Source organism: Lissotriton helveticus, chromosome 8 (genome assembly GCF_964261635.1).
Source record: "Lissotriton helveticus chromosome 8, aLisHel1.1, whole genome shotgun sequence".
NCBI classification, from domain to species: domain Eukaryota; kingdom Metazoa; phylum Chordata; class Amphibia; order Caudata; family Salamandridae; genus Lissotriton; species Lissotriton helveticus.
In genome coordinates, this window is record NC_136069.1 from 1230716816 (window position 1) to 1230788904 (window position 72089).

Below are 72089 nucleotides of genomic sequence, written 5' to 3' on the forward strand. Positions count from 1 at the left end.
GGTGGACACAGCTTCTATGTTTTTTCCCTCTAATTGTACGCGTTGGCTTAGTGTCCGTCGTCTGGTGATGAGCATTGTTTTGCTTTTTGTTGTATTTATCTCCAAATTGTTATTACTTATAAATTTCGCTAGCCCCTCCAGCGATCTTTGGAGGCCAATCTTGGTTAAGTTCATCAATACGACGTCGTCCGCGTATGATAAATGAGTTAGCGATAAGGAGCCAAGTTTTGGGGGGTGGGATAAGATGTTATTTAGGCTTGGAGCTAGGTCTGCCATAAAGAGATTGAAGAGATGCGGGGCTAGAACACAGCCTTGCTTGAGGCCTTTGCTGGTGTTGATTTTCCTTGAGAGCCGTGTTCCATTACCCAATTTTACTTCCATCCATGTGCTGGAGTAAAGAAGAAGAATTTCTCTCAATGTTTTTTCCGGGATATTCCAGCTGCGCAGTTTCCTCCATAGGATACTACAATCTACGCTATCGAAGGTCGCCTTTAAGTCAATAAAAGAGAGATGGAGGGGCTGTTTCCTTCGTAGATATTTGTCGGCTAACACTGAGAGTGAAAAGACGTTTGTCATTGTCCCGCACCCCTTCCTGAAGCCCGTTTGATTCAACGGGATTCTCTTTGCGGCGTCAGACCAGCTTATCAGGTCTTCAAGGAGCAGGGATGCAAAGTACTTCGCCTCCACATCTAGGAGAGCGAGAGATGATTAGGAGTTCAACTTCACATACAGACCAAGTAACAAACATAGAAAGGCAGATGCCTGGTTCAGTCAGTTTAAAGAACTGTAACCTGTTATCAGTCCACTTTCCATATTGCTGCTGACAGTAAGTAGAGTTAGTATGTTGAGTCCTTTTTACAATTAGAAAAACTTTTCATGTTTTTCTTTCTCAAAGTGGATGGCACAAGATCCAACAAAGAGGAAAATAGAAAGAGACATTCGTTGGTATTAAGATAAGATTTTTATCCATGACCTTCAGCTACAAAGAGAGGTCATGAAATGAGGACATTTTCTCCAGCTGAAAGATTTGCCTCGCTATCTAGTATGCAAGCCTTCAAGGGTTATGACAACTCTTAAAAATTAGAGGGGGATCACTTTGCTCTGCATTTTAGATGACCTGGGGGGCCCCGGGGAGACTGGACCCTAGTGGAGCTTGACGTGCTGATTGCTAAGAGGTACATTGCTAAATACTGGAAATCCACTTCCCTTCTCCGCTCCCACCCAGCAGAATGGAATGTGGGAATGGATTGGAGCTCGTAGCAGGAAAACCCCCAAAATGTTGTGCGTGGATGCCCTAGGAAAGATGCACATTCTTGAGGAAAGTGACGGACCTATTATAGGATGGGCTGACTGGGTTGTAGGAGGTGATGGTGTGCCTTTTACTTTATTGGGGTTGGGCAGAAGTTTCTCTTTTATGCTGACTCATATTGTGCAAATGCACGGATATTGTTTGTGTACTAATAAAAAAATGTTATATGTAAATGGTAGACCAATTGTTCTCCTCCATTGATAAAATGCATTTTAGTTTGTGAAGGACACGCCCACCTAGGATAATTCCTCATGGCTCCTCATCTTCAATAGAGGTTGCATGGAACAGGAAAGGGTTTGGTGTCATCAATGATTTTAACTTACTGGTGTGCTCCTAATACTTGCATCATGTTAACATTTACTCTAACTCCAAAGTATTTATTTATGATGCATTGCATGCAAACATTATAGCTGTTTCACTGTTTTGTAGAACTTCAGTGTTTTTATTAGTTGATACTGATTATTTTAACTGAATACTGATCAGTGATAGCAACACTTCTTTGCAAAAATCTAATGGACTTGGTGGTAGTAGTAGAGGGCTCACTGGACATGTTTCAGTCTGCTACTGCTCAGTACATTTTTTGAAACTCAAAGACTGAAATGTAATTTGTATTACCTTCCCAGTCCTTACTGGCATGCTCCTGATACACACACCGTATCCATGGTGTTGTTTCAGTGGTTACAGACTCTTTGGAGTTATAATGTCCATGCTTCTCCATGCCAGTATACTACAAAATGCTATATGAGTGCATCATGCAGCAGATCTGAAAGTTCAGGGCCCTCTAGTCTGGTATGGTTGAAATTTGGGTGAGATGAGTTTGTGATGAGAGTAGAGCTGACATTCTGAGGAAATCATCAAGGGTAATACTGTACAATAAGAAGGACCTTTTGGATTCACTCTGGCCAGAACAGCTTATCTAATGATGCTGTGGCTGCTAGATCAAAGAGGAATTTCAAGGTACAGTTTACAGCAGTCAGAAAATGTAATTTTCAAACACTGTGGTTTGTCAGATCCTGTTCAGGAGCCACATGGCAGGCAGTGGCTAGTGGCCTCAACCATGGGTTGAGGTTGTTTGCCACTGATGTCCTGGGGTCATTCTACCATGACTCTGCAAACTGTCCCAAGTACAACCCTTTCTGCACTTGCCTCTCACTTAAGAAAGCCCTCACTTTCACAGGGGAGATATGTATTATTGAGAATTGTTTTAATGACATTTTTGTTCAATTCAATTTTACTGGCAAATGTCTACCCATGATAGTAATCAAGTTGTCTTCTACCAACGTATATGGGCCAAACTCTCTTACTTGTCTTATGACAGGCTAATATTGGTGTGAGATTGTAATGTAGGAAGAAATCAGTGGTTGACCATTCCCTTGAGTTTGGTTATGAGTACAATTACATTGACTGCTTGTAGAGAGTAATGAAAGGCACTTGGTTGTTTCTCAAGTCTGACTCTTAATGCACGCTAACGATACTTCATTTCTCTGTTGTAAAGTACATTACTTTTGGTGTCCTAAGTCTTGCTGTACAAAGTCGTGAATTGATGGGTTTAAAAAAAAATCGTGATTTCTAATCATGCACAGTCATTTATAATCGTGCCCTATATGGGCTCGTCCTCCATACCTAACTTCTGGCAATTAAGAATGTCCTTCCTTCAGATTGTAAATTAGTCAATTCTATCAATTCTGAGATGTAAACAATGCTAGTTAAATATCATGCCTTAATGAAGTATGAGAACTTATATGGGTTTTATTTTTTAGAGATAGAAATTACCTTCTTTTGGCAAAAAAAGGAGCAGTCTGACAGAGAGGTGGTGACTCTTGCATGAAAACATATGCATTTAGGTAGGAACTGACGGGAGAGTCTATTGCCACTGTCCACTGCAGCAGGTCAGCCTCCAACATTATTTAGAGCACCAATGGTTGCATACAATTCTCGCTGCTAAAGCAGCCTACATCACATGGAATGCAATACAGGCTAGGGACCTATCCATTATAATTAAATCTCCTCAGGCCAAAGCCAGGTCGTGTAAAAACTCCACCCATAAACCCATCAAATGCAGCAGCCAGATTTACAAAGACTGTGGGTCAGGCTTGCATTCATTTTTTAACACAGACCCAATGCAAAGTGTTGGGTTGGTATTTGTAGTCCAATGCAAATCACAATTTGCATTTGATTTTAACCTAAAGTTACAATGTGCTATCTTGTGTTACTTTGTGTCAGGTGGGTGTTCCAAAGGTGGTGCTTGGGCATTTCCATACAACAACCCATGACGTTTTGCCGCAAATCCCTATCGACAATGAATTGTAGATTGGAATTTGCCCCACAGTCCTGCAACTCCCTGAGGCAGGCAGAATAAGGAAAGATATATTAATTACTCCTTGTTTTTTCCGCTTTGCATGTGTAGTGCAGTCTACAGCACACCAACAAAAAGGAAACTGGCCTTAAAGCATAGGCTTTTTTTACAGGAAGGGGCTTAATACTGACCACAATGCCGATGCCCTTTCACTATGGTACAAGGGTGTCTGATTTGTCACACAGCAGCTAAAAGTGTGCAAGCACCATATTTTAGTAGATATGGCTCTGTTCTGCTAACTCCATTTTACGCAAAGCAGTACAGCAACTTTACTTGACGTGCTGTGTTGGATGACTTCATTGCAAATCTGGCCCAAGTGTGCACTTCCATCTGCACTCAAGACCAGACGGAATTCAGGGATTACCCAATAGGTAAATGATCATCGTAGTACATTGTTCATACATATTCCCACCCAAAGGTCCTAATATGCTGAAAACATCTTCACCAAGGACTCCCACCATGACAGAGACTTCACACAATGACTCTTTTCCACTAAAGAGATTTAAGAGATTTTTAAAAATTGAAACATGAAGACAAAAGGACATTTCTTCCACTGTAAGATGTTATCTGTCTGTAATAACACACTACTAAACCTTTGATCTGATTCTGTTTGATGCCATGAAACTCCAAATGTTACAGACCTAAAATGACCACGCATTTAAGAGACTGCAACGCAAGACAGGTCATGTCCAAAAGAAAGTTGGTTTAAATAGATATCATTATCTTCCTACAAAGACCCATCGCAATTCAAAGATGGAGCTTTAGCCAAACATTTGGCAGAAACAAAGTTTTGCAAAGCTATAATTGACACACCTTACACATTTGTCATTTTTGCACAAGACGCATTTGAGGTCATTCACAGTGGTGTGCCAGAGATGTGGTCAGGAAAATCCCACGGAAATGTGGTAAGCACAGACTCAGGTGTAAATCAGTGAACATGTTCCACAAATTATAGCGTGTCATTTTAAAAAGCGTATCAATTTCTCAAATTTCAACAAGGGCAGGAGTTTGTATATGGTTAAGAACACATTTTCAGCTGTAAAAAGAAAGAATCTCAAAAGGTAATATAAAATGTTTCTAATTCCAAAATCAAAAATGAGTTTGTTGACACAGAGCTAGGGAAACCGCCATACATGTGTTTTTTATTCATGAGGTCCATAAACGTACACTTGTTTTTTTTCCTGGATATTCATGAGTTACATATGTTTGGAACTTTAACTTTTGTCTATACAAACAAGCTTATAAACAAGGTGTAATTTACGACTGATGACTGCACACATACTTGAGTAAATCTGGCCTTTTTTTCAGAAGTTGTTTTTTTTCACAGATTTCTATGGAGTCCGATTTCTATCTATGATAATACTTGGTTTGCCCCAGTCACTTTCGTAAATACATATTTGTTCTTGCACCAATTTCATTTTCATAATTCTTTGGTGACAATTAATTATTATAGATCTACTGCTTTATACAACCATGGCTAGGAGTGTAAATCATTTATTGCTAGGTGGTATTCTAAATTGTTGATCTTTAACTCCTCCCTAAATGTAAAGAGCTCATTCTCTCTCCGTCGTATTATGCATAGGGCACACTCCTTGTTTGCTCCACAGCGTACCTTTCAAAAGGGTCTGTTACAAAGAATGTGTTGCCCATGGCAGCCGCAAACTCGTGCTGTACTTGGGGCAGCACATTCAAGTGAAATAGAGAGAGGCTGCTTCAAAGCCGCTCTGTGTTTTTCACAGTGCAGGTGGCATGGCAGCTATATTTTGAAAAGGGGAGAGAGATCCCATGGCAGGCACGAGTAGTGAGTGACTGCACACACTTGCAGAGGGTAGCCTTTAGGAGGTGCACTGAAAATGCTCTGCATTTTTGTGCTGCACTTTGGGTGTGCCTCTATAAGAAATTGGGTTGTTGGTTGACTAGTGTGTAAGCACTAGTCAAGCAGCAAACACAATCCTTGACAAGGAAAGGCATAAGCAAACTCCAAATGATCCTGTGCTCACCCCCTTGGTAGCTTGGCTCAGAGCAGTCAGGCCTAGTTGGAGGCAATATGTAAAGTATCTGTGCAACAGTTCAAACAGTAAAACAGTTAAAATACACCACAAAATGAGCCCACAACAACTATTCAAGAATAGAGTACGTTTTAATAATTAAAACAAGACCAAAACAACAAAAATACAATTAGTAGAACTGGAAATATTGAATTTTAAAGTTAATAGTGAAAATGGCACCAAAAAGCACAAATCATTTTTGGGGATATGTGGCTGCACCGAACCGGGACAAAGTCACAAGTTCAGGCCAACCATGATGGAGTGTGGGTCAGCTACAGGGACCAAGTTAGGCCTAATGAACAGAATACCTTAAATCCTGATTGCTGAGCAATGTGTGGATCAGTGCAGCAGATGCGCAGGGCAGCTGAAGAGATGCATCGGTTCCAAGATTCAGTGAGGCTGCATTGCGAGGTCCTATTGCATTGTCGTTAATGGTACCATCAACGGGGCTTCCATTACAAAGTCTGGCATTGGGGTACGGTGTGCAGCTGCGATGTAGAGTCTGGCATCAAGGCTGCAGTCGACAAGAGATGCAAGGACCAATACTGTGGGCGTGCCATGCAATCGCGGAGATGCGTCAGTTCCAAGGTCTTGAAGGACTAACATGCAGATCTTGTGTAACAGGTCCAATCCATGCAGCAGGTGCGATGGGTCAGTTCTGCTTGGGAAGGCCCCACTCAGCCAAGGAGAAGTGCTGGCTCTGCTAAGGGATGTGTCGCTCAGCAGAGAGGATGTGTCAGTTCCACTGGCAAGCTCCTTAGGCCCACTTCCAAAGGTCCAGGACTGGGGTGGTAACTCTTGGCTGTGTAGACTCACAGATGGCAGAGTCCTGGTGCAGGAGGTTGAAAGCCGACTATGTCCCTGAGACATCAGATCAGAAGGCCAGCCTATTAGCCCTTGCAGTCACTATGGGTTCTGAGTTTAAGAGATGCAGGTCCAGGCCTTCTGACCCAGGCAAGAGGGCGGCAGGCAGCAGATCAGCTGAGCAAGGAGGGAGTCCAGCAGAGTGGCAGTCCTTCAGCCACACAACAGTCCTTAATCCTGGCAGAGTATTCACAGGTCCAGCAGTGTACTGAAGTGGTAGTGTCTGAGGTCCTTCTTTTATACACAGTCGTGCTTTTGAAGTGAGGAGATGCTCCTAGAGAAAAGCCTTGAAGTGCACAAATGCCCTGCCTTCACTGCCTGGATCAAGACTAACTACAGGGGGTATGAAGCCCTCATTGTGGAGAGATGACACAGCCTAGTCAGGTGTAAGTGGGGCTGGGCCCAGGCCCTCTCTTTCATCCTGCCAGTGAGGGCCCATTCAGCCACATTTAAGCTCCCATTGTATGTTGCTGTCTAGGAGGAATACGCAAAGCCCAACTTCCAACTACACCCAGTCATGTTACCGGAGACAGGCAGCAGGCACCGAATTGCTAAGGCAAGAAAATGCCAACTTTGTAAAAAAAAGACTTCACCATAAGTTAGGATTTTAAATTGGATTCCCGAGGCACCAAACTTGAACCAGGTATATCTTCCCATTTAGAAATTAGACTTACAAAATGTAATAAATTAATCCCAATGTTATCCTATGGGAGATATAGGCTTTGCAGTAGTGAAAAACACATTTAAGGATTTTCCACTTCCAGGACATGTAAAGCTTAAAAGTACATGTCCTGCTTTATAAACTGCACCATGCTCTCTGGACTGCACAGGGCCTACACTAGGGGTAACATATATGCTTTAAAAAGAAAGATCTGGGCCTGTCAAAAGGTTCATTTTGCCAGGTCGAGATAGCAGTTTAAACTGCACACACAGGTTCTACAATGACAGGCCTTAGACATGCTTAAAGGACTACTTAAGTGGGTGGCACAATCAGTGCAGCAGGCCCACTAGTAGTATTGAATTTACAGACCCTGGGCATATGTAGTGGATTTTGCTAGGAATTAAAATTAAAGATGCCAATTGGTTTGAGCCAATATTAGCTTGTTTAGAGGAGAGAGCACATGCAATTTACCACTGGTTAGCAGTGGTAAAGTGCTCGGAGTCCTAAGGCCAGCAATAATGAATTCAGCAAAAAGTGGTGGAGGAAGACAAAAAGACTGGGGGTGGCCCCACAGAAAGGGCAATCCTCCTAATGGCATGATTGCCTCTGCGCCCGCATCCATAATATGGCATGGGCGCAGACGCTTAGAGATTCCCTCATATGCATTAGGCCACGCCCCTATGCAAATGAGGGATCACCCTCTCATGATACCACTGGCACTTTATGTGAGCCAGCACTATCATTATTACAAAAGGGAAGGGAATACACAAGGTGACCCCTCCTGTAATACTATTGTGCCCCGGGGACACACAAAGCAGGCGCACACACACGGTGTGCCCCAAAGGCACAATGTATGATACTGTCCCCAAAGTTACCATTACCATGGGGTTTGTTTTTTACTGGGTGAGGTATTATATCATCATTCTCTCTCTGTTCCATGCCTCAAAATTGGGGTTAATGATATTGTACTGCATTTTGTCACATTGCAAGGATAGGAAAATTTGAGATTTCCTCAACTTATTTTCCTCCTTATTTTACCTGGCAAATCCCTTTTAGGTACGGCAATTACTGCAAACCTCTCTAATTTGTACCTTAACCCTCATTCCTGGGGGGATCATGATGATGTCCAGAATGTGCATCTAATCTAGGAATAAGAAGAGGTTTCACAGGGATACTTCAAGGAAGCCGCAGCTTTGCCTCCATAAAGATTTTCGGGTTATGGCGCTGTGGGAGTGTAGTGAAATCAACTATTATTTTCCCTGCCATTTTCCAGCTACTCACTGCCAGATGTTGTTTACCCCAACAACATTGAAAGTAAGAAGCAAATGATGGCATGGGGTATTTTAGACAAGCCACTGGAGTTTTTATCTGTACTCTTGCAGAGAATGGATCACAGGTTAGGTTTAAGGCTAGTGTGCAAGGTCTCCCATCCTTACCATAAATACAAAAAATACCTAACAGTAATTCAGACATGTAAATTAACTCACAACTATGGGACTCGTTTATGGGAAAGTCACACAGTGCAGGAAGTCGCCTTTCTCTGCTGCACTGCATGACAGGGAAAGGGCAGGAATGTGCTGTATTTAAGGCAATACAGCGCATTCCCTTTTTTCCCCTTGTGCTGTAGCCCTTTTGGCAGCCTAGATCCAATGCAGGCACCCCTGCACCATAGTGCAAGGGTGTCTGCATTGCATGCAGGATCATTTGTGTGCAGGAAGGGGCACCTTCCTGCACAAAAACAATGCTGGGAGGCATATTTCTCTTTTTATAGAGGAGGAAGAAAAGAGGTGAAATTAATATATTTCTCCTTGTTACATCTCCCCTGGGAATCTGTAAGATTTTGGTGCATCCCCAGGTTTACAAGTTCTTGTACATCTGGGATGTGTCAAAATCCATTGGAGTTGCACGAGGACACCCACATAACACCCATGGATGCTGTCCCAGGTCAGAGTATCGCAATGCATCAATTTGCTCTGTGTTGCATTTCTCCACATTTTTGGAGCCATGCATCAGTATCTTTGCGTAGCTTAAAAAATCTGTCTGAAGGTTTGTGTAAATTTTGCACCAAGTTGCGTGGTGCAAAAGTGACGCAAACGACCTCATAAATAGGCCCCTATGTGTGTGGTTTTGTGTGTGAGGCTTTGCCAATCAGTATGCAGATTTACTTAGAGAGTGAGAGGAAGTCGCTTGATATATGGCAGCTTCTTTAGAGTTCTATCGTTAAGTATGTTATATTTCAAAATTGTTTGGCTGCAGGCTAGGAAATATTATGAAAATTGTAGCTAACTGAAGTAAACATTTAAGCAGGCATTGTTACCTCAGTACCCGCATAATATATCTGATAACGTTAGAATTTGATTAGGGTCATATTTTCGAGACATTTGGTTCATGTTATGTATTGTTATCGTGCATTTATACGTTCAGCCTGTGAAAAACCTGGGTTGAAGTTAATTTCATTTTTGTCCAATCCTTATCAATTTCCAGCAGATACAAGGCCGATATTTCGAAGTACAATAAAATCTGTCTCAGCAGAGAATTGTAAAGATTTATAAAAATCCTGAACTATTGAAGAATCTGATTAACGCACTTTCCCACAAACTGGCATGCCTTTGGAATGTATCCGTCCATGTTTTTTTCACTTATTGGGAAAAAGGAAATATTTATAGTTACTATGGAAGAGCTTACTTGTTCTTCTGTTATATATAGTTTGAGTTCCAACATTCAAACTAGTTTAGTGTAGAAAATTCACAAGTTACACAGTTCAAAATAAGTTTGCAAATCTTTGCATTGCTATTGGCTGACAAAGCTTGAAAATGATGGTCCAACCATCATTACATGAGATGAAAGATGTGTGAATTGTGATGGACACTAGGTGATGTCACATTGCAAAAACAACACTGGGTTTGCGTGAAGCACCCCCAAGTGGGATGGAAGAACCACACATATTGGGTGGAAAATAGCCTTCACAGTTAGAAAAAGCTCAAATACATGTAAGTGATAATTGTCAGCTTGCAGTAGTTTCCTGGCTTTGTATTGTTTCCTAAGCACCCATGTGGTGAAACAAAACTTCATGGGGCGCCCCTACAAAGTACATAGAGGGGCCCCCCTCGAGACTCACTCAGGAGCTTTCAGGCTAGGGTACTGGAGCTCGGGGCCCCCCGCACTGCGGATGCTGCGGGGGCCTTTGTTACTCCACTGAAGAACACCAACCCGCACCTGTAGCGTTCTTGGAGTTGCTTACCCCACCAATTCAGCCAAGCCCTAGTGATAAACCACAGTCATATCCATCCTGAATAAACCACAGCTCTCAACTTAGGCGGGTAATCTCTCACCAAGGCAAAAAGGTCAAGTAGTGTATCAATGGGTTCCAGACTTTCTCAAAGGTTTTGGTGGTTTGTTAAACATCATGTATGAGCTTTTCCAGGTCCACGGTATGCTATAGCTCTGCTATCCATAGTGCTAATGGAAGGGGGCTGGTTTATTTCCAAAATATCACAATTGGTCTTTTGGTCATCTCTAACATATGAGAAGTTAAGGCACTGCGAATCTTATCACCTCACAGTGTAACTGCAGTGCCTATATGTGGGTCCCCATCGTATTATCTAGATGGCTCAACACTTCTTTCCAAAATATGTGGATTTTCACACACTCCAACATAAGTGTAGGATAGTTCCCACCTCGATCGTACTTCTCCAACATTTATCTGGCACATTAGAATACATAATGTGTAATCTATGCGGCGTGACATACCACCTCATTCTGATTTTGTAATCAGTTCTATATTGCATAAGCTCCTGGGACTTTCAGGCATAATGCAGCGGCTTTTCTCCTGGGTGCCTTCATATTCCCATTCCTAGCTCCAACTCCCATCGTGACTGATATTGCCATTTCTTAAAAGTTGCCCTGTTATGGGGGGCAGTATAGACGTTTGAGACCAAACCTTTTGGGAATCTGAAAGTGGACAGAAAAGCCTTAAAGTGGGATGTCTTGTAGCCTCCACCTTGTTACAAGGATGGACAGCTCAGTGTTGAAACTCGGCATATTGGTGCCTTTCCTGCTCTAACACATTGAAAGTGTGATCACAGTCCAAAAAAGTCTTGACTTTACCCTTTGAAAAGAAACTTTAATGTACGACACTCTCCTATTTACATCGATCTTACTGTTGTGACTTAAAGGGTGAATTGAAATCAGGATTTGGATGATGACAAAGTAGTTAGGCCCTCTCTCACTACAATTCTTTCCCAGACTTCAAGGCCTCATTACATCTGAAATCTATACGGGCTTTAAGATCTGTGCTCATTGAGTAACCATGGGGTATCCCACAGAGGTCTCCCAGCCAACACTCGTTACATGTAGGCCTAATGCTTCTCCATATCACAGAGGGACCACTCAACAATGACTCACAAGTGACCCAAATAATAATACTTCAATAAGTCGGGGTCTGTTAGTCCCCCTTATCATGTGAAGCCATGATTATCTATTTACCTACTCTAGCTTTCCCTTAAGCCCACACAAAAGACAGGAATGTATTTTACAGGGACTTTAGTTCAGGTGCTTGTTTAGCTGTGGGCAATGTTTGGAATGGATAGCACATTTAATGCCATTAATTCTCCTCAGCCATGATAGGTACATCTGCACTATCTGGTCAAGTCTGCCACAATTTGTGCTATCAAAATGGGTCTGTTGAACCTAGTCCAAACCAAACTGTGTTGAAGATATTAAAGCCTAAGTACCTAATGGTGATGTGGTACACCTCACCTGTGTGCAGGCTTCTAGTATTATGACCAGTTCCAGGAGGAGAATAATGTTGAGAATCTTTGACTTGCCTTTATTAATTTTAAACTAAAATTCCACCCACACAGCTTTAAAGCTACCAATACCTCAGGGAAAGTGGCGTCTGATTCTGTGTTTCAGAGGTGCACATTATCTGCAAAGACACTAATTTTAGTTTCTGTGTTTCCAAATGTTACATCTTTGATTTCTGGAGAGTTTCACATGTGGTCAGCCATTGGCTCGATTGTAATGGCCAAAAGTACAGAGAAGAGAGGGCAGCTCTTTCTTGTACCACTTTGCAAGTATATTTCCCCTAAGTTAACACCATTCACCTTCACCTTGGCTGCTGTGGTGTGATAACTGGTCAATATCTATCCTTTCATTATCTGCCCCAACATGTTTAGAACTTCTTCCACAAATTCCTAGATAACCCTGTCAAACACCTTGTTAGCATCTAGCATAAGCATATTGGTGGGGCTATCCTTCCATTGAGTTTCTCTATTAAATGTGTTACTCTATAGATGTTATCTGATCCGTGCCTTCTCTGTCAAAATCCTACTGGGTCAAAATCAACAATAACCAGTATTATTTTATCTATCCTACGAGTCAGCACCTTAGTAAACAATTTTGCATCTGCGTTGCTCAGTGCTATAGGGCAATGGATCGACAGTCAATTGTTCCTGGTTGAGGAAGAGGAATTTCTGCCTCACATATTGAAGGTGTGATACCTGATGTATCATAATATGAGTTAAACAAGGTTGTCAGCAGCCCAAGCAGGTAGGCTGCATTTTCCATATAGAAGGCTACAGGGATGCTGTCTTGCGCTGGTAGTTTATCCAGCTTCATTGCCTTCATTGAAAAAAGTATTTCCTCAGCTTTTATAGGCTTATCCAGGCCCATATTCGAATGCTGGGAACTTTTGCATCTAGAGTGCAATCTAGAAATATAATCATTTTGTTTTTACCTACTGGTTCCACAGAGTATATGGACTAATAAACTTTTACGAATGCATCCCTTTTCGTCATTCTGTCATTTGTAGGATTATCTTCCGCTCTCTTAGTTGCTGCTTTGTAGGATTTTGCACATTATGCTCAGAGTCTCATGGCCAAAACAAAAGCCATGTTACAAAAGTGTTACATTTCTCATAGAAGGATAGACTAAGTCTAAGAAGTGTGGGCTCTGCTTTTTTAGTTCACAACACTTGAAGCTTCCCTTTAATTGTGGTGATTTCCATTGCCAGTTTGAGTGCAGTGGATATTATGTGCTTCTTTTCCAATTTGTGTAGCTGGTTGAGCAATGTATTTTTGCCAGCATATTGTCTTGACATCTCCTGTGGAGGACTGCGAAAGCAACACCCCATATAATTGCCTTAAACGTGTTCCAGTGTGTTTGTAGATGGGTGTCTCTTGGATCACCCTTTGCCATGTAATTTAGCATGCCTTGCCTGAGACTTTCCAGAGGGGCAAAGGAATGAGCTCTCGGAAACTGTAGTTCACCATTTCTTTTGTCCTTTTACAGAATTCAATGCAGGACAATATACCATTAGATTGGACACAAACAATGACTTTTATTTTTAACAGCATTTAGCCGGGACAAGTTCAGAAATCAGACTTTCAAACATATCTGTTCTGACAGTAGCTGCAGAAATGATCACATCTCTGAAAGTATGAAGAAAATAAAATAACACGCAATGATAAGTTTCCAAAACAGTTATATATTATATTGCATGATGTGGATTGCATCTCACCATATATAGAGGTCTGGCCCGGGACCAGGGTTGAATTACCGACGCAGCAGGGTCTTGGGCTCAATGTCCACGGACTCGATAATTCTCGCCTCGGTGCCTATTCTAATCATGGGTCCCACTCTGCAACTCTGGCAATAGCTTGCTTAATCTCCACAACGGCCTCGAAAGCGCTAGGATGCCTGGCTTCACCTTGGGGGTGCCCAGTTAGGGGGCATCTCACAGGGAAACCCAGGAAGGGTTCCACAGCGGTATACAGCGCCAGGATGCCTGAAAGGTGATAGTGCCCTTTACAAGTATACATACATTTACATTTACATAGACTCCTGAAATATCGACCTATGGATAGAACCTGTACATAATATTGACCCTTGAAATATTGTCAAGCTAGTATGGATTTAGTATCATTAACTCCACATTTTTATACTTTCGGGGTTGATATTTCGACTGCGGTACAGCACCCATGACACAATTTGCTTTGCTAACTTACTTATTGAAACTCATTCTCTGCAAATTAGACTCAAGAGAGATCTTTTATGAAAACCATCATTCGAAAGGCAGATAGCTACTTGTTTCTCTTCTAAAATTAAATATCCATTTCAGCTTTAAACTATTTTCCAAAATGTTAGGATCAAGCATGGAGAATGTCATGCCGTTCCTACTTAAACGAGTGCAAACAGACTTTTTGAAGAGTAGACTTGCCTTGTATAATATCATCAACATCATACCTTTAGCTAAAACATTTAGCAAAGAGCGATGTACAGTGGCCCTAGATGCTGAAAAGGCACTAGATTGAATCAAATGGCTTTTTCAGTTCTGAGTCTATACTTAGCATAGCTACCTAATTGATTGCCTGGGTCCATCTACTTTACTATACTCTCAGGTTCTGTGTATTTGTGAATGGTCATTCTTCTAATAATTCCACGTTTGTTAGAGATAGTCATCAAGACAGAGAACCCGTTCAGCCATTCTCTTGAATCCCTCCTTTGGAAAGTTAATATTCAGAGGATCCACGTTTAGGAGTCCAAATTTAAACAAACTGCAGCTGCTGGTGAAATCCTTCTTCAACTGTAAAGCTCTTGTACCTCTAATCCTGAATTGCTATAATAAATATATTCTTCTACTCTTATGCTTGGGCATTAAGGTACAGATTGCATGATGCTAATAGTCGAATAAGCTCGGCACTACACAGTGAGGGAAGGCCTGAGCAGACAACCCATGTCCATTAGATACCTAGATATCCACTTTTCAAAAAATTGAGATAGCTTCATATCCATCAACTAGAAATAAATATTATGAAATGTCCCATAGAAACAGAGGATTTCTCTCAGTTGGAAGTTGTCTTAATGGATCATCTTGTATTACTCTTTCAGCTTTTTACCAATTTGACATACTTTCAGCATATTTGGTGCAGACATATATACCACACAGCGTATATGGTGCACTTTATGTATCTATTAAAGTGTAAGTTACAGTTGTTAAGCTAGCTACATAATGTCTACTGCCCAGTAGCAGCTGACACAAATTAAAAGGGAAAGTGGGGGGGTGGAGCACGGTGGGGGAGCAGAGGATGGGGAGCACAGGATGGGGAGTCCGGGGGGAGCACAGAGTTTTAATAAAAATAAAAAACCTTACCTGAATCTGCCGGCTGCTTTGCACCTCAGAGTTCCTCTTCTTCCTGGTTCCAGCAGACACTGGGGCACATCGGAGACTCACTGTGCAATCCCCGTGCTTCTGTCATGCTATGAAAGCAGCACAGGAATTGGGCTGAGCGGGCTGGTTTAACGCTCACTCAGGCACAGGGAGTCTGTGCTGTTTCTCTAATCCAGCTGTGCAATAAAGATAGGTTGGAGAAACATAACTGCGCATGTCTGTTTGGCCGACCGAAGATGGCTGGCCAAACAGACATATGCACTTAGAAGTGCACATGTACACAATTTCTTCTCCCTCCCATGGCCCAGCCAAGCCCCTCCCTACATACGCTGGCTGAGCCAGCTTCTGTAAAATAAAATGATCAAAAAATATTGTTTTATTTTTCAGCTGCTGGATCAGAGCCAGTGAGGCGATGCTCCTCCGCCATTGCAGAGGAAGACGCCGCTGCTCCTTCCTCATGAATATTGAAGGCAGTGGTTTTGTGATCTTTTGTTAATGTAGATTTTGAAATCTGACTGATTAGTACATCCGTCAGATCACAAAACAAAGGCCAGCTCTCAAACAAGTCAGCGTACAAAATACACAAACGTATTTTGAACTGGGCTTAGTACATTAGGCCCTAGTCTCTCAGCAGCTAACAAACATACTCATTAGTAAACATCTAGAATGAAAGTGAAAGATTGAAACAAGAGTATTTCATTTGCAGAATACAGTTAATTGTTGCCCTAAAATATAAGGGGATTTTGTTTTCTATAAAGAACTAAAAATATGATGTTTGGTTATGATAAGTGACACAATAGTACTCTATGTTATGTTATCCTACTGTATGCTGTACCATACTGTGACCTCACCATGCCTTACATTATGCCTTGCTATCATATTTTATTTAGATTATTTTTAGGTTATAATTTGTTGTACTTTGTCAAATTGGCATTTTACATTATTTTATGTCATGCTAAGCTGTGTTACTTTATGACATTTTATTTACGTATATCATGCCCACTGAGAACCAAATCTCCCAAGGACTGAGTTTATTTATTTTAATCGCATATTGTTGAATTATTATTTTGAATGATAAACCACATTTATTTATTGATGCATTTATTTAAAGAGCACAGCATCCGCCAGAGGAATCATGAACCTAGATCATCAAGCTTGCTAGAAACGCAGGGAGATTGAGAGTCAACCGAGAAATACAAGTTAGCAGAAGAAATGGGCTTAATCTGTTTCTTGAACATAGATTCAGCCATAGTAAATCTGAGATAGTTGTGGAGAGCATGCCATATTTAAAGATCCATATTTATGGATCCAGAACTCTGAAACCTTTCCCTTCACAACAGGTTTTCTTAAAATGCTGGACTACCAACAGAGAGTGTGCCAAACCCAGCAGCGGCTGGCACAGGTAAGCGGCTGGCACAGGTAAGCATGGTGGGGCAGGGCAGGGTGCGGCAGGGGGGAAGGCGACAGACAACAGAATAGGTGTTATTTATTTATTTATTTATACCTATTCCATCTGTAGATTTCCTCCCCGCTCCCATTCCACACGCACCACTGTGCTTATCTGTGCAGACCACAGCTGGTCAAACCTAATGTTCCGTCAAATGATTTGTTTCTGTGTGCAGAAACTGAATTTTTGCATTCACACTTCACTCAGTCACGTGTGCAACCAAGTGTTGGAGTGAGATATTATGTGGTGTGGAATGTACAAGCAGCTGACAGCAAACTAGAAAAATTCGACAACATATTCCCAACATTAAAAGGATGTGTAGATAAATCAAGATCACAACTACAAGAAGACACTATAGACCACTACAATACTACCACCAATGACAGCGCATCAACTATAAACCCTCAGGATGCACTACACCCAACACATCAAGGATACATAAGCAGAACAGAAGGCGCGCAATCTGGGGATGATACAGTAAGAACAGAATTGGCCACACGATATGCAAATACAGTCCTGGAACCTCCTCAGAGAGAAGATTCGACACCTCTCCACACTATCAGGTCATCGCTAGTGAATATGACACCCAATGAAAATAGGGAAACAACTGACACAGAAAATATCACCCCTTCCATACCCCACTCTACCACAAAACAAAGGACACCAAGAAAGACAATAAATATCTATCCCCCAAACATGGGAGTAAGAGCACTAAGCATAGAGAGCGGCCCAAACAGAAGCGGAGCAGACAACCGAAATAATGATAAAAATAAAAGATGTCCGATGAAGAGAACAAAACCAAAACACTGGAACGCAAAAGGAGGGTCCACAAAGAAGAGGGTGAGCGCCCTAATACATCATTCAAGACTCTAAGAGAAATCAAAGAACTTAAAACACAAGTGGGCAATATTCTAAACACACTACAAACAATGCAAAACGTGCTTGAAATCTCAGTAAGCACTCACAACAAAGTCAAGCACATACGAGAAGTTCTACTTAATTATCAAAGAAAGGGCAATAAGATGGCAATGCCATTATCAAACAGGCAAAACCGACCTGATAGGAACCGTAATTACCTATCGGAAGAAGAAACCCTAGTTTTACTAAGGGATTATGAGCCTAAAGACCTCGATATAGGTGAGGAAATTAAAACAGTCCAGATCGATGCTAATAGAACCTCAAGACAAAATGAAAGGAAACCCAATCTGAACAACCTACAGCAAGTCCAGTTAATCTCTGACCCACAGAACACGAACACAAGTAACATAGGGAATCCACTGAAATGCCTACTGCTTAACTGTCGGTCCGCCGCAAAACATGCATCAGACATAGCTGACCTCATCCTGAACCAGGAAATCGACGTGACAATCTTGACAGAACTTGGCTATCGGAATCCTCGTCTCCGTTTATGGACCTACTAGTGCCCCCACAGTACAGCATTGTGAGACTTGATAGACAAAAAAAGACAAAAAAGACAGGGGGTGGTGTAGCCTGCATTCACCGATCAGATATAGAGGTCAACCAAATTCTGTCAGAACCGCACGAATCCTGTGAACGCCTAGGTCTCAAGATAAGATCAGCAGACAATCAAAGATGCAACCTACATGCGCTTTACCACCCACCAGGAAATAACCTGACTTTCATAGACCAGCTAATGGAAATCATCACCACCAACTCCAATATTGAAGCTAATAACATTGTTCTAGGGGACTTTAACTTACACTGGAACGACAACGATGACAAACAGGTTAATGCTGTTAAAGACTTTCTAGCAGAGCTAAACCTTAACCAAGCATGTTCACAGCCAACACATGTGAAAGGAGCCACGTTAGACTGGATAATCTCAAAAACTGACAACACCTCAATCCTATCAATTGAGCCGTGCGACTGGTCAGATCACCATGCCATTGCCTTCCTGATAAACACAGTGAAAAAGAACAAGACCTTACAACCAATGAGACACAAGAAGTGGATGCGAGATACTAAAGAATTGAATATGGAACTCCTAATAGGAAGATGCGAGAAGAACCTAAATCCACCGAACAATCTGCAGAATGTGGAGGATCTTACAGACCATTACACTACAACGGTATCGAATATAGTCAACACCACCATGCCGCTAAAACTGAAAAGAGTCACAGAGAAGGTGAAAAATCCATGGTTCAGTGGAACACTGAATGAAGAAAGACGGAAACTAACACTCGCTGAAAGAAAGTGGAACAACACCCATCATCTCCCGAACTGAAATCCCTAAGAAAAATCAGGAACGAATACAACAAAAAGATCCTAATCTCCAAAAAAGAATTTATTAGATCTGAACTAGATAACGCCAAAAACAGACCTAGGAAACTATTCGAGATGTTAAAACAGCAATCCAATAAATTGGCCAAAACTGCCCAAGAAACTACAAAAACTCAACTAAGTTGTGAAGAGTTCTCAACATTCTTCAACGACAAGGCCAACTCGTTGGAAAAAGAGCTCGGGGAAGAATCTGACAACATTGGCCATACGGACAACCAAACACCCTCAGCGGTCAATAACACAGTGGAAACTACCCATATTAGGACAAAAAACAAAGCACAATGGGATAACTTCAAACTACTTGACCAGAATACCATCACCAAAACACTATCAGACATCAAACCTAACAACCACTATAATGATCCACTCCCCTCAAAATGCCTCAAAGAAATAGGCCATATCGTGATTCCCATATGGACGAAAATAATAAACACCTCTCTATCCCAAGGGATCCTTCCAGATTGCCTAAAAACAGGTCAAGTTGTCCCCATCATCAAAAAACCTACAGCGGACCCATCAGACCCAAACAACTTTCGCCCAGTGACCAACATTCCTATCCTTGCCAAACTAATAGAGAAATGTGTACAAAACCAACTAAGTCAACACATTGCTAACTTCTCGCTACTGGACGACTGCCAATCAGGATTCAGAACAGGACACAGCACAGAAACAGCGATCCTACATATAGTAGATGATGCATTACAGGCCTTAGACCTTAATCAGACATGTCTACTCATCCTCCGTGACCTATTATCAGCTTTTGACACAGTAAATCATGAAAAACTACTGAACAGACTCCACGACAGGATGGGACTGTCTGGAAATGTGCTAAAATGGTTTGAATCATTCCTTCAAAATAGAACGCAAAGATTCCTTGTCAACCAATCACTCTCACAGTCAAGCCCTAACTCAATCGGAGTCCCGCAAGGTTCTACATTATTTCCTTCACTGTTTAACCTGTAGGTCGAACCTTTCACAGAAATCCTCCGAAAATCTAAAATATGCTATCACATGTACGCGGATGACACACAGATTTACATCAAGATCACATCCCTGGAAGACATCAAGAAAATGAACGAGGCCTTAAAAACGTCACTAGAATGGCTAACAATCATTTGAAACTAAATGCGCAAAAAACTGAATTCTTACTAATCTCACCACCAAAGAAACACACAGAAGTGAAGGAATGGTCCAAAACGATCACAACGTTAAACTGCACCCCTTCCCTAGTTGTCTCAGCGAAATCACTAGGAATCACACTAGATGAGAACCTAAACATGAAGGCCCACATCAAAGCAATGGCAAAAAGTGCCCGCTATCACCTGAACTACATTAGAAAAGTTAAACCATTCATATCTAAGGCGGATCTCAAACTGGCAATCCAATCACTAGTTATCTCGAGGATTGAATATGGATGTACAACTCTAGCAGGTCTACCTAAAATTTCAACAGCACCACTAAAGGCATGCCTCAATGCAGCTGCAAGACTCATCACCGGATCAAGGAAACTCAACCATATCTCACCCCACCTGAAAGCATTAAACTGGCTACCTTATGAGGCCAGAATCCAGCTAAAAATGGCATGCATAACCCACAAAGCGCTCCACTACAACACACCAAGTTACCTCGCGCAGAAAATTAAACTATCTGGAGGAAACAGACCGGGAAGGAGTGCAAAGGAACTGGTGTTGAGACAAGCCATCTTCCGGAAGAAGAAAACATATGATAGAGCTTTCTCATGAGCAGCCCCCAGAATCTGGAACTCACTTCCTCCAAACATTAGAAAAATTCCAGACACAGCAACATTTAAGAGGGAAACTAAGATCTTCCTAATGAGTAAGTTCCTTCCATAAGCAAGGCTCGGGACTACACAATATCCGGCCATGGACTGCAACCGAAAAATGCACAGGATATAAACACTTGGGAACTATCGCTTCAAGCGCACCTAGATTTAATTGTATACCAAACTTACGTCATGTTCTATATATAACTTATGCATAACCTTTAATGGATATTATCTTTATATTGATGTTTACGTACTACCTCATACCACTGGGAACATTTACTATAACAATGCTTGTCAATAACTGCCTCATTTAATGTGAAGCGCTCTGATACCTAAGGGTCTTGTTCGCGCTATAGAAAACTATTAAAATAAAATAAAATAAAAAATAAATACCCCTATCTACAAAACACATGACGTTCTCCTTAATACTTTTTTATATTCCACTCCAAACAACCCTTGAACAGCTAATATCCCATTAAAGTCATCCACTTTCCATGGCTACTGTCACTTTGCTGGCTCTCCCCTTCTCATAACTGACACTCCCTTTCAGACCTCCCTGTTGTGACTGAGTTCCCACCCTTCCAAGCTATCCTCTTTTCATCACCTAAAATACTGCAGCAAGACGTCTGCTAATGCTACTGATTAGAATAGCCCGAGTCTTCCTACAGAGCCAGGAAGATTGTGGCTAAACATGCAGCTGAAAGCCGCTGCAAATCGCAAGAGGAAGCAGGAGGTAGTAATTTACATACAATTTATATACAATGAACTGCAAGATATCATGGACGTAATCACAAAAAGGAAACAATTCCCTATGGTCAGCCCAGACAGAACTAGAGGCCACAGCATTCAATCTACATGCGCTATAGGTACCTAGTGGCCCCATTTAATGAGTGACGCCCTCACAAGTTATTGGGGCATATTATCAAGACACAGAGATAATTATCGCTGAACGCACTTAGTGCGCTTATTTCTATCTCTGGCTTTTGCTGGATTATAGCACCATGATAGCGCTGTATTAACAACTCTTAGCGCATTGGCGGGGAAATTAGCAAACATCACTGAAAAAACAGCGAAAATCAAAGCAAAAGGGAGAAAAGCTTGCTGATACAACCATGTGGCCATAACCCTATAATCCACTTCCCATGTGAAGTATGCCTTAGTCAGGAATTTAGTAGACGTTAGATTCCTGCGTTAATGGCGAGTTAGTGAGATTATTTTTATCGCTACGACGGTCGGGCCTTGTTGTAAATATCGCGAACTGCGTTAGTGATATTTTCCCGTCAAGTTTTGTAAGGCACCCTACTTTGCATCTCATTAACGATGCGATGCGAGGCGTGAGTAAAATGGATGCTAAAATATGGAAACACGCACTAGCGTGTCCTTGATAATAATGCAATGAAATTAACGCCGCTTATTGGCCGAAAACGGATGCAAAAGCAGTGATAGTTTTATCGCCATCTCTTGATAATATGCCCTGCTGTGTTTCAGGCAGCACAGCATATATGCTTGGGTTTTGTTTTTGATACATAATTGGAAACGGGTTCCACAGCTGCACACCAAAATCATAGAACTTTATGAACAATGATAAAATATTTTGGGATGTCCTGTTTGAGAGCACCCTCTGCCCAGGTGAGTTGATAGAAGTCAAAAAATGTGAAGTTATAATTAGTCCCACAACGCACAACCAGGGATGCTGGAAGTCTCTTTTTGTTCAATTCAAGGCAAAACACATGCCATTGAAGATATATACTGATGGTATTAAAAAAGCAGTTACTTTAAACAAACTTGGACACGCCTGCGTTTGTGGGGCTATTAGTCACTTGAAATATAGCTTAGTTTTTCGTTTGGATTTTTGTTTTACCACATTTAAAGTGAAATTACAAATCACATAATGCAATGTGCTATTTAATAAAAATCTAGGACTGGTTTATCATGTTATAAATAACAGGGGAAACTGTAGCTACTGTCTAAATGATAAGATACACGGTGTTAGTGAAACTTTTGTTGCCGTTGCAGCCCAGAGTATATCTTTTACTCTAAAAGATACAAAAGCAGCCCAAACATAAAACAAAGTAACACAAAATGCCACGGTCATGCTTATACTACACTTTGCCTCATACATAGTATCACACTATTTCAATTGCCCCAAAAAAATACTCTTACACCATGATACTTCAATGAAAATGTCACTCCCTACTCAAAGTGTTTCACAGCCTCATAAAGGGTACAGAGCACTATATCAATGCTGCTACATTATAACAGAATGTTTTCATATCCAAAACGTTTAAAACTGGTCTATGTTTGGACTAGGGTGATTGAGGTAGCAACTATTGTATGAGGGAGGAGGGAACTGCTGTGGCAGTCTTGTATGCATATGCCTATTTATGTTAATATCTGAACTGCATACGTGGTATGAACCAGGAAATAATTTAACAAAGGAATGCAAATTGCCATGTGGGTGATGATCTTCAGAGCAGTACAAAGCAAGTGTCATGTATCTGTTTTGCACTGACATTTATTTTAACACTGCACTAATTCATTTTATCTTTGTGGGTGTTTCAAATCCAGCAGTCATCCAAGGGAGCAGGTACTTTGTGCTCTTAGCTGACATCGGTGAATATTCCCTGGTTTGTGTTTTTATCTTGTGTATGCCTGTGCACGTCCTGAGTCCATGTACATAAAACATACATGAGCACTGCTCGGGTGCTGAGGCACACACATTAGAGGGAAGCTAGGTCAACATACAGAGTAATGGCGTCTGTTAGACCAGACATTCTTGCAGTGGTGTTCTCCCAGACTGTTTGCCTTCTCTCCCTGATTTTAGTTGAACTTGTTTTTGTTGGGCTTAGGATCTGTGCACCTTCTTCATGCTAACCAGTATAAGTGAATGAAAAAGTCCCTAATACATGGTACTACATGTGCCCTTTGCTTGGAATTTGAATGCTACTAGTGAGCAGAAACACTTATTGTGACACCGACTAAGGTAGCATTTTAAAACATGTCTAGGGCGTGCCACTGCACCCAGTAGAATAGTGTTAAACTGCCATTTCAACCTGGCAAAATAAACCTTTTGCCATATTTTGCCAGACCTAAACCTTCCTTTTAAATACTAATAAGTCACCCCAAAGGTAGGCCTTACTTGCTCAAGGGGCAGAATGCTTGGTATTTAAAAAGTAGGACATGGGAGTTTAAGTTTAACACGTCTGGGCAGGGGAAAACTGCTAACGTTGTTTTGTACTTCTGTAGGGTCATCTATCTACTAGACTAACACTGGGATACCTTATAACACTTACTAAGTGCTAACCTCATTCTGGAATCAGAGAGAGAAATACCGTTTAAACTCAAATTCATTGTAATTTAAAATCTCCTTTAATGGTTAAGTCAGATTTTAAGTTGCTATTCTGAAAATTCCACTTTAGAAAGTTGCCTAAACCAAATGTGTGTTTCTGCTATTGTCCAGGGTCACATGACTATGAATGGCTCTCCTGTTGTGGGTTGTGTGTTCCTTCCACACATTGGGACAAAGGAGGCCTAGGTTTGAAGGGAGATCGTATTCCTAACAATACGGTGGGGGAGGAGTATTGCCCTGCCCTTATCACTCTTCAAAGAGCTCTATCTGCAGCACAAACAAAGGAACCTGACACCAGGTTGGCCGTTGCCTTTGTCACCTCAGAAGGTGTGGACCCAAACCCAGGGAAAGGGGAAGAATTGACCCAAACCAGTTTTGGATAGGACTCCATTCAAAGGCTGTCACCGGGTATAAAAGTGGCACCTTCAGAATCTCTGATCAGAACACTCCTGGACTTGTGGAAGATTCAGAATATTATACCTGCTGTGTAAAGAAAGAAGATTGGACCTGCTTACTTTGAATCCTGGATTTCCAGAAGTGACTCCAAGGGCCAGTTTGATGACCTCCAATGTGAGCTACAGGGACACAATAGGTGTCCAAAGGCCTCCCTGCAATTGCTCAGCTGACCAGCACTAGCTCCAGCGTGTCATCCTCTTCTCGCAGACAGCGACCATCCGTGATGGCTGCCAGTGTGAGACCTGCACTTAGAACCGATAGTGACAGCCCGCGATGACCACAACATGAAGCTCCAGTGATTACTGGCTGTTCATACCTTGTAAATATCTCGAAGTGTGGTTAGCTGCAGTCTTTTCACAGGAACGCCTACCTTGCATCTCATTTTCGTTATGTTCCGCTAACAGAAGTGGCGATCTTCAAAATCCACGTTTATGCAGGAAATGTGGCACTAACTGCAGTTAGTGGCAACTTGTAAATAAGGCAATAAAAAAAAGCTGCTGCAGCATGCAAAAATTATGGGATAGGGGGCCTGTAGATGAGGTTGCTGCAAAGGGTGGTGTTGTGGTTGGTCTGGATCTGGAAGTGGAGGTGTTCCATGATCATCGTTGGGTCATTAGAGTACGTGGTCAGTCAGAGTGTGCTTTTTTAGACAATGGCAATGCTTCTGGACAGTCGGGGTGGTCCTTGCGGGTGATTTTGTAGCCATGGGAATGGCAATGGCGATGTTCGGTCCGGAGCAGAGGTTGGACCAGGTAGCCTTGAAGAAGGTGATGTCTGAAAAGATGGCATCGAGCAGATCACATATTTCTGTGGCGTATTAGTGGAGGGACCGCACTTTGAGGAGGATGCTGTTGAGACGCTCCTTGCGCTTTTGGTCGGCTGGGCGGCAATAGGAGCAGGTGTGCTGATGTGGCAGAATGTGTGCTTGCAGTTTTGGCAGGTGCAGGGTGCAAGGGTATTCTTCGGTGATGATAGATGGCAGACGGCGTGGCATCCAGGGTTGAGGGTGAGGAGGGTGCTGGCATAGTAGTGGCGGAGTGTCCGAAAGGCATGGTCCCTGGGGCTGGGTGTGGTTCAAGGGTGGACAGACACAGACAGGCTTGCCTTTGGCGCACCAGTGGCACGCCTACTGCACATCAATCAATCAATCAATAGAATTTGTATAGTGGCAGTTAGGGTTAGGGTCTCAAGGCGCTGAAGGGGGGGGTGCTACTGCTCGAACAGCCAGGTCTTGAGTTGTTTCCTGAAGGAGAGATGATCCAGGGTCAGCCGTAGGTGAGTGGGGAGGGAGTTGCATGTCTTGGCTGCCAGGTAGGAGAAGGATCTTCCTCCGACGGTGGATTTGCGGATTCGTGGGACGGAGGCGAGGGCGAGGCTGGCAGAGCGGAGCTGGCGGGTGGGTGTGTAGAATGTGAGTCGGCTGTTGAGGTACTTCGGGCCCGTGTTGTGGAGAGCCTTGTGTGCGTGAGTGAGGAGTCTGAACGTAATCCTCTTGTTGATGGGGAGCCAGTGCAGGTCCCTCAGGTGGGCCGAGATGTGGCTGCGGCGAGGGACGTCCAGGATGAGTCGTGCCGAGGCGTTCTGAATGCGCTGGAGTCTTTTCTGGAGTTTGGCTGTGGTTCCAGCGTAGAGGGTGTTCCCGTAGTCCAGACGGCTGGTGACAAGGTGTTGCTGAGGCGCTGTATCAGGGTGCGGTGGCATACAGTGTCGAAGGCTGCTGAGAGGTCCAGGAGGATGAGGGCAGCAGTTTCTCCGTTGTCGAGCATGGACCTGATGTCGTTGGTGGCTGCGATGAGGGCGGTCTCGGTGCTGTGGTTTGCTCGGAACCCGGACTGTGAGGGGTCGAGGGATCCGTTGGTCTCGAGGAAGGCAGAGAGTTGTCTGTTGACGGTCTTTTCAATGACTTTGGCTGGAAAGGGGAGGAGCGAGATGGGGCGGAAGTTCTTGAGGTCCGTGGGGTCCGCGGTGGGTTTCTTCAGGAGGGCACTCAGTTCGGCATGTTTCCAAGACTCCGGGAAGGTGGCGGATGCGAAGGAGCTGTTGATGATGTTCCGGAGTTGGGGTGCAATGACGGAGTCAGCTTTGTTGAAGATGCGGTGTGGACAAGGGTCAGTGGGGGAGCCGGAGTGGATGGTGTTCATCAGGTGGGTGGTGTCTTCAGTGTTGACCGGGGTCCAGGTGCATAGGGTGGTGGTCGGGGGCGTTGGTTCGGTGGTTGGGTCCGTGGTCTGTGCGCCAAAGCTGTTGTGTATGTCGGCGATCTTGCGGTGGAAGAACGAGGCGAGTGAGTCGCAGAGTTCTTGTGAGGGTGTGATGTCGTTGTTGCAGGCGCTGGGGTTGGAGAGCTCTTTAACGATGCTGAAGAGTTCCTTGCTGTTGTGGGTGTTGTTGTCCAGACGTTCTTTGAATGTTGTCTTCTTGGTGGTGCGGATCAGCTGGTGGTCTTTGCGGGTGGCGTTCTTGAGGGCGGTCATGTGTTCTGCTGTCTGGTCGTGGTGCCAGGCCTGCGAGGGCGCAGCAGGTTTTCTTGGAGTTTTTGAGTTCGTTGGTAAACCACAAGGCTTTCCTGCTGCTGGGTCTGCTGAGAGGATTCTTCAGTTGTGCGAGTTTGTCGGCGCAGTTGATGAGCCACTGTGAGAGGTTGCGGGCTGCTTGTTGAGGTTCGTCGTGTTCCTGGGAGGGTTCTGGCTGAGGGTGGTGGTGAGCTGGTCGGCGGTGATCTTACTCCAGTTTCTGCGGGGAACCTGTTGCGGGTGGTGGTGGGTCGTGGTTCTCCTGAAGCTGAAGTGGACGCAGCTGTGGTCTGTCCAGTGTAGTCCGGTTGAGTGGCTGAAGGAGATGTGCTTGCTGGAGGAGAAGATGGGGTCAAGCGTGTGGCCGGCATAGTGGGTGGGGGTGTTCACCAGTTGCTTGAGTCCGAGGTTGGCGAGTTTATCCAGCAGGGCGGTGGTATTGCAGTCCTTGTTGTTCTCCAGGTGGAAGTTGAGGTCCCCTAGGAGGATGTAGTCTGTGGAGGTGAGGGCGTGTGGACTGACGAAGTCGGCGATGGCTTCGAAGAATTGTGTGCGTGGTCTCGGGGGTCTGTAGATGAGGGTGCCTCTGAGGGTGGTCTTGGGGTCAGTGTGTATCTGGAAGTGGAGGTGCTCGGCGGCGGTGAGGTTGTCGTCGGAGTTGGTCGTGATGCGGATGGTGTTTCTGTGGATGTTGGCGTTGCCTCCTCCGGTTTGGTTGACGCGGTCCCTCCGAGTGATCTTGTAGCCCTCCGGGATGGCTATGGCGATGTCGGGGGCAGAGGAGGCGTTCATCCATGTTTCTGTGAGGAAGGCGACGTCTGGTGATGTTGAGTCGAGGAGGTTCCAGAGTTCGATGGCGTGCCTGTGGACGGAGGGGGTGTTGAGCAGGATGCACTTGAGGTGGTTGTTGCTGGGGCTCGGCGTGGCGGGTGCGGTGCAGGTTTGGAGGCAGGTGAGTTTGCAGGCTTGGCAGGGGAAGGGTCCGTGGGTGCGTTTCGGGGTGGCTTGATAGCAGGCGGGGTTCTGGCCGGCAATGAGTGCGTGGAGGGTTGCGGCGTCGTAAGTCCGTCGGGTGGGCTGGCATCGTTGTGGACCAGGGGTTCTGGCGCTGGGCGCGGTCCAGACGCGGACGGGCGCAGACGGGCTTGCCTTTGGCTTGCCTTTGGTGCACCTGCTGCGCGCCTGCTGCGCGCCCGCTGCGCGCGTCCCCTGCGCGGTCACGCCGCGGTCGCCATAAGAGGGGAGGAGGAGGAGGAGGGGTCAGCTGGGAGGCGGGAGGGAATAGCCAATGGGTGCCGGGGGGGCAGGGCTGCACGGGAGGCAGCGTCGGGAAGACAGAGGAAGCGGGAGGAGAAGACTCCAGCAATCACAGGCACACTAAAAACACACTAGGGGTACAGAAGGAGAAAAGGGGGCGGGCAGGCACACCAGAACACACTGGGGGTATAGAACGAGAAAACGGGGTGGGCAGGCAGACTCAAACTCACTCAGACACAGAGAGGAAGGGGCGGGCAGGCACACGGGCACTGAGCAGGGCCCAGGCAGTCCAGGTGACGATCGGGCAGAGTGCCAAACTGTAGAGAGGATCAGGCGGAGCAGCGGGCAGGCAGGCGGAGCTGCAGCGGTGGGGAAGTGACCTACTCAAGGGTCAAGGGTCACCGTCTCGGCCGCGCAGCGGTCGCCTTAAGATGGGAGGAGGGGAGGAGGGGTCAGCTGGGAGGCGGTAGGGAATAGCCAATGAGTGCCGGGGGGTGGGGCCGCACGGGAGGCAGCGGCGGGAAGACGGAGGAAGCGGGAGGAGAAGACTCCCGGCAATCACAGGCACACTAAAAACACACTAGGGGTACAGAAGGAGAAAAGGGGGCGGGCAGGCACACCAGAACACACTGTTGGGTACAGAACGAGAAAACGGGGCAGGCAGGCAGACTCAAACTCACTCGGACACAGAGAGGAAGGGGCGGGCAGGCACACGGGCACTGAGCAGGGCCCAGGCAGTCCAGGTGACGATCGGGCAGAGTGCCAAACTGTAGAGAGGATCAGGCGGATAGTGGGCAGGCAGGCGGAGCTGCAACGGTGGGGAAGTGACCTACCCGAGGGTCAAGGGTCACTTCCCCACATGGCCACACATCGTCTGTCATTAAGTAGTGCTGCGGGGGACTGGACTGCTGGGAGTTGGGAAATACGGCAAAGGACACTGGAGGGGGCAGGCATGTGGGGGACTGCAGCGTCAACGAGGGAGAGGACAGGGAAAAGGGAATTGAAAAAGCAGTACAGGAACAACAAAGCCAAACAAAGCAAAGACAAAAAAAACTCACAAAGATAGAAAAGCAGAAAGATCGACAGGAACAGCTGAAAAGAGGGATAGGAGGGCAGTCAAGCTGAAGAGCAGTGACGCTTTACCACTGGAACACCAGGCATGAGGTGCAGGCAGGAGCCTGCGGGTGGAGGAGGGATTCAAACTTCTGACCTCGGTGTCAGAGGAACCAGCAGCAACAGATGGGGACAGCAGCAGCAGCAACCAGATGGCACAGCACTGTGGGAAAAGGAAGTACACTTAGGGATAGTCCCCCGTACACCCAAAAGCAAACTAACAGGGGCCAAGAAGAGGCAGCACCACCCGGTTGCCTCTTCTGATCTAACAGTGGCGACCGGATTCCGTGCTCCCGAGTGAGTAACAGCGTATCAAGCTGCATACCCAAGGGCCTGGGCCCAAACTGCCCCCGTGCCCCTGGCACCAACTGCCACCAATGGACGACCTTGGCAACTTGAACCAGTTAGTGGAATCCCCCACAAGTCTTGTGCGGTGCCCTCTGTGATGGAGGTCAGCGGCAGCGCAGCGATTGCTCAGGGGACGGTGTGCGTCACCCACAGGTGCTAGGCCTGGACCTGACTCGACCCCCGGGCCTCCTCCACTACACATACCACCTGCGCCTAACCTGAACGTTGACACCTGGTGGGCTCAATGCGCTGCACTCTCTCCAAATCTGTGACTCAAGCAGCAGGAGCCTCAGCCAGGCGGGATTTCACAAGCCTGGGTACAGCAGTCACCACCAAGTCCACTGGGAAACCGGGGGTGCCAGGTGGTGCACGAGGAAGATGGTCGCACTGGAGTGAGGCTCCTGCAACTCGGCGTATCTATCCTTCCTAGTATCCTGCCCAGATTAAAGTTACGGCGCAATGATAATAGCGCTGAGGTGTCTAACGACCCCAGAATCGATGCTGTTGAAAGTGACAACTCTACTGCATTGCCTGCGCTGCTGTCGGCGGTGCCCGCCTGCGCCGGTGAGAGGTCCCGCTCTGTCCAGAGCTCCTGCTGGGCGAGACACGCCACACAAGCACCGTGATCGCCATGAGGTGGCTAGGCCCAGCCTGCATGAGTCCTGCCGCCAGCCCATGGAGACAAGCAGTGAGTCAGTGCTCCACTCCCTCAGCACGACTTAGCAGCCTGCGCAGCCTGCCCTACCACAGAGTTTAAGGCAGTGGCAGTGGAAGATGCTATATTTATTTCGACCAGCGGGTGACGGCTCGGCCACAGGCCGTAACGCGCAGTGCAGCTTCCCTGCCTATTACGCCACAGACAAGTCTCTCTGGCGGGATAAATACCCCAAACCCAGATCAACGGGGCACAACAGAAATTACTGATTCACAAGGTTAAGAGCGACCTTAATGACCACACAGACTCCATTGTGGGCTGCAGTGAGACAAACACTGCCTACGAGCGCCAGAAACGAGCTATCACTGCCTGAAAATTCCACCACGCAACCTTTCAGGTCTTCCTTCTATGACCTGGTGAGACTGCGAGGCTGATCTCATTATATGGGCACAGAAGTTGGTGAGCGGCACCCTTCTTCAAGCCCAAACACTCATTGCCGCAGTCCCTGGTGGTGGGGGTGATCTGTTACTTCCCTACAACACCTGGTAGTGCAGCAATCGTACTGCCCCTGTGGTGTTGAATCGCTGTGCTGCCTCTACTCTATCTGGACGGAGCGGCATCTCTTCTGGCTGGAGCTTGCTATCTGTGGTGCTGAGATCCTGCAACCCCTGCGGAGGTGGATTGGTGTGTGGATGCAACTGAATGCCTGAAGTGAACACGGAGGGCACACTACCGTGCAAGTGGCAGTGACCCCACCATTACCTGTTGCCCTCATGGTCAGAGAACTCCCTCAGGCACCGGAGCCCCTTGGTCCCTGTGCAGGAGATCTTGGGGACTTACACCTACCATTTAGCAAGAGGCGCACTACTGTAACGCACAAATCATGCGGAGACCCAACGCAAGGCAACCAAGGCTGACATTTGACACCAAAAAAAGCCCCACTACATCAGGAAGAATCTGAGAGAGGCAATGAAAGGCCAGCTCAACAATCATCCTTATCTTCCGATGAAGATATGAAAGCCATAATGCTAGAAGTCAGGCAGGGACTCACCGTGATTACAGACAAAATGGACACCATGACCACGTGCATTGATGGGATGTATGACGGTACCACGCGTACTTTTACAACGCGTACCGTTACAACGCTACTTTTACCACGCAAGTCGTTATCACGACTTGCGTGGAGGGGCGCTGGATAGTAAATTTTTTTATTTACTATTCCAACTCCAGTCCCCGTGGACTCTAGGGAAGGAGTTGGATAGTAAATTAAACTATTTACTATCCTGGAGCGCCCCCCAGCGCAAGTCGTGGTAACGACTTGCGTGGTAAAAGTAGCGTGGTAACAGTACCGCGTTGTAAAAAATGCGTGCTAACCGTTGTATACCGCATTGATGCCATAGCCCATAAATTAGATAACTATGCATACTTGGCATCCCGGAAAGTACAAACACTGGCAAAATGGAAGACTACCTGGAGAAATTGATGCGGGCCACGATTGGAGCTGAAGCCCTGTCTTCCCATTTTATTGTTGAACGGGCACACCGCTCGTTAGGTTCCCGGGCTAAAACGGGTTGCACACCCAGACCCATCTTTGAGAGGCTCCTGAATTACAGGGATCCCGACGTTGCCTTAAAGGTGGCCCGGGAAAAATGAAAGCTCAGTTTTGAGGGTAACTCGTTCACCATTTATCCTGATGTCACTGCCACTGTGCAGGAAGACAGACGCAAGTTTCTCCCTGTCAAGCAAAAGGTCAGACAAGCTCAAATAGATTATGCGTTATTATATCCAGCCCGTCTGAGAATCACGCACCAGGGCAAGCAGACGTTTTTCACCAAACCACAACAGGTGGAAGAATTCTTGAAATGCCTCAAATGACAGAATCACACCTCCACTGCACCGGATGTGTCATCCAGATCAACTTCACCAATTGCAGAGTGATCCACCAGACGCAGCAGAATAAATGAGACCCCCGACTGGCATGAGACACCGAGATAACATATTGCCTTAGGCCTAATGACATCTGCGCCTGAGGCAACGGAACACTACCCTCTGCAGACCAGTTGAGTGATATTCTGGGTAAACAAGACAATTTAATCCAAGAACCCACCACTCTTTTAGAGATAGTTGTCACCACCCTGTTGACTCTTTGAGGGTGGTGTGTGTATGTGTATGCCCCTAGGAGATCTCCACTGAGGGCATTCTCCCTCTTCTGAGTTACACTGCACTGTTATCTTCTGCTTGTCTACTGGATATTTGGGAGTCAGGATGGGGGGTGGGACAGAGATATCTGGCTTGATTGGGATGCTGCAGTGGGAGGGGGAGGTATGGGTTTTGTTTTAATGTGCATGGCCTTTTGTATGATACAGCACGACAGACAGAAATATAGATGCTATTCTGTTGACTTCACACCTGGCACAGGTCCATATAATTCTCCTCTGCACACCAATAGTGATAATTGCTGACTTGATAGCTAACCAGAACTTAAGAATCATCACTTGTAATGTTCGGGGGTTGGAGGACCCAAGGAAATGCCGCCAGATACTGGCGTACTTAGATCGGCACCAGATCAATATTGCCCTGCTCCAAGAAACACACATTAATCCACTGCACCCCACCACCTTCACTACCAAGTGGGCAGATCGCAGGATACTCTCATCATATTCCTCCTACACGAGAGGCGCGGCCATACGTATTAAGAAACAAACTCTGTTTGCCCTAGCTAGCTCACTCATAGATCAAAATGGGAGATACTCACTTGCATGGGGGCCCCTGGGCATGGATTCTGTCACCTTGGTGTGTTGCTATGGCCCTAATGTGGATACTCCTGAATGCTTTACCGTGTTGTGGGGTAAGATTGTAGAAATAGGTTCTACTCACATAATATGGGGAGTGGACTTCAACGTTGCCCTAAATCCAGCAATAGACAGGTCCAACCCTGCACCACATCTTTATAATAGATCATACAAAATCCTACAGGGAATTAGGACAGAAAATGGCCTACTCGACGCATAGCGTCACCTTCATCCCTTTGCATTGGAGGGTACACATTTTACGACGCAAGCTGCATCCTGGGCATGTTTAGATTACTGCTTACTTTCCCGAGGTTTGGGGCCATTGATAAAAGACGTCACACATTTGGCTAGAAAATACTGCGACCATTCCCCAGTCAAACTTACACTTGCCCCTCCCGGGTACATTGTACCATGCAGTAGCTGGAGGTTACAACCCTTAACACTCTTTCATAGTGAGTTGGGAGAGGAAATTCAAGGTTTCTTCCAAAGAAATAGAGGCTCTCTGAACAGTGTGGAAAAAATCTGGGAGGCGTTTAAGGTAACGATTCGGGGTTTTGGGATCTCAAAAAGCTTGGGGGTACTCCGAGATATACAGGGCACCCTATGGAAATTGGAAGCAGAGATAAGACTCTGGAGACACATATGGCTGCAGGGGGTGACAGTGGCATTTAACATGCATTCCGTGAAAAATTATCGGAGTACACCACCACAGCAACTTGTGAGACAAAATTTAGGGGGAAATACTGGGTGGCCCGCAGGTATGGAGAAGGTGAGAGGCCCGGTAAGGCCCTGGCTGAAACAATACGGTGACCACGCCTTTCTAACTATGTACTGGAGATCTCTGAGCCTGGAGAGGTAGTGCACTGTGACACCGCTGACATACTAACCACCTTCACCGCTCAATACTCCACACTATACACATTACAGCTGAGAGACCCTTTCGATCTAGATAGCTTCTTGGGTGAGTGGTGCTTGGCTGGCTGGGTGACTCGCAAAGGAAATTCCTATCTGCCCCCTTCGAACTTAATGAGATATGGGTAGCTATCATGCAGATGAAGTCGGAAAGGCCCCTGGCCTAGACGGGCTGCCTACTGAATTTTATAAAACTTATATAGATCTGATGGGCCGATACTGAATAGATCTATGAGGAGTCACTCGAGACCGGTAGATTTCCCACCTCTATGAGAGAAGCACCTATTACCTCACACCTGGAAAGCCACCACTCCAATGTGATTCAGACAGGCCATTGTACCTAATTAACTGTGATACAAAGATTTTGGCCAAGGTCATCGCAAACCATCTAGCCCTGCTCATGGAAAATGTAGTCCTCCCTGACCAGGCGGGCTTTGTGCCAGGAAGATCTACCACACACAATCCTCCTACCCTCTTTCCCACTCTGCAGAACTTCGCTCTTGAACTGACGTTTTTTTTAGACACCACTAAAGCATTCGACTCTGTCGAATGGGAATATCTCCTCGGAGTGCTACAGCTGATGGGCTTTCCTCCCCTATTTATTTCCTGGATATGGCTGCTGTATCAGCTTCCAATGGCAAAGGTCCTAATTAATGGGCATTTATCTGACACGTTCCCCATTTCCAGAGGTACCCGCCAGGGGTTCCCACATTCTCCCCTGCTCTTTGCCCTCGCCATCGAACCCTTGGCGGCTAAACTGCGACAGCACCACCAGGATAAAGCAGTGAGTTGCAACCTCATATCTTTATATGCGGATGACATTACTCTTTATGTAAGAGATATATGTCAACAAAGAGAGAGGTAGGGAAAGCAAGGACACTCTCTTAGTCCCCGGTTAAATATCAAACAACAAGAAAAGAGAGGTCTGGTCAGTCATCAGGCTGCCAGGAATATGGAGCAAGGAGATAAGTGGGTTTTTCTGTAGTACACAGTCACTCCGATTGAGTAGGAAAGCCCTCACACACCGACCTGGTCAGTGTCATGCTTCATCATCGGGCCCCACCGAAGAGACCGAGTGCCTCTTCGGTGTGCTACGACGCCAGAAAGACTGCGGAGCTGGTCGTGTGGGGAGGACGTGATGTGAAAATTAGAAACTTAAAAGTGCCTAACAGGGTATCAAAAAATTTTTTAATGAGTGATCCCTAAGACACGTGTAGGTGGTTTTATGTGTCTGAATTTACGTGCCAAGGTTATTACGAGTTGGAATAAATTCAGCTAAATACCACGCATTTGGAATAAATCAGTCAACATGTTTCTGCCGTACTTGTGGTATATATTCACCAAGGCATTCTTCAGGACTATACCCCGGCGGTATGGACACTCTAATAGTCCACCCGGACCTGGGGGCGTGAAAGTGAAAAAGAAAAAAGGGTGAAAAAGTGCTTAAAAATTAGAAGAGCAATTGCTCATTCTAAAAAAAAAAAAAAATTCAGGGGTGTGTCAGCACCTGTAAGAGAAAGTATACGGACAAACAGATACAGACAAACATACAATTAGTATATGCCAGAATACACTTATCATAGTGCTCCTAAGATGGTGACAAGCTTTTGTGTGCACACAATAAATGATATCTTATGCACCATCCAAGTAGCCCTTAGGGATATTGTATACGCTAGGAGGTGGAGTGCTAAAGGTGGGTTTTATTTAAAAGCTACTGTTGTAGCAGGGGAAGTAAAAACACGATGTGAATTCTCCATGAGCAGGGATCAATTTGACCAGGTGGTCGGTGACCCCCCTAAGCTGGTAAATATGGAGAAAATCTCACTTTAAAATGGGGCGCTACTAGCACCATGGGTCTCGGGAGGAGGATTGGAGCGCGCCTGGCACATCCTATGGAGTGAAAGAGTTAAATGTCAGAATGACCCAAGCATACAGTTACTTAGCTCGTGATGATCGCAAAAAGTCGTTCCGCCGGAGATGCAGACTCACGCCCTCAGCGTTCGCAATCCGCTTCTAAACCTGCAAGAAGCCTCTAAACCGGACCCCGACGATAGAGAGCGGGGCCGGTAAATGCGTTTAAAAGCACTTTGTTTCTTGTTTGCGCGCCCGTTTCCTGGTTGGGCGTGTCTCGTCCAGAGCGAGGCCTGGAGCGCACACGCCCACCTGGGCGCGGTGCGCTTCATTTCAGAGTGAGGCTTGGAGTCGCGAGCCTATCTTCGAGCCATACATGAAGGGGAATTTGGACGCGCTAATGGTTGCTAAGGTGATCCTCTCAAATGAGTGGTAGTTTGAGTATTGGTCAATAAATGACAACTAATCAGAAGTATTTGTGCTTCGATGATGTAAGGGACACATAAGTCATATTCTAGTAGAAGTGCACATACAGTTTAACCATTAAGGTTTTGTTGACGGACATAAATCCCCTTTGGTGTCTTTTTCAATGGGCACAAGATTTGAAAAATGCGGTAAATGCTAGTGTCTAGTTTTAGAAATTCACAAACAGTAGTTAAATTTCAAACATTAATTATTAATGTTTGGTAGACGGACATAGTTCCTCTTTGATATTTTTTGCTCAATGTGCATAGGATATGAAAAATGTGGCAATTATTTGATATTTGATGATATATTAATTCAGATCACCCAGTATATCTCATTGGAAGGCAGGTAGTTCGGGAGTTCACGATAGGACTGTGTTCCACGGGATATCGTCATTGAGGCCGTTGGTATTTGTCCCCAGACGGTATACCCAACGCTGTTCTTTCTCAAACAGTCTGTTTTGTACATTCCTGGTACCTTCGATAGCTTCAATCACAGTCCACCTCATATCGTTGGTGGTGTGGTTTTTTTCTAGGAAGTGGCGACTCAGTTTTGTTGTTACTTTTTTGCACCTTATATTGCTGCGGTGCTCACAGATCCGTTGTTTCACTTTTCTGGTGGTCATACCTATGTATCGGAGCTGGCAAGAACAGGTGATCAGGTAGATCACATTGTTCGAGTTACAATTGGTATGTCCACGTTGGGTCCAGATTTTCCCTTCTTCTAGAGCCAATGTTTTGGTGGCTTGTGTTAGGTGGCACACACTGCAATCCGAACATGGGTAGTGTCCGGTAATTTTGGGGAGACCCCATGTTGTTGTCACTGATGGTGTCATGGTTTGTGGTTTCTCTTTTGGGCGTGTGTGTACCAAGGCGTCCCTCAAGCTGCGTCCCTTTTTGAAAGAGAACAGGGGTTTTTCCCAGTCCTTTTTAAGGGTTTTTACAATGCTCCAATGTTTGTTTACGCTCTTTTTCAAAATGTTTGAGAGACTGCTGTACGTGGTGACACATGTAAGTGGGATCTGGTCTGGTTTGTTAGTCCTTTCTTCCAGAAGTGCCTCCCTTGGCTGATTTTTAGCTCTTTTAAATCCTTTGTTAAGGGTGGTTATAGGGTAGCCTCTACTTTTTAGTTTTTCCGTTAGGTTGGCTGATTGGACTTTGAAATCTGTGGTCATGCTGCAGTTCCTTCGTAGCCTTAGGTACTGCCCATAAGGGAGGTTTTCCTTTAGCGGACGCGGATGGAAACTGTTAAATTCCAGGAGGTTGTTCTTTGCTGTTGGTTTGTTGTGGGTCTTAGTGGCTCAGGGTTGTATGTGGCAGACTTCGAAGCTAAACATATCTTACCACCCAGTGCACCCTTTTTTTCGTCAATGTTATTGTGGAAACGCTACATTGACGACATTCTGCTCATCTGGAAAGGCAGTGATAATGATCTGGAAAACTTCCTCACATGGATCAACACTCTAGACCACAACCTAAGATTCACTAACACCAAAAGCAGAAGAGAAATTGTGTTCTTAGATGTGGTCATCTCAATCAGTGGAACGACACTCGCCACTAAGACCCACAACAAACCAACAGCAAAGAACAACCTCCTGGAATTTAACAGTTTCCATCCGCGTCCGCTAAAGGAAAACCTCCCTTATGGGCAGTACCTAAGGCTACGAAGGAACTGCAGCATGACCACAGATTTCAAAGTCCAATCAGCCAACCTAACGGAAAAACTAAAAAGTAGAGGCTACCCTATAACCACCCTTAACAAAGGATTTAAAAGAGCTAAAAATCAGCCAAGGGAGGCACTTCTGGAAGAAAGGACTAACAAACCAGACCAGATCCCACTTACATGTGTCACCACGTACAGCAGTCTCTCAAACATTTTGAAAAAGAGCGTAAACAAACATTGGAGCATTGTAAAAACCCTTAAAAAGGACTGGGAAAAACCCCTGTTCTCTTTCAAAAAGGGACGCAGCTTGAGGGACGCCTTGGTACACACACGCCCAAAAGAGAAACCACAAACCATGACACCATCAGTGACAACAACATGGGGTCTCCCCAAAATTACCGGACACTACCCATGTTCGGATTGCAGTGTGTGCCACCTAACACAAGCCACCAAAACATTGGCTCTAGAAGAAGGGAAAATCTGGACCCAACGTGGACATACCAATTGTAACTCGAACAATGTGATCTACCTGATCACCTGTTCTTGCCAGCTCCGATACATAGGTATGACCACCAGAAAAGTGAAACAACGGATCTGTGAGCACCGCGGCAATATAAGGTGCAAAAAAGTAACAACAAAACTGAGTCGCCACTTCCTAGAAAAAAACCACACCACCAACGATATGAGGTGGACTGTGATTGAAGCTATCGAAGGTACCAGGAATGTACAAAACAGACTGTTTGAGAAAGAACAGCGTTGGGTATACCGTCTGGGGACAAATACCAACGGCCTCAATGACGATATCCCGTGGAACACAGTCCTATCGTGAACTCCCGAACTACCTGCCTTCCAATGAGATATACTGGGTGATCTGAATTAATATATCATCAAATATCAAATAATTGCCACATTTTTCATATCCTATGCACATTGAGCAAAAAATATCAAAGAGGAACTATGTCCGTCTACCAAACATTAATAATTAATGTTTGAAATTTAACTACTGTTTGTGAATTTCTAAAACTAGACACTAGCATTTACCGCATTTTTCAAATCTTGTGCCCATTGAAAAAGACACCAAAGGGGATTTATGTCCGTCAACAAAACCTTAATGGTTAAACTGTATGTGCACTTCTACTAGAATATGACTTATGTGTCCCTTACATCATCGAAGCACAAATACTTCTGATTAGTTGTCATTTATTGACCAATACTCAAACTACCACTCATTTGAGAGGATCACCTTAGCAACCATTAGCGCGTCCAAATTCCCCTTCATGTATGGCTCGAAGATAGGCTCGCGACTCCAAGCCTCACTCTGAAATGAAGCGCACCGCGCCCAGGTGGGCGTGTGCGCTCCAGGCCTCGCTCTGGACGAGACACGCCCAACCAGGAAACGGGCGCGCAAACAAGAAACAAAGTGCTTTTAAACGCATTTACCGGCCCCGCTCTCTATCGTCGGGGTCCGGTTTAGAGGCTTCTTGCAGGTTTAGAAGCGGATTGCGAACGCTGAGGGCGTGAGTCTGCATCTCCGGCGGAACGACTTTTTGCGATCATCACGAGCTAAGTAACTGTATGCTTGGGTCATTCTGACATTTAACTCTTTCACTCCATAGGATGTGCCAGGCGCGCTCCAATCCTCCTCCCGAGACCCATGGTGCTAGTAGCGCCCCATTTTAAAGTGAGATTTTCTCCATATTTACCAGCTTAGGGGGGTCACCGACCACCTGGTCAAATTGATCCCTGCTCATGGAGAATTCACATCGTGTTTTTACTTCCCCTGCTACAACAGTAGCTTTTAAATAAAACCCACCTTTAGCACTCCACCTCCTAGCGTATACAATATCCCTAAGGGCTACTTGGATGGTGCATAAGATATCATTTATTGTGTGCACACAAAAGCTTGTCACCATCTTAGGAGCACTATGATAAGTGTATTCTGGCATATACTAATTGTATGTTTGTCTGTATCTGTTTGTCCGTATACTTTCTCTTACAGGTGCTGACACACCCCTGAATTTTGGTTTTTTTTTAGAATGAGCAATTGCTCTTCTAATTTTTAAGCACTTTTTCACCCTTTTTTCTTTTTCACTTTCACGCCCCCAGGTCCGGGTGGACTATTAGAGTGTCCATACCGCCGGGGTATAGTCCTGAAGAATGCCTTGGTGAATATATACCACAAGTACGGCAGAAACATGTTGACTGATTTATTCCAAATGCGTGGTATTTAGCTGAATTTATTCCAACTCGTAATAACCTTGGCACGTAAATTCAGACACATAAAACCACCTACACGTGTCTTAGGGATCACTCATTAAAACATTTTTTGATACCCTGTTAGGCACTTTTAAGTTTCTAATTTTCACATCACGTCCTCCCCACACGACCAGCTCCGCAGTCTTTCTGGCGTCGTAGCACACCGAAGAGGCACTCGGTCTCTTCGGTGGGGCCCGATGATGAAGCATGACACTGACCAGGTCGGTGTGTGAGGGCTTTCCTACTCAATCGGAGTGACTGTGTACAAACAGAAAAACCCACTTATCTCCTTGCTCCATATTCCTGGCAGCCTGATGACTGACCAGACCTCTCTTTTATTGTTCTTTATGTAAGAGACCTGCAACTTAACCTTAACCCACTCCTACGAGAATTTATTATTTTTGGGAAGTTGTCTGGGGTACATATCAACTGGGGGAAGTCACAAATCTTTCCTCTCACGCCTGCGGCTACTCAATTTCCCCTGGATTTTCCATTGGAATGGTGCAATAATGATTTACGCTGTCTGGGGATCCATATCTCAGGAGATAAGGAGGAACTGATGCGCCTCAACTATGGTACCACCGTAGACCGTATTACAGTATGTGTCACCCGCTGGATCTCATTGCCGCTTTACCTAGCAGGGCGAGCCACCCTGATTAAAATGGTGGTGCTTCCGCAGTTACTGTATCTATTTTTAAACATCCCATATGACCCTGGTCGACATTTTTTTAAGACACTCCGGTCAGAAATTATTCGATTGATATGGGGGGGGGGGGCAAACAGCCACGACTGCAATGGAGCATGCTCACGCGGTCTTATGCACAGGGAGGCTTTGATGTTCCAGACTTTGAGCTATATTATACCTGCACACAAGCACATTATGCCTTATACTGGTTCCACCCCCCTAGATATTTACCGCAGATTGCAGAGGATCAATGGTTAACAGACCCCATACCACTGGATGGCATAATATGCGTGACCCCTCGCACATGCAACATAGCACCCACCACGATCACGAGCACAGTTGATGCCTGGAATCGTATCATGGCTCTCCTTCAAAGCCCTATGCTGTATTCACCGCTGCTCCCGCTTTCTTACCATCCCTGCATGCCATTGCTTCAAGAAACAGGGTTCCACAGATTCTGTGAGCGCACTAAAATCACCACCTGGGGAGATCTCTATCACAATGGGAAATTCCTTACTTCCGAACTCATCTTTCATGAGATACATCCCTCCCGTCTTGGCATATTTCTTTATGTCCGGCTTCACCAGGACATATGCTCTATTACTCCAGAGTTTCCTCAAGAACCCCACAATCGAGCTCCCATACATATGATGCTAAGTACTGGATCGCCTGGACACTTGGTCTCCAGGCTTCATCATGCCATCCATACTCAATAGAAGGAATCTCCTAACTCCTCCCATACACAATGGAACTCGAACTTGGGGTGTGAAATGACGGATGAACAATGGACATTTTACTGTCTCCAAACAGAACAAATTACCGCTAGCTGCAAATTACGCATAACACACTATAAATTCCTGAAGAGTCTATATTACACCCCTGTCAAAGTGTTCTGTTTTAAATTAGGAGACACAGACAGCTGCGAGCGGTGTGGAAGTCCAGAGGCTGGGTTTCTGCACTTGTCTTGGGAATGTTCAGAGTGAGTGAGTATTGGGCGCATGTTTTTGATGCTCTGGAACAGATGACCTCCATCTCTATTGGGGGCACCCCCCTGACAGCTCTGCTGGGATACACCAAACTTATCCCCAAGTTATGTTGTCGATACCTTACCATTGCCCTGTTGCTAGCTAAAAGCAGAGTGGCTTATAGATGGGGTAGGGGACGGGCGCCTAAGTTCAAGGACTGGCTTAACGATTTACTATTCTGCCAGGAACGACTGACTATATATGTCGAAATACTTCCACGAGCCTCGAGGCCTAGAGATATATGGAAACCTCTTCAGTGTTACCTCCTAGCACAAACGCCAGCGGCCTCGACCGACACCCCGGAGGGCTGGCGCCATGACATACTACACATTATACGAGAGTTGTAATATGATTGATACCTCTGCTGAACTGACCACTCTCGCTAACCTCCTTTCTGTAACAAGCCTACTGAAATGTTGCATTATGGCTTCCATTAATACTATGACGGCGCTCTTGGGCCATACTGTGAGGATAGTTTTGACCTCTATGTAGTTAGGCCGAGTATATTGTAATCTTTGGCTTTTATTTTACGACCTGTTCAGATATGTGACCAGTAGTTAGCATGCAAAGATAATATCATGATCTGGCCTAATGCTTACTCATAGTGCAGAAATGATCCTTTTTTGTGCGAAGTTGACATCGCTTCTATTTCATCCTGATATGTCTGCTGTAATATGTCAATGATTGTATCGTATTTTCGTTACTGTTTGAAAATCAATAAAATATCATTACAATTTTTTTTCAAAAAGTCCACTGGGAAACCTCCAATTAGGCGTGAATTTGCAGCATTCCTGCCACACAAGTTCGGCGCAGCTCAGGGGCCTCACCCTCCACAGCACCCAGCTGGTGCAACATCCCCCGGCCTTTGATGCAGAGAGGCGGGTAACCCCATTGGTAATCTACTCCGAGCAACCCGGTGTAGTGTTGGCGCGTGGTATGCAATGTATACCTCCCTACATTGGTGCACAGGAGCACCTCTACCGTTCACAGCTCCAAGGGGGGGCCAGGCGGTCTTCACTCACAGTGGCTTAATGCGCTACCTTGTAAATATGTCAAAGCTCCTATCGCCATCAGAACTAAAAGTGATGTTGTGGTGGCGATAGGGGCTTGTAAATATGCCCCCAAGAGTCACAGGCTTTTTGGGCTGAACCTTTGATTTAAAATCTGGCGCAAACATGTTTACTGTTTGCGAGCTTCCTCAGCACTCAGCATGAGTCTTTATGGAGGGACTGTGGTGTTGAAACAGGAAGGAAAACGATTGGTCGAGACGGGGCAGGCAAACCTAATCTGCTGTCACTGTCTATGTTACTCTATAGATGCAATTTTAAAGATGCATAAACCGAGTTGTGAAAACAGCGAGTAATCTTCAGAAACGTGTCAGTGTTAAAAATAAAATTAATTAAAATAGCATGCTGAATGTATCTTCCCAGCATTAACAAATAATTAAATATTTAGGTTTATAAATATCTGATCAGGATCCTTTTATTCCTTTCATTTGAGGTTTTCAAATAGGCATAACCTGCGAGGGAGCCACTCTGCGGTGTGGCTTCTGTGATTCGCGTCACAAAGTTCATGGTGTAGCCTTAATTAGAACGTGTCAAAGCAAGACTTAAACAAAAGACACGCTCCTGTGGGGACGGTTTCAAGAGGTGCAACATTAAAATATTAAAGACTTCCCAACTGCAAAAGCTACAAAACAAGATCGGAATTCATCGAGTCTGGAGAACATCTTGATATATAATTTATATATGTAAATTATTTAGCATTAATGCAAATTAGCCTATTATTGAAGTTTTTCTGTGTTGTGACTGACACTTCAACCAATGGATTTATCCAATGTTAATAAGATAAATATAGAAATAAAAATAGCTGTATTTGTGGGAAACTTGCCTTGCTGCACCTAGCTGAAAACTATGCTCTCAGTAAAATACATATCTAAAGATATCTTGGCTCTTCTTCACTTGTGAGGTATTTAGATGAGGTAAAAAGCAATCATTATTATAACATTGTGGCATCTCAGAAATGTCGAAGATGCATATAAAACCATCTTCCTAGTAAATCACACACAAATGAGATTTGTATTTCAATATACTTAAAAAAATATTTAGATACAAACATGGCTGCCAGGGTGTATTATTGTAGCATGTTTACAGTCAAGATAAACTGCAGAAGTCTACCTTCGGAGAGGTGATTCCTACAGTAAATTACTTTTAAAGTAGAGTGTTGAAATTATTCTTTTAATCTTCTTGAAGTGTGTGCCATGCAAAAACAAGCAGTCATTAAACGCAACAACTTCCCCACAATGTCTGCTAGGAAATAGTTGATGACATGGGATACTCTGATCCAGCTTCCAAGCCGCATGAATATTGCTGTGAAGAAGCAAACATTTGAGAATGACCTAATTTAATTGGGTAAGTGCAGACATGGGTCCTTGAGCGAATAAAATAATTTATAGAGCATTTTCAATGGGTTTTAGATAGAGGACAGTCGACGGAATGCAGAAAAACTGAGTGATGTACTCAAATGTGGTGGAGGGCCATTTGGACTGTCTAGAGTAAGAACAAAGAAGTAGTGTTTTTTGTTGCTAAGTGCGTAGTTTGAGCAATGATTTCAGGGCCTCTTGTTCCAATGTTCCTACCGTTTGAAGCTGCGCATGTATCCAGGCCCAGTGGAAGAAGTCCTGTTCAGGGCCGGCTATAACACCGGTGGCGCCTTGTGCAACAATGTCTGTTGACGCCCCCCCCCCCAATGACCACCTCTGCCATGGATTCCCTCACTAGCACCCTTTAACAGTGCCCCTCAAGTCTTCATAAGCACTGTCTCTCAGATTCATTTGCTTTTGTAGCACCACTCATACCATTGTAAGGTGTCGGAGCACATTACACCACACACACATTGCACAGAGACAATCATGTGTGTGTAAATCATTGTATAGGAAATGTTACATCAGACAGGGCTACAAGGTGTAGTGTAGGAGTGACATGTCATCGATACTGGTGGGCAATATAGTTTGAGTCCTTATTCTGGAAAAGCACAAATTCTGAATTTAAAATGTAACATCATTGTTAGGGGTTCTCTTTAATAATAAGAATGAATCCTTTTCACAAGATTAGGATGAAGAAAGACTGGGCAAAAAAACATATAGCTTTAACAAATACCTTGCAGTTTGCATGCAGCTCTTTGATGCCAGTTAAGAGCTCAATGTTCTATATTACCACCACTCCCAATGCAGATAGGTGTATTCAGCCTAGTGCTGACTCACGCTGCCTCCTGGGGCCCCCTAAACCCCTGTCACTCACAAACCAGACATGCAATACACAACCTAGCAGAGGCAGGCTGGATGGTTTAGGTAAGAAAATACCTACTTTCTAAAAGTGGTATTTTCAAACACAGAATGTTAAAACCAACTTTACTAAAATATGTATTTTATAATTCTGAGTTTAGGCATACTAAATTTGTTTTTCTACTATGTTCCCTGGGTCAGTTAGGATTATAAAATGTTATAATCAGACTGCCCATTCTGGCCTATGTGGACAGGTAGCCTTGCAATAGTGAAAAACTAGATTGGCTGTAATTCACTATCAGGACATGCTACACACATCAGGGCATGTCCTACCTTTAACATACATTGCACCCTTCCCTAGGGCCTCCCTTAGGGGTGGCTAACATGTAGAAAAGGGAAGGTTTAGGGCACAGCTTTCCAAACTTTTCATGTTGGTGACACATCTTTTTGGCAATCTTTTTTTAGGGACACGGTAACGCGAGCGAGTGCAGCGAGCGGGCCCGAACCAGCTAAGGAGGGTTCGGGTAAATGTTTGAAAAAGTAGTGGGCAAATGGTGCATTTCCAAGCAAATTTGAGAAAGCAGGAAGGTTAATAAGGCAGTTGCAGATCTGGGTTGAATACATCATCATTCTTTAGTTCACTTCGCCACCACAGTGAAGACCCAGCTATATGGCAATGACTTTATACTGGAAGAGTAAGCACAGAGCTAGAATCTCAACCAATTTTGAAAGTCAGAAATATAAACAAAGCATTTACTTAACAGCAAAAAAAAAATCCTGCATTCCGCGAAGGTAAATTTGACCCCGGCTGTTAGTAGAGCCCTCAGTAATTCAAGATTCAAGATTCAAAAGTACTTTATTCGGTTATAAAAGCAAAATAACCATAAAAGTAGCATGAAAGGTACAATTTACAAGGGGTCAAGTAAACATTTTTTAAAAATCACGGAAAAAGGAAGACAACAAAATTAAATTCATGTGTACAATATAGAAAATTAATCAATTTGAATTGATTTACGACACTTAAAAACTGATTTTAAAAATTCTGCAATTGAGGCTACCATAAAAACAGTTTCCATTTTCTGGCATTCTAAAAACGCTAGGCGACATCTATATACATTTAAGTCTTTGAGGATAGGGATGATAAGTTTCTTTCGGAAGAAAGTATAAAATTTACAGAAAAATAATATGTGTATATCGGATTGTTGGGATACATCATCACATGGACAAAGACATAGATCCCTCGACCAACAATTCATCACGGGGAACGATAATGTCCTAAAAACAATATTAAATCTAAATCGGGTCAAAAGGAAGCGTTCATGATTGGACATATACAATGATAGATATGGCTGCAATTTCTCTCCGCATAAAATGTCCTGGTGGGCAGAAACAGTCTTTTTTCTCGCCTCCTCTATGTGTCTCTTTTCCCTGAGGTACGCCATACACAGATTTTTCAAGTCTCTTCTAGATATGTATTCCATTGATTGTGGGTCCTCAAAGTATTGGGGGCAACTTAATTTATCAAGAAAGTTTCTGACGTAACATATCCATTTAAAGTCATTGATATTGTCCAATACTAAAATATCCTTTAAAATTGCCCGGTTAACAACACATTCATCATTTGTCCAAACCCTATGCCAAAGTAGGATTGGCTGAATTTTAATAGTATCAGTGACGTAAGATGTTCCCAATTCAGCATGGCATGTCATCGTTGCGGTACTTTCGGGCACGGACAGAATGTGACATAAAAACTTATTTTCCATGGTTTGAATTGCGCTGATATTTGAGTAACCCCATAATCCTGCACCATAGGTGACTACTGATATACAAGTCGCATTATAAACAGTTAAAATCTCCTTTATGGGTTTTTTCCCTAATTTTTTCATAAAGCATTTTAGGGCCATAATAGTCTTAGAAAATAACAGAGATCTAGCATGGATTGCAGTAGTCCATGAGCCACTTTCATGGAACAATATCCCCAGATATGGGAAGGTGGGGGTCCTTTCTAAGGGATTGGGATTTATAAAAATTGGCTTCAGATGCTTGCTTGTTCTTGACCCACAGTACATAGACAAAGTTTTAGAACAATTGATTTTCAGATCTAAACCAAGCATAAAACTATTAAAGGATGTAACCAAAGTTTGTAAAGCCATTGGGGTGCGTGCCATCAAAACAGCATCATCAGCGTACATCAGTGCAGGGACAGGCCTACCTCCCACCATAGGCATGTCCCTGCCCTCCTGCACGAGGTGCTTCTCTATTCCATTTATATATAACAAAAATAAAAAGGGGGCTAGGACGCACCCTTGGCGCACACCCCGACCAATCCCGAATTGTCTGCTGCATTCACCATTATTCCCATATCTGACACTTGCCTTGGCCCTGGAATATAAGTCTCTCAAAAAGCATATGATGGCATTGTCTACCCCCAATTCGACCATAATTGACCATAATTTAGTGTGTGACACACAGTCAAAAGCTGATGATAAATCAACAAATGTGAGGTATAGACGTTGTTTTTTGACCTTTATATACTTCTGTTGCAAGGTGAAAAGATTCAAACCTTGCTCTATGGTCCCTAAGCCCTTCTGGAACCCAAATTGAAAATCGCTTAACACCCCATCATCCTCAGCCCAGCTTTGTAATTTGGCTAAAATCACTCTCCCCAAAATTTTTATAGAAGAGTCCAATAAGGAAATTGGCCTATAGCAAGTACAACTTAGCCTATCCCCTTTTTTAAAAATTGGGACTATTACCGATGTGAACCAAGTAGGAATTGGACTATTTGCCAAAGCGGCATTGAAGAGCTGGACTAGCAGTGGCCCCCATAGTTCGATGTTAGCCTTATAGAGGTCAGCTGGTATGCCGTCTGGTCCAGCCGCCTTACCCCCCTTAGTCGCCTTCAAGCTCGCAATAACTTCAGGAAGGGTTACAACCAGGGTTCTAGATGTATCTAAATTTAGCAACCCTGCATCCTGGCATGTTTCAGGGGTTAGTTCCACAGCCTTATAAAGGGAGGAAAAGTGAGCCACCCACTCATCTTCTGAAACGGCGATTTCCATGCGTGCTTTTTGTTCATGTAGGAGGGGGGTGTTAATGACCCTCCAGAAGGCAGCCGGATCCTTTGATTTTGATGCCGCACATAAATTGTCCCAGGCTTCCCTTTTTATCGAGGCCTTCCTGTCCTTCAATGCTACATTATAATCCCTCCTTGCAATTCTAATTAGGATGACATCCCGTGGTCTTTTATGAATTGCATATCTAAGCTTTGTTAAGGCTTTAGTGCACTTTCTATCAAACCATTTCCTATTGGGCTTTAGGGAGTTTTTCCTGGCAACCCACAGTGCTTCCTTAATTGTACTAGAGATGATATTAAAATGGGTTATTATTTCACTACTCTCTGCATATTCATCTAAACAGATCGAAAAACTACTCGTACATTTACTCAATATGTTAAGCAAAAAATCATCCGGAACCACTCTACTCCATTTAAGGTTATAACCATTTTGGGTGCCCAACTTCACGTCCTGAGCCATTTGGTTGGGACATTCTCTAGTATCGGTTACAACAAATAAATTCTCCATTTTTAATACCTGTGGCAGGTGGTCACTCAGTGGTAAGTCCATGATGTTCACGCTAATCAATCTGCTCGCTGAGCTTTGTGAACATAAACTAAAATCAATAATAGATGAGGCACCCCGCCCAACAAAGGTTGGAGCAAATGTCGTTGTATGATGTGCTAACTCATTTGAAAACCCAAAGTTGAAATTAAAAATCATCTCGTTTAATGAGTCACCTAGTAGGGTATGTTCGAAATGCGTCAGATTGACATCTTGTTCCAGCATTAATCCGCAAATACCCTTTTGGCCCTTTTTGCAAAGAGTGCAATTAAAATCACCCCCCCATAATAACATAACTTCGCCCCTTTTACTCATATCAAGTTCGTATTGCATATCTGAGGTTAGTGTAGCAAGTACATCCTTAATCATGCTACCTAAGCAGTTGTTGTAAAAGTTAAAAAGAACCATCTTTGGACCCTTCCTTGTGTCTATCACTATTTTTTGATAGTAACTGGATCCAGGAGAAAAGGAAATTTTATCATAAACTAGGAGATTTGATATGTATACAATCAACCCTCCCTTGGGTCTTCCATATACTCCACCCACCGCAGGGGTAAAGTAAGTTTTGTAGCCATTGAGATGTATCAGCGTGGTGGCCCAAGTTTCTTGAAGGGCTAAAATTCCCACGTCGGTAATGGCCTCATCCCAAGTTGGATTGGTAATCTTCTGTTTTAACCCTGCCACGTTCCAAAAGACCACCTTGCAATAATCTTTTTCTGCGGATAGAATGTCTACAGTGGCATCTAGTTGTCTAACCTCACTCCCTTGTATAAGCTCATCCTCCACTTGTGTTTCTCGGGTTTCCTCAGACCCTGAGCAACATCTAAGACCCAAGTCCACAGGTTTATTAGACATTTGGGCATCTTCCTTAATCTTGGGGAGTCAATCCACCGCTTCCAAACAATCAAACCGGTTGTAAGACGGAAAGATCGGAGGAAATTGCAGATTGCCTACCCGTCCTGGGTCATAACCTTGTGGGCGAAAGTAAGGAGGCCTCACTTTGTGTTTCACAATGTTCCAACCATCATCATACCTCCCATTCCACTGTGTATTGTGGTAGTTATTATCAAAAACCTGACCATTATTACCACCATGGTGTCTATTATCCCTGGTCCAACTCCACCTATTATCCGGATGTTCACCCTCAGGGTAGAAGTAGGATAATGCCCTAGCCACAATGGACAGCCCATAATTTCTTGGGGGCCTCGTCGTAATAAATTCAGCAGTGCGTGGGTTCTCAAATGTTATCACCACGCAGTCACCGTGTGTCCTTTTTTTATTGTACCCCACCCAAGGAGCCCTTTCAACCATCAGGATGTTACTTTTGAAGGCTGGGGGTAGAGGGTAGTTATCATTTAGCCAATGTATTGTTTTATTTACAAGTCCCCCGTTATTTTCAATTGATTTGGCATCCGGTTGAGGGACTCCGGTAAGGACCACAACGTATGGTGAAGCTTCTGGGGGTAGGTGTATATTTCTGTGCAACTCCCTCTTTTCTACATTATCTTTATCCTGTTGTAATTTGGGAGTTTGTATGAGTGGCGCTACATTGTCAGTTGTGGTTGGGTTTTTAGATGTTGGTGTGGGTTTTGGAGGTAGATTAGTGGTTGGTTTTGGAGGTAGATTAGTGGTGGGTTTTGGAGGTAGATTAGTGCTAGTGATGCTTTTAGCGGCTGTGGGTGGTCTATTCGTAGTCGTTTTTTTTGTGGAACTTTATTGTTCAAATTGAAGTTAGGGGCACTAATATCTTTATGGATATTATTCAGTATTGTTTCCAGACATCGTAGCCTAACCTCAATCGGTTCTAAGAGGATTTTTAACATTTCAAAGATGTTATTGTTAACCATGATTAGGCTACTACTGTCCTCACTCCCTCTGGCTTGATTATCAACTTCCCCACTTAGTTCCAATATCCCCTCCAAGCTACTATCCAAGACAGTTTCATCTGGCAGACTTAATGTTATGGGCACACTTGCCTGGGACCCACCCGTGGTGTCCTCGATATGGGTATGAGCATCTAAGTTGGTGCTCACATTCAAAGGGATCGGATCCAGCTGGGTTAGATTGTGATTTTTACCAGACTGGGCTTTTTTCCCTTTGCGAGTGGTTGTTTTAATGGGTTTTTGTCTATTACTCTTTTGTTTAGGGATTGCCCCCTCTTTCCTGCCCCTTTCAGTCAAGGTACTAGCTGTAGTTTCATGCTCGTTTACAGCCGGGCCATTTACCACCAATAAGGAGAGGTTAGGGGTTGCCTCCAGGCCTTCCTGGGAGGCTGGTATGTCACAGCCCCCGTCCTTGTGTACCATTACAAGTATGTTTGGAGCGGATGGACCATTAGGAGTGCAAGCTTGTGCAATATGGCCCAAAGAGGAACGCTTTGCCATGGCTAAATCTTGGGACACCCTTCTGTCCATCAGTATAATCCCTTCATCAATGAGGGCATTTGTGCGCACAATAAAATCGTCTAAGGTACCAGTCAGTTTCTTTACCCCAGCGGCTGCCATGCTTCTAGTCTCTGGGTGGTTCATGGCAAGGCCAATAAATCTCCCACAGTAAGGCAGGAGGAGGTAACGGCCAGTTACCGCTATCTATCTCAGTATATCAAGATCTTACGGGCTCACGACGGTGTTTGACAGCAAGAATTAGCCAACTTACAGTTATGAAGGTTCGATGTCCTTGGCTACTCGCAGTCGAGCAGGGTGTCTGGCACAGGCCAGGCTCCTCGGGCCTCTGAGGGCCTAAGAGGGCCCGCCCTTTGCCCGGGCTTCGCCCCGGGCGTCCCGCTCGCGTCCCGCGACGCAGGGGTTCCCGAGCTTTATGCTCCGTTGGCGCTCTCTCTGTGCGCGACCCACGTCACTCAGGACGCGCCGCCGCGAGGCCTGCCGGGATTTGTGGTCTCCCGGAGCGGCGGCGCGGAGTCCGATGCCTTTGGACTCTTGGCGGTGGCGGCGGTGTGGCGGCGGTGTCCCCAGATGCTGTGCACGTCTGTCAGGTGCTTTGTCAGCCCACGTCTGACTCTCGGCGGTGGCGGCAAAAGGTTAGTGATTCCCCCTCAGTAATTACAAGGCGTGTATCTCATGTATGGAGAATGTCTATGAGCTCGTATGTGGGTCGGACACGCTTGAAATGTGATGAATATGGATAGGCATACCCATAAAAATGAGCTCCATCTATGACAAATAGCAAAGATTGTCTGGCTGCACAGGCAACTTGAAATGAAGAACCATACATCAGTTCCGTAACTTCAAATTACTCTCATGTCTTCTCTGGCCAAAGAAAAAAGGTGGCTGTGTGTTTGAGGCACATGGTCTAGAAAACAGAGCTAAAGTCGCGACTCCCTCACTTAATGTATATTTAACAAAAAAGAAGCGTGCTCTTCTTAAAAGGTGTAAGGTTCGGCGCGCAGCAGAGACCCAGTGGAAGGTCTCCTCCACACCTGGCAGCCTAGAGAAGCACAATAAGCTGTGCACGGACCAGGCTGGGGCACGCAGCGCACTGACCAGACTAACTCCAGTGCAGCTCTGCTCCACGCCCTTCGTGTCCTAATCTGTGCTTGTCCAACGGGGCTGGAACAGTCAGGTGCACAGTTGGGTGAATGAGCCATACAAATAGGAGCGTACCTTTGTGCCAGTCGAGCTATCAGGCCAGGCCTAAATGTTGGGAGTGGGGCTAGCTGTCCCGGGGCCAGCAGCCGGGCTAAAATAAAGCTGGACTCAGTCTCCCGCCTCAGACTGGACTATCCACATGTATAACAGTGACTGTGACCACCGCACAGTTTGAGGAGGCACAGATCTTTACAAATAGTCATCTTAATTTTACGGCAATCTAAAACCTTGACATCTATGAAGGAGTGCGGGAAAATAAACAACACGGTGCGATCGAGAATTTGGATCCTTTTCTCTCACACCGCATACACAAGAGCTTTGTTTGCAGGGCAGAAAACAACAAACTGTTCATGGCAATTACAATGTCCCCAACGGAAACCCAAATTACAGGCTGACGACCTTACCGTATGCCTAGGATGGGGTTCCGTGGTCACTGCTTCTCAAAGGGAACACAGCCGCATTCTCAGGTCTCGCTCACCTAATGCTTTTCCTTCCACCGCGTACTTCACACTGAACGCAAATGCAACGTCCAAGCGAGCATTCCCCTAATCTGCCACGCAGATGGAATAGGACGCGACACACCAACACATGGGATGCGCCACAGTACTGTGTCGCAACACACAGTTTGGAAAGCTGTCGTTTAGGGACTGGTAAGTGGGTGCATTTGCCAAGTGACATGCATACTAGACTGCACACAGGCTCTGCAATGGCAGGCCTGAGACACACTTTACAAGCTGCTTCTGTGGGTGGCACAATCAGTGCTGCAAGCCTACTAGCAGCATTTGATCTCCAGGCCCTGAGCACACATGGTGCACTGTACTAGGGTCAACCAAGTAAATCAAATAAGCCAATCATGGAGTCACTAATCCATGACAGTAATTTACAATAGGGAGCACTTGCAGTGTGTCAATGAATAGCAGTGGCACAGTGCCCAAAGCATCTAACCAGCAAAAACATATCAAAAACACAGGAGACAACAGCGAAAAATGGAAGGGAGACTCACACCAATGGTACCAGGTCTAACAGTGGTTTAAGTCCATTCCACACAAGCAAATCATTTGCCTGCACCACAATTTAAAGCTTGATATTTAACTAATCGTACTTTTACTGTTTTCAATACCTTTGGCAAAAGTATACAAAAGTAAGCAACCTTTGCAAGGTGGGTAACCTGGTCAAGATCAGAATAAAGATGAGACCCAGAGGTCTGTGTAAAAGGTTCTATGTTAAACAACAAGTGCGAATGAACTCTTTAGCTGGTACAATTTGTCAACATGCCACAGTTTATAAACCATATCAGTCTCGAATATATTTATTTCATGTACTGATTAGATTATGAAGCTTTTGCTTGGAAAGTCTAAGACCCTTATTTTTACTTTGGCTAGGTGAGAGAAGGCCGCCACACCAGCGCCCTGCTCCCGCACAGCCATAGCCACACTTAGACCACCCGCTGGATTCTGACTGGAATCCATGTTGTCCAGTCTTTCACCGCAAAATTTATAGTGCCTTTTTCGAGAATGCCAGTTTAAATCACTTTGTATTTACTTGCATTTATTGTGTGGGTAATTCTACGCACACATCTCGTATATAATTTGTTCTGTTGTGCGCCCCTTTTCCACTGTACATACTTCCTCACGTGTCACTTACGCTGTTCACAATTTTACGAGCACTTTTGTGCAGTATAACACAGGCTACATGCCATTGAATGTAACGCAGTGCTTTTCATGTTTCTTACATATATGAAGAGGTTTATACAACAAATCATCGTTGTCTTTGCAAATTACAATATCCCTGTTTTTTCTCCAGTGTTCCTAGCGATTAGTTGTGCTCCTGATAAATTGTCTTTAAAATAACACCCTTAGAGACACTATTCTATTTTACACGGGCAGTCCTGCGGCAGCAGGTCCACCATGGTGCCTGTTTAAAGGCTCCTAAGAGAGCCGTAACAGGCACCGCAATGGTAACTCTATTGCAGGTTCATGTAGGATATGGACTGTCAAGTCCATGCCCTGCAGGAACTGGGGGGCATACAGACAGGGTGGCACACTATGTGCCCCCTGCATGAATTTCCTGGTGTAGAGGCAACAGGGGTCTCCGTAGGGCCCCATTTGTTTCATCATACCGCCATGAAAACAGTGGCGGAGAGGAAACTCGTAATATGCTTTGTGGGGCCACAGTGGTCCCGCCAGGCATATTGCTGCCTCAAGACCACTGCAACACCAACAGGGTTCTCTGATCCCTTGCGGTTGCAGTGGTGCCAAGGTGGTCCCACCGCCCAAGTCGTAATGGGGTGGTCAGACTACCAGTGCGGAGGTGCCCGCACTGCCACCATAATAATGCCCTTAGCATCTTCAGGACTCACAGTATGACAGCCATGCCAGTTAGTTAATATAAGACTCAGAATACATTAGCCTCAGCAAGTCAGCAAGTTCTCGTCCACCAGGTTGTCCTAAAAAGATAAGCATAAGGCTTTCTGACACTCTAGACAAATAGATATGGTAATCCTCCCCTTGATACCTCACTTAATCAAAAGTATGACTTTTGCTGCTTGTGTGCCAATCTGACACACTCATTGAGGGTCACCTCAACAGGCAAATAGTCTAGAATCTTCACTATGTACCATCAGCATTATAAACTAATGCAAGTTATTTCCTCATACTATTGAGTGTTTACTAGCTTCAGCCTGACTATACTTCAATTCCTTTCTGGATAGTGTATTTTCTTGATTGACTTGTGATGTATGACTTTATATCTTTGGAGACACCAGAACTATGTTCAAAGAAAAATTATTAAGACACTTTTACATCTTAATGGCTATCATAGTTTCGGGATGAAAAGAAAACTCTCTTGATTTCCCCTCTGGCTCCTGCAGCCAATATTTAGGTGGGCAGGTCACTATATTGTATTCAATAAATCACATGACATAATCATTGTATGTGAAAACCCACCACATTATGAGATTAGTGTACATTATTATTCTATACTTAACTAAATTCTTGCATGAAAACATAATCATAGATGTAATTAAGAACAGTAAATATATACTTACCACAAAAGTGATTGTAGGCCGATATATAGAGTACAATATTATTACTATTTGATCGTTTCAACCCTGATTTTCGCACTTTGTGATTGATCAAACGAATGGAGAAATGGTATAAACAGTACAATGCTAGTTGGAACTACTGAAAATCTAGTCAACTTCTTAATTGACTTTCCAAGATATACTGACTTAAGGAAGCGGATTCTTCGACTAGATTTTTTAGAACAATACTAGGACCAGAGATGAGACCCTAGCCGATTTACTGGTCTCTGAACAAGAGTCTATTCATTATGAGGTTGGTGATTTCCACAACCATGCTTTACTGATGAACTGATGCCTAGCAACAGTGCAGCTCCTTCAGTGCTTTTGCCATTTGTAATATATTGCTCTTTTTTCAGGTGTTTTGCTCTTAATCTGTGTCTTAGAAATATGTAGGTTTATGAACTGGAGCAAAAAATATGCAGGGTCCGTAACTGGTTCCAATTTTTATTGCTGCTTTGTTTAAAAATGGCTTTTTGTAACTTGATGATTTGTATTCTATTCTGTTTTTGTATGGAGGTAGAGGACACATTTTATGTGTAATTGCAGAAGCTGAATATATAAGTATTAAAAGCAATACTGAAAGCTGAGGCCTCTAACAAAAGGAGGAAGTAGCTTCTTTTTTTATGTTTAAAACTTTGCATTACCAAACTTCATTAGAGTAGGCAAGCAGAGATGTAAATAATAAATGCAATCGTTCATTTGTGTACAAATATTCACAAAACGTAATTATAAGTTTGATGTTTAGAAGAGTGTGGCAATTTCCTTTGGGAAACAACACATCATTAAAGAAGATTCAAAGCTTGGAAATGCAACCATATTTAGTCAAAAATAAATCTTTTACCGAACCTGAAGGCTCGTGAAATGCTAGGCAAAATATATATCAACTTTTGTTGTGAAAATAGTCAACTGCAAAAGTTCATACATGAGAAGGACAATAAAGTTAATTGGAAAAAACTTAAAATCAATGAGCTTATGATATCCGAGGTTCCATTTGACCCTCTTATTCAAAGTTTGCACTTTCACCGGTGCTGTGACTGGAATTGTTGTATTAGTCTTAATGTTGTGAAAGCATACGGTTAACTACCTCATCATGAAACATTCCACATCATTTTGTTATTTAACACGTATTTGGAGTGGAGCACAACATCTCACTCCCGTAGAGATGACAACAATTAAATCTATTGTTGGATAACACTAAAGTCCAGTCATTGGTGCTTCTCCTGTTGGCATGTACGTTTGTATTGTTTCTCGAGTAGTCCTGTGAGTGGAGAATGGAGTGTCAACAGCCTTGGCCCTATGGTTAAGTACTGTGCCCACCATAAAGTGAAAGAGTGCTTTAAACATTGCCAATTTATGTATTTGTTTATTTTAGGGGGGTTCTAAAGCATAGCATGTAACCTAAGTGACTTGAAAGTGATAATCAAATAAAGGAAACAAGCCACTGTGAAGAAGTAAATAACACAAGAGGAAGAATCCAGTTTACTGCATAGAAATAATCTAGATCCAACGTTCTTGGGTCACTCATAAGTAACTCAATTGAAAATCTGTTTGAAACATTATTTTTTGGGAATTTTATGAACTGTTGAAGCTGAGGACTAAGGGCCTGATTATGAGTTTGTCGGTCCATAGGATCGCCAAACTCGATCTGGAGGTGTGGTGGGGGTTGCGGACCGCCACTATTATGGCTTTGGGACTGCCACAACTGCCAGGGATCCATGATCCCTGGCGGTGGCGCAGAGGTCTGGGGAAGAAATATGTATGACGGTGCTTCTGCGGCACCACCATGCATATTACGAGTTTCCCCACCGCCAGCCTTTTCATGGCGGTGAGACCACCATGAAAAGCCTGGCAGTGGGGAAACAAAGAAGGCACTACACGTGCCCCTGTTGCCTCTGTGCATGGGGGTGCATGCTAGGGGGTACATGGTGCGCCCACCTTTGTGCATGCACCCCGGTTCTGGAATGGCATTGACTGATCAGTTCGATGCCATGCAGGAACGTGTATTGGTAGTACTGCAGCAATGCAGTTCTAGGTTCACTTATGAGCCTTTAAATGCAGGACCACCACGTCGCCCGCCTGCCAGACCACAAAAGTACAAATAATCTGGCATGCGGGCGGCGGTCGACTTTGCGGCCTTGGAGCACGGCGCTGGTGTGGAGGCCCACACCAGGACCGCCAAAGTCATAATCGAGCTGTAAGTAATTCCCTAGATTCAACCATAGAGTTCCAAGTATCTTCCTCTCTTTTTTATTGCCTGTTTGATCAGAAGGACTTAAAAGGAGTGCAAGTTTGTAGCTGGCTCTTAGTGGCATGCCTGTCCATGAAGCTAGCTGGACCTTTCCCCTCTACATGTTAACATGATGATTAGAGTTTTGAAGTTGGTCTTTGAATTCAACATGGAGCCAATGGGGAGCTTTCAGGCTGGCTTAAATTTGGTCATGTTCTTGTAAATGTAGCCAGATTTTGCCTTCCTAATTACGAAGTCTGCAGTCTGGTGATAAGGTTTTTAGGCATGCTACTGTGGGCTATCTTACAAGAATCCAATAAGACTATGACCAGAACTCATGTAAGCTCTTTTATGGTCAGCTTGTAAGAGAGGGAGGATTTTTGGGATGAGAACTATAAGTTGGCTCCTAGGAAACTATGTTGATCTGGTTGATTTGTGGGGTGAAGCTGAGTTGTAAAGCCATGTTTCCTTGTGTAAACCCTGTGAGAACAGATAAGTGCTCAATTTTCTATGGCAGGTAACAATAAACTTCCTTTAGTTATTTTCTAAACATAATCAATGCATAGGACACCCTTGCCTACACCAACAAATATGTCTGGGGTACCTTTTATGTTGTACCCATCCCACGCACACTTCCCACATTCCTGACCCAATTTAAGCATTCAGTATTTAATCTGCTAGAAGTCCCGCCAGTCACAAGACAGTGACAACTTCACACACACCCATAAAAGTACCTAAAGAAGTAAAACATAAGTGCATTTAGCTCAACATTGGTGAGGAGCCATAAAGGGTGTAAGACATGAGACAAATAGTAATACATAGAAAGAATCACTGCAAATTCACTTTGGTCCCAATTATTCTGATGCTGTATGTTCATCATAATGTATGGTGCCCTTGCGTCTCATAAAGTGCATATCGCGTTATTATATGGTGCCGCTGTAAATTTGATGGGCAGTCCCTCTCCAGAATTTACAAGCAACACGAAGGGACTTTAGGATCATTTATTAATTAGTTCATTGGAGAGAATGTAATTTTCTTTTTTTTACAGTCCCTTTCTCTTGGGGTTATAGGGACAACCATGTGGTTCTTCTCTTGCTACTCTTTAAAATGTAGGCATCATGAATGGATCCAGGGAGAGTAATACATATTTACAGAGTCTCCATTCTACATAACCTGTACATTTAGAGAAATATGTCTTTTTACACTTCCTTAACATGTTTTCCTTGATTTATGGAGGTACAAATGTTGCCTGTGTAGATATATGTCCATGGCTCTAATTTAGCCTTGATGTGATCAAGAATGGCAATCATGGACTTCTGATCCAAGGATTTCATTTGTACCAGTAAGTGTCAAGCATATTTACTCATGCTAATAATTTGCTTCTTCCTCTTGGTTCATGGAAGTTCACAAATTGCATTCTCTTTCTCAACAATATTTTTTAGTGAATCTGACTCTGGCTCATCCTGGATTTTAACGCTTTTTTTTCTAACTTGGAATGCCAGAAGAGAGGCCACCATTACTGCATCTCCAAGTACGGGCCTCTGCAAATAAAAATCTAGGGTTGCTGTGCAAGCATTATCAAATTTTATGAAATTAAAAAGTTGCATACAACTTTTAGTTAGACTGCATTCTCCTTTTGAAAAGCAAATAACAACTAACTTACTGCATATACTTCACTCTTGTTTAGATAGAACCCAACACGCATACCGCGGTAAAAGCATAAATTGTTTGCGATTTAACAAACTGTTGCAAGGTAATGGAGTAGCACACTGCACAATTCCAGACCTGCAAAGTAACTGAGAAAATAAAAATTCAAACTGCGCATGTGTATTGGACTGAGCAGCCATCATACATTAACATTTTGTGTTTTAACAGGTGCTGTAACACTGAGTTACAGAGGTGGGGCCTTAAATCACGCCATGCAACATTCGTGGAGATCACTGGGTATCCATGCTGTAAGGCAACTATTAAGCACTTTGTTCACACTTGCAGTATGTTCCCAATACAGGCATGTAATACAGACATTCACCTTGGGCTTCAAGCTGCTTGATGAGTTCTTAGATTACAGGTGGTAGACTGCAGATCACTAGTGAGGAGCCAGAACCAGGAATAGAGTGGAGGCATGAGATCTTGGCATTGTGCAAGAGATGGAGCCAGCAGAGTAAGTACGATAACATCCTTGATTGCTGCTCTGTACCTCAGTGCACATGAGTGTGCGTATGGCAGCATGGGATTATAAGTGTGTGTGTGTCTGTGTGTGTGTATGTGTGTGTGTATGTATACATGTATCTGTTATCAAAATGGAGATCTGTTACATGGAAGTGTCCCTCCACATATTGGACCCAGCAGACACACATAACTTTTAGTGCCCTATACAATTTCAGGGGACATCGTTTCTATATTGCGATCCACCCGAGTACAATGGTGAAAATTATTGACATTTTGTGACCCTTCGAGGTCCGATGGTGCTCTCCACAAAAATGGTGGCCCTTCAATAATGGTGCATTTGTTGATGATAATTCTTGCATATATGGGACGGAGATGACAAGAGGATGCACACCTCTGGTGTAATGGTGGTGCTGGCATAATGGTAGGAATTGCTGTATTGTTGATCATCCATCGCATGGTAACACCAACTCCAGGTAATGTGCTGGCACTGAAATAACAGTGGTATACTGCGATAATTCTATGTAAACTGTGGTCATACTCATACAATGCCCAACTGTAGAATAAAACTCAATCTGACATAAACTATGTCATTCTTGGCAATTTGTGGATCATCTTGGAAAAATGTTGGGGTCCACAGCATGATGATGCCAACTCTTGGTATAATGTTGGCCTTGACATAATGGTGGAAATGTCTGTATTGTTCTAGGCATTCATTTAATGACTGTGCCTACCCGTAATTTGAAGCTGACTGTGGCATAATGGTGGTACATGAACCTCATAGCATGATGATTCCCACCAGGTTACACTGCTGTTCTCCATGTATTGGTAATAATTATTTGTACAGGATGGGCAGTGATAATATGGAGATGCACATGCATAGAAGGCAGAATATAGCCATGTTTGGCATTAGTGGATGCAAGTGTAATGAAAATGAAACACTGCAGTTTTTGACACCAAATATGACTTTACTTGAAACAAAAAGTGGCTATTTCAGAGAACACTTAATGCTTTTTAAGAAATTTGGGAGATTGTGTTTTCGAAAACCTGAGGTTATCTATCAGAAATAAACACGTGTTTTGATAGTAAAATGCTTGCACTTAAAATAAACAGGCTGTAATTCTGGGACAAATGACTACATTTACAACTTGAAATTTAAAACCTGTTATGGATCATTACTGCTGTCTGAGTCTGTAAGACTGGTGTAATATGTTTGTGATCTCTGTAACCTGGCGGGTAGCATTGCATTTTGACCTTGGAAAATCAGCCTAGATCTGACGTCCATGGATTAAAATTGTTATATTTGTGTCGTATTTTATTTTCCCACCCTGCTCTTCCAATGAAAGAGAAAGCTAGATAAATGAAAGGAAGTGAAGTTTAAAAGTGAAGAAAGATTACATGAACAAAGATTGATTCTTTGTTTTGACTTTGGCTTTTTAGATTTTGTTTTAGGAAGATTGTTTTGAAAAATACACCCTATCTCCTACCATTTTCTCAAACACTACTTGGGGTGATTGGCGTTTTACTAGCTCTTAGAAGGCTTAAGCATTATTAATCGCCTATGGATTATCAGGATCCTCCTAAAAGATGCTGGGTTTTCTAACTTGCTCACTATCTATGTGTGGTTCGGGGCTGGCCTTTATGCCCCAACACTTTCAAAGATCTTTAGTTGCTGAAGTGTGTTCCCAGCCGGGGTACCCGCCAATGACTATTCCACACATGGAGCTTGATATCACGGATGTATGACGTTACGACGCATACTTCTACAACGCCTACCTTTATTAGGCAATTTTTACAACGCAGGATCCTTTACAACGAATGTCTTTACAACGCATGATATTAAATCGCAGATGCCTTTACAACGCATGCCATTACAACGTAAGTAAAGGTAAGTATATAATATTAATAAAAAATGTAATTAATTAAAATTAATTTAATTAAATTTAAAATAATGTAGGTGTTTTAAAATAATATTCTAACTCCATAGGGGAGTAATAGTAGGGTAAGTGCTGGATAGTGTAGGGGTAAAAATTACTATTCTAACTCCACGGGGGTGTAATAGTAGGGTAAGTGCTGGATAGTGTAGGGGTAACAATTACTATTCTAACTCCAGGGGGGTGTAATAGTAGGGTAAGTGCTGGATAGTGTAGGGGTAAAAATTACTATTCTAACTCCAGGGGGATGAAATAGTAGGGTAAGTGCTGGATAGTGTAGGGGTAAAACTTACTATTCTAACTCCAGGGGGGTGTAATAGTAGGGTAAGTGCTGGATAGTGTAGGAGTAAAAATTACTATTCTAACTCCAGGGGGGTGTAATAGTAGGGTAAGTGCTGGATAGTGTAGGGGTAAAAATTACTATTCTAACTCCAGGGGGGTGTAATAGTAGGGTAAGTGCTGGATAGTGTAGGGGTAAAAATTACTATTCTAACTCCAGGGGGGTGAAATAGTAGGGTAAGTGCTGGATAGTGTAGGGGTAAAAATTACTATTCTAACTCCAGGGGGGGTGTAATAGTAGGGTAAGTGCTGGATAGTGTAGGAGTAAAAATTACTATTCTAACTCCAGGGGGTGTAATAGTAGGCTAAGTGCTGGATAGTGTAGGGGTACAAATTTTTATTAATAATAAAATTACTTACATTAATTTTTTTCATAAATGATATTTTTTATTTATTTATTAAATGATTAATATTTAAGTATTTAAAAAAATAAAAAATTAATTAAATACAATTTTTATTATAATGATATACTTACCTATACTTACGTTGTAATGGCATCCGTTGTAAAGGCATCTGCGATGTAATATCATGCGTTGTAAAGACATTCGTTGTAAAGGATCCTCCGTTGTAAAAATTGCGTTGTAAAGGTAGTTCGTGGTCAAAGTTGCGTTGAAACAGTTGTTTCCCTGGTATCACATATCTTAATTCTTCTTTGTGTAACTGCAAACGCAACATTCTAAAGCAGCCTTCACTGCAATACATTATATTCATTACGTTATAGCTCTGCAGAGTTCTTTGGGAGGCAAAAGGGTTTCATCATTGTTAACGCACAAGAATCTACCTCTCCCCTCTGTTAAATAAAAATTTGCCAATTTTAGAAAAAAGTACACACACATATATACATTTAGATCTCTTCAATTAATCTCTTTGGCGCTGTAATAGTTTAAACTGAGCGTGTCATGTCAATTTGCGACATGCCACCTTGGTGATCCAAGATCTGCTGGGATGACGAAACAGCAGCAGCAGTCACTGGTGTTTCAATCATTCTCTCCATCACCATGGATATCTGGTGAACTATGAATCAAACTGAAAAAGTGAGAAGAGCCTCTGGTAATAGACATCCCAGGGCACTAGTCAGTAACTATGTGCCCTTTTGTTGACACTATTTGGATAAGTTCAGCATCAAAGGGAGCATCAGATGTTCTTTTCCACATCAGGCATGTGAGCACTCTGTCTCCTCTCTTGAAGACGATGTTTTCTTGCATGTTGTCTTTGGTCCAAAATATGTTTTCATCTTTTGATTCGGATTCAAGTCCCTCATGCAAGTGTCATGGTTCTCTCTTTCTCTCTGATTGGTCGACTGAGTTATCTTGGTTGTCATTACTCTCCTGAACATCAATGTTGCCGGACTATTGCCAGTAGTCGAGTGAGGTGTTGAACAGTGAGCATGAAAGGTAGAGTTTAACACAGTTTATAAATTGAGCTTTTCAAGTATAGCATGCTGCACCACTTTCTTTAACATACTCATAAATCTCTCAAAAGGTCAGTTGGCCTGCGGCCACACTTGAGTGCTCTTTTGAAGCTTGACACTCAGATGCTCTAAGAAGTCCTTGAATACCTAACTATTAAAAGGCAGGACATTGCAAGATTTTAGTATGGCTGCAACACCCCATGCCGCAAAGATGCCATCTAGTCTCTCAATGTCTCGTTCTTGAGTGGTGCATGAGGAATACTCAATTGATGGAAATCATGAGCATTCTTTCAAAATCACCTCAGGTGATGTCCATCGTTGAGTGGACTGAAAAAGTAAATGGTTATTCTCTCCCAGGCATGCTTATGGAGTTCTGACAGGTTTAGGGTGTGTTGAGTACATTTCATAGATAGGCAGTTGCAGAGATGACAGGCCTTTAATTCTTTTTGAACTTGCTCATCTAGATATGGAAACAAGACTTGGTATCGGAGAGCTCGTTTTCTGGCAACGATTCCAAGATGTCCTTCGCGGGCCGCATGAATCATTTGCTGACATAAACTCTCTGGAATTAGTATTCTTAATCCTCGCAATATAACTACCCTTAGAGTTAGGGACAGTTCATCTTTAACATTTCTGTATTTTCTATATTTATCCTCACCGGTGAGAGGTCGAGTGTGCTGGCTCAACGACTGATGGGTAACTATATCTTTCAACTTTAGCATGTCACTATCATGGCTCATGGCAGTGATAATCCCAGCTAACCAAATGGCAACTGGTGTGTTTTATTTTCAGATGAAGTTGATATAACCATCAGCTGAGTTGGAGAGAGTGTCATGACTTTGTGATAGCACTTTGGAAAAACAGTCAGCAGGATTTTGATACTTTCCTGAACAATGCACAATGTTATATTTGTACTTTTGTAGTCGTAGTCCTTAGAGTTCAATGCGAGGAGGCATCTTGACTCTTGGATTACCAAATATTGTAAGTAAAGCTTGATAATCCATCACCAGCATGAAAGGCTTTCTGTACAGGAATACATGGAAGTGTTTACATACCCACACCAGAGCCAAACCTTCTTTCTCAGATTGTGAGTAGGCGTGTTCTGGTTGAGACAAACTCCTACTTCCATATGCCACAATATGCATTTGTCTACAGGAGAGAGGGGAACCCAATAGACCCTTGGAGGTTTGGGTAATCTAATACTTTATCGGGTATAAAGTGCCTACAAGGGATTCTTTCCAATGGTAATGTTCATGTGTTTTCAAAGTAAATCTCAATAAGCTCTAACCAGTAGCTTATATTGAATAATTATTCATGTTACTTCCTTAATTAGACATGAAACAATCTTAACAGCACTTTTAACTAGAAAAACAATACAAGACGGGCGTATACTTATTGATGCACATATGTATGTGAATAGATGAATTATTGAAGGGTACACAAAACTTGATTCACATATAAACAGAAAAGTGACCGAGATTTAGCAATTGTTTAAAGCATTTCTTATCTCTTTGACACTTTTGTAAACACCCATTTAATATATCATATATGTGTAACTAGAAAAACAATACAAGATGGGTGTATACTTATTGATGCACATATTTATGTGAATAGATGAATGATTGAAGGGTACACAAAACTTGATTCACATATAAACAGAAAAGTGACAGAGATTTAGCAATTGTTTAAAGCATTTCTTATCTCTTTGACAGTTTTGTAAACACCCATTTCATATATCATATAGGTGTAGAAACTGTCGCCTAATTTTGCAGAGAACAAATTCCTATGATACCAGAAATTATAGAGAAAATGGTTGCAGTGGGCGACGTTTCGGTCTTTGGTGTACACACATCTGCAAAACTATCTTCAGGACAAAATTCTCATATGTGGAATGACCCCTATACAAATGGAATAATTCAAAAAGTACTACATCAATTAAAGGTATTAATAGAAGAAATTATACAGCCGTGAAGTGAAAAGGAATGAGGTTCCATTTATATAGCGCATGGCTACCCTGAGGCCTCCCAGCGCTGGAAAGGGAACCGTAAAGAGACCAAGAAGTTTTAGACACAATGATAGGACTAATAATTGACAGATGAAGTGCAAAACTTAGGAAAAGATCGGTGACACCTACACCTAGTTTAAATTTATAAAGTAAGTTAATTGAACTTACTGGGAAGACTGAACTGTAGAGAGTCTGTGAAACATCCAGGTGCTGTAGAATACAGTCTGATCTGTTTAATCGATTTCTACAGTGGAATGCAAAATGAATCAATTACTAGCGATAGGCAAAGGCTCTCAAAAGGACCTGTCTAAAGATGGAGGGCTACCCCATCTAGAGTGGCCTACAGTACATCTATTTTATTTTATTTCATACTATAAAAACCACTAAGGGTGCAAAAGGAAAGACATGCTGAATGATTCTGTCTAAATTGCACTGGATATCTTAAAGTGCAAACTTCTGTATTGAAAAATGAGAACCGCTATAAAGGAATGATCCTGAGTGGCTCTATCGTAGTTGGCATAGGATATGCAACAATTGCAACATTCTATATACAGCACACACCAATAATTGATGGGTGTTCCAATATTTCTATATCTAAGGTGTCATAGTCTAAACAAGTCAAAAATTGCCCATATTAATTAATAGAAATCATACAAATTAGACAAACTGCATACCCCAAAAATAGAGATGGAGGAATACAACTCTCATCCAATGGTCCACTTTATTCAATAAAACTCAAGGATTTAAGTAGAATGCAATGCTGCCAGCCAGTTCATTACTATGTGCAAAAAGAAGGGGGATATATACATCTTTAATCGAGCAGTTCACTTAGCATTAGTACATGCCTAAAGCCTAACTTGGTAATCACAGACTACAGTTAACTTACTAATTTAGAGGTCTGACTCCTAGTCAAAGTCCAAGCACTGTAACGCTGCTCCTTTGGTCAGCGAGGGAAGCATGTACAGAGACCCGGAAGTATAAATACACTTCTGGAGTCACCTCATTCACTCAGCGTGAAGAAAACTACTGTGCAGGCATATAGCAGCCATTATTGAACGGTTGCTATAACATGTGTCCAATCTAACAAAACATTTTGTGTGTCTATAGTGTGAAAATAGTAACTAAACTACGCGTCAATCAAAAAACGATTAATTTAAAAACGGCGAGCAGCCGTGGATACGTCAATTATGTCAGGACGTCAATCTTGTAAAAAAGGGGTGGGGGGTTATCTAAGATTAGGCCCCTTAGATCTCTATATAGAGAAAGTATAGAGAAACCACTAGAGTTAATCTCCAAGCAACCCTCATATGGTATTAGTGAAAAGTAGTTCTAGCCCACTAAGCTGTTACAAAAGTGGTGAACATACAGCGGCCATATTAAAGTAAGCTACAATGGTCAAGAATGCTACAGAGAGCAATTGAAAGTCAATTAATGCTTCCCTTGACCCCACCAGGTAGATTGCTCCCCCTCCGCACAGCACCGCTTGGGTGTCCCTGCCCCAGCTGCCGCTGCTGAGGAAATTCGAGGCCCTCCACCACCCGCAGGCTACCACCTGCGCCTCATCCTTGTTGGCCAGTGGTAGGCCGTAGGTTTAATAATCTTCCGCTTTATTGTTTTATTGTATTGCCTGTATTTCATTGTTGTGTTTGTGACTGCTGTTGTTCTGTCTTCCCCCGCTGCCTGTTCATGTTCCGTGCCCGTTTTCCTCCCTCTGTTCCCCTCGCTGTCCCTGTGTCTCTCAGCCCGGTTTTTCCTTCTGTACCCCTCGCTGCCCCCGTGTCTCTGCCCAGTTTTTCCTTTTCTACCCCTCGCTGCCCCCGTGTCTCTGCCCGGTTTTTCCTTCTGTACCCCTCGCTGCCCCTGTGTCTCTCATCTCGGGTTTCCCTTCTGTTTCCCCTCGCTGCCCCCGTGCCTCTCTGCCCGTTTCTGCCTACTGTTTCTCAGCTGCCCAGGTATTCTTGTGCCCTTTTTGCCTTCTGTGCCACTCGTTTTTTCCCCTGTATTTCTGTGCCCTCTTGACTTCTGTGACACTCGTTTTTCCTGTATTTCGGTTCCCTTTTTGCCTTCTGTGACACTCGTTTTTCCTGTATTTCTGTGCCCTTTTTGCCTTCTGTGCTACTCATTTTTTCCCTGTATTTCTGTGCCCTCTTGCCTTCTGTGACACTCTTTTTCCCTCGTTTTTTGTGCCCTTTTGCCATCTGTTCCCTTCATCGTCCCTCACCGCCCCCGCCACTGCGTCCCCTACGCCCCCGCCCCCTGACTGCCCACTCGCTGCGCCCGCCTCCAGCCTCCCAGCAGCTCCTCCCTCCCACCTCCCCATATATGCTGGCCGCTGGCACGCCTAAGGGAAGCCCATCTGTGCCCGTCCGCGCCTGGACCGCGCCCAGCGCAAGAACCCCTGGCCCCCGCACCCGCCACGACGACCGCCACCACTACGACGCCAGCACTTTGCATGCTCTCAACTCTGGACGGATCCACACCTGCTTCAAGGCTGCCCCAAAACGCACACACGGTCCCTTAACCTGCCGGAACTGCAGCTACACCAGCCTCTGAGCCGACAAATCACCCGCCAAGAAAGACCCAACCACCTCTGATGCATACCACTGAACACCCGCTCCGCAGGCAAACACGCCGTCGAACTCTGGGACCTGCTCAACACAACATCCCCGGACAACGCCTTCCTGACAGAGACCTGGTTGAACAACTCCTATGCACCCGACATCACCATAGCCATCCCAGACGGCTACAAGATCACCCGCAGAGACCGCACCAACGGAGTCAGAGGAGGAATCGCCATCGTCCACAAGAACAGCATCAGGGTCTCGACTAGCACTGACGACCCGCTCAGCACCGCCGAACACATACACTCCCAGGTCCACACAGACCCTAACTCCACCCTCAGAGGCACCCTCGTCTACCGACCCCCAGACCCCGTCCCCAGTTCAGGGACATCATCGCCGACTTCATCAGCACGCACGCCCTGACCTCCACCGACTACATCCTCCTCGGAGACCTGAACTTTCACCTTGAGAACAACAACGACAACAACTCCACAATCCTGATCGATAACCTTGCCACCCTTGGACTGAAGTAACTCGTCACAACGCCCACCCACTCCGCCGGCCACATGCTCGACCCCGTCTTCTCCTCAAGCCCGCACGTCTCCGTCGAAGACCAACTACATGCAAACCTCGCTCTCAGCCCACACATCAAACCCTCCAACACCGATGATGCTGCCCACAGCCTCAGACGCTGGATCGAGGACTGCACCAACACACTCGCCCGCTTAAGAAACCCCCCCGCAGAGGTTCACCCCAGAACTCCTTGCCTCCAAGCTAGCCTGCCGGAAACTAGAGAAGGAATGGCACAGTGAACAAACTCCGGACAGCCACGCAGCACACAAGGACGCCATCCGCAACCACCACCACCTCATCAGGGTGGCCAAGAGGACCTCCTTCAAAGACTGCCTCGACAACAACGCACACAATAGCAAGGAGCCCTTCAACATTGTGAAGGAACTCTCCAACCCCAGCTCCAACACCAACGACATCCCGCCGTCGCAAGCCCTGTGTGACTCTTGCCACCTTCTTCCACCACAAAATAGCAGACATCCACGACAGCTTCAACACCCAGACAGACCCAACAGACAAGTACACAACAGATCCTCCGTACACCATTGACCACGACCCCTTGCTAGCCTGGGCCAGCGTGAGCGTCAATGACACCATCAAGACCATGAGCACAATCCACTCCGGCTCTCCGTCAGACCCATTCCTGCACCACGTCTTCAACAAAGCAAGCAGCTCCATCGCACCCCACCTGCACAATGTCATCAATCTCTCCCTCAAGACTGCGATCTTCCCAGAGAGCTGGAAACATGCCGAGATCAACGCCCTACTTAAAAAACCTAAGGCAGACCCAAGAGACCTCAAGAACTTCCGGCCCATCTCTCTGCTCCCCTTCCCGGCCAAGGTCATCGAAAAAATCGCCAACAGACAGCTAACCAGATACCTTGAAGAAAACAGATTCCTGAACCCTTCCCAGCCAGGGTCCCGCAGCAACCACAGCACCGAGACTGCCCTCATCGCCGCCACCGACGACATCAGGACCCTACTGGACAACGATGAGACCGCAGCACTCATCCTCCTAGACCACTACGCCGCCTTCGACACCGTCTGCCATGCGCACGCCTCCATGCCACAGGGATCCGAGACAAGGCTCTGGAATGGACCACCTCCTTCCTCTCCGGCAGAACCCAGAGCGTCCACCTCCCCCCATTCCGTTCCAAAGCCTCCGAGATCATCTGCGGCGTACCCCAGGGATCCTCCCTCAGCCCGACACTGTTCAACATTTACATGGCCCCGTTTGCACACGTCGCCCGACAGCACGACCCCAACATAATCTCCTACGCCGACGACACTCAACTGATCCTCTCCCTCACTAAGGACCCCATCTCCGCCACAGCCAACCTCCACGAAGGAATTAAGGCCGTCGCGGACTGGCTGAAGATCAGCCGTCTGAAGCTGAACTCGGACAAGACCGAAGTCCTCATCCTCGGCCCCAACCCTTCAGCCTGGGATGACTCCTGGCGGCCGACGGCACTGGGGGCAGCCACGACACCCACCGACCACGCACGCAACCTGGGAATCATCCTCGACTCAACTCTCTCAATGACCAAGCAAGTCAACATCGTCTCCTCCTCCTGCTTCAACACCCTCTGCATGCTCTGCAAGATCTACAGATGGATCCCGACAGATACAAGAAAGACAGTCACCCAGGCCCTCGTCAGCAGCAGACTCGACTACGGAAATGCCCTCTACGCAGGAGCCCTGACCAAGCTCATCAAACGACTACAATGCATCCAAAACACCTCGACACGACTGATCCTCGACGTACAATGACAGGGCCACATCACCCCCAACTTGAGAAACCTGCACTGGCTCCCCGTCAAAAGAGGATATCCTTCAAGCTCCTCATCCACGCACACAAAGCACTCCACAAGACCAGCCCAGCCTACCTCAACAGACAGCTCTCCTTCTACATCCCCAACCGCCAGTTACCCTCCACCAACCTCTCACTCGCCACGGTCTAGTGCATCCGAAGAACAACCACTGGCAGGAGATCCTTCTCCCACATTGCCGCCAAGACATGGAACACCCTCCCACTGAGCCTACGACAGACCCAAGACCTGCTGACCTTCAGGAGGATACTAAAGACCTGGCTGTTCGATCAGTAGCACCCCCCGTGCCTTGAGACCCTCACAGGTATGTACAGCGCTTTACAAATGATTGATTGATTGATTGAACCAAGAGAGAGAACTATATTAATGATAGAAGTGCGAACATGACAGGTATTTCTGTGAACATATCCGAACTAAACAACATTCACATGGGTATAGTCAGGGCAGGAAAAACGACTGTAGCCTAAGAACATGGAATGTTTAAATGTAATCCGTTTTATGATAACATTTCTAGTGTTTATTATTCATATAGGGCGAGACAGATATTATGTACTTTGTACATCTTCTGGCTGTTAACACACATAGTTCAATAAAACAGGAATATTCAAATCTGGTGTGGTAGATCTTCTGTGTTATAATCACTGGAAATCATACTGTTGCTATGTAATGTATCCAAACTACACAATATTAATAAGTGTACAGTGCTGAATGTGGTAGATGAAAGGGAGTTACATCATGCATGTTAAGGTGTGCCACTCCACAGCTAAATTTAAGCCCTTTTGCCACATTATTAGTACGACAAATCCAGCGGTTTTCTTTCATAGTCAATACTTGTTCTACATTAGGTTTTCTTTTACATGGTTTCACCACTTTGATGACACACCAAACCATGCCTTTCTCAGAATGTTTTAGCTTGGTGTAGTGCTCCTTTAGAGAAGCATTTTCCACTTTACAGCGAATTCTGGACTGGTGTTGGAGAATTCGTTTTTTGACTTGTTGGACTGTTTTTCCTATGTGATGAAAGCCACACGGGCATTTGATACAGTACCCTATTACTTGTGTCACAATTTGAGAAATGTTTCAGTGTAACCTGATGCCCATTAATTTGGAATGTCTTGGTGGTATTGGTGGTACCACATGCTGCGCACATATTGCACTTATAGTGTCCTACCACAA